We start from the raw sequence: 71,409 nt of genomic DNA, 5'->3' as shown, positions 1-71,409 counted from the left end.
GTTACATAAGTATAGACAGAATTGTACTGGAAGGCTATGATTCAACATAGAGGTGATTTGTTATAAGTCATAATGTCACGTGTGCTCCCTCTTTGGCCTCTAGGTCATCAGGCTGCTCGTTATGGCACACACCTGTCACCATCATTACACGCACCTGCGCGTGTTCAGACTCACCATAACTCCATCACTTCCCTGATTACTTTCCCTATATACAGTATGTCACTCCCTTTCGTTCCTTCCCCAGGCGTCATTGTTTCTGTTTCATGTCTGTGTGCTGTTAGTGTTTCTTGTTTTGTATTATGTTCCATTTATTTTATTAAAACACTCACTCCCTGAACTTGCTTCCCGACTCTCAGCGCATATCATTACAGAATGACGCCTCACCTAAGGAAGTATCAGAGAGTGTTTTTCTTTTCTTTTTTTCGGTGGGAATGACGTAGGGTCCGGTAGCCATTACATGCTCTCATGCTTCAGACAGATCGCCAGGCTCCCCTGCCTCCGCCGGTTCGTCAGGCTCTAATGACTCAGCCAGATCGCCAGGCTCCCCTGCTACAGCCGGCTCATCGGGCTTTCATGCCTTCACCAGATCTCCAGGCTCCCCTGCTTCCACCAGCTCATCAGGCTCTCATGCCTCAGCCGGATCGCCAGGCTCCCCTGCCTCAGCCGGTCTGTCAGGTTCCCGCGCCCCAGGCGGCGACAGGTTCCGCGCATCAGCAGGGGTGACCGGTCCGCTCCTGATCCCCGGGATCGTCCCTTCGGTTGGCGTCCTGCGGCTGGAGCCGAATGCGCCGGGGAGGGGCTACCATCATGTATGCTCTCTCCGGCGCTCTAGGTCGCCACGCTCCCGCGTCTCAGCCGGACTGACCGGTTCCCCGTGTCGCCGCACTTCGGGGAGGGGGTACTGTCACGTGTGCGCCCTTTCTGGCCTCTAGGTCACCAGGCTGCTCGTTATGGCACACACCTGTCACCATTGTTACGCGCACCTGCGAGTCGTCAGACTCACCTGGACTCCATCACCTCCCTGATTACCTTCCTTATATATGTCACTCCTTTTGGTTACTTCCCGAAGCGTAATTGTTTCTGTTTCATGTCTGTGTGCTGTTAGGCGTGTTTTGTATTACGTTCTGTTTATTTTATTTTATTAAAACACTCACTCCCTGAACTTGCTTCCCGACTCTCAGCGCATATCGTTACACATAAAGCAATGAAGTTAACTGTATTTCGAGGCGCATGCGTGTACCTATAGGACACATGGTGTGTGTAGCTACGTTTTGTACGAATAAAATTGTGGTTATATGTAGAAACTAGACAACATTTTAATCAAGTCTCTAAACTTGATAAATCAACATCCCCAAGCCATATAAATTGCAAAATAGTTGGGAAGAGATTTTTGATGTACCGATTCCGTGGCACATGGTTCATGAATTAACACGCAAAATGACGCCAGATTCAAAACATAGAATTTTTCTATTTAAATTATTATTCAAAATTCTTGGAACCAATAGAATGTTACATGGGGGATACAACCTTGCCAGCTCTGCAGATTTTGCTGCGAGGAGGCAGAATCATTAGATCATTTATTTTGGTACTGTCCACATGTAGCTCGTTTTTGGTCACAGGTCCAGGAATGGCGGAAGAATTGCAACATTTACCTAGCGATAATGCTGCAGATAGCAATACTGGAAGATTTGAAAAGTCATAGTCAATAATATAATTATTTTAGCAAAATGTTTTATTTTTAATTAACAATCTGTAGAAACTCTGAGAATAGAAAGGTTCAGAACTTTTGTGAAACATCACAGCACAGTTGAAAAATATATGGCAAAAAGAAATCCAATATGGACATACAGGGACTTATAACAAGATAACGAATGTAAAACATATGGGATCTGTAGAACTTTTGTGAAATAGCACAGTTACTGTCACGACTTCCACCGAAGGTGGCTCCTCTCCCTGTTCGGGAGGTGCTCGGCGGTCGTCTTCGCTGGCCTACTAGCTACCACCGATCCATTTTTATTTTTCGTTTGTGTCTGTCTGTTTCTTACACCTGTGTTCTATTGAGTTAATTGCTGTGGGTTTATTAACCTCGTTGCCTGCTGTTATTTTGTGCGGGATTATTTCTGTGTTTGTTTGGTGCGTGTGCTAGATTGCGCCACAGGCTATTCTAACGGTCGTCTGTGCCGTTGTGATTTATTTAGGAGTAGATTGTTTTTTTCCCTCCTGTTGTCACTTCAAATTCCTGTTTTGTTGGGCGCCTTCGTTGGGTTTGTTTCCTGACCAGTTTTGTTGTGTTTTGGACTTCCCCAAAAATATTTTACTATTTGGACCTCAGTGCTCTCCTGCTCCTGACTCTTGCACCTACCTCATCCTCGTGAGGCACCTTACAGAATCCCACACCATAACATGGAGTCAGCATTAGCTGACGCGCTCCCATCTTCCATGGAGGAGCGCGTTCAACACCACACCACAGTCCTACACCGTCTGGGTACCGCCATGGATCAGGTGATGGCGACGATGGAGAGATGGGAGAGGGGTGGCTTCCCTACCCCTTCATCAGCCACACTCCAACCAGCACCACAACCTTCTCCGGCGTCGCCTGAGCCCTGCGGTATTCGGGTGCAAGGGGTTCCTGCTCCAGCTGGTGCTTTACCTGGCAACCGTTCACCCAGCTCCTTCGGGAGGTGAGAGCGTGAACGCCCTTGTCTCCTGCCTCTCAGGCAAAGCTCTGGAGTGGGCCAACGCGGTCTGGGATGGACCGGACTCGGCGAGGGACCACTACCCAGAGTTCACCCGCCGCTTCCGGGCCGTGTTCGACCACCCACCTGAGGGCCGAGCGGCGGGTGAACACCTGTTCCATCTACGGCAGGAGACGAGGAGCGCACAGGACTTCGCCCTGGAGTTCCGGACCTTGGCCACCGGCGCGGGGTGGAACGACAGGGCCCTGATTGACCACTATCGGTGTAGTTTACGTGAGGATGTCCGCAGGGAGCTAGCATGCTAGCACCCTCACCTTGCACCAGCTGGTAGACATGTCCATACGGCTGGAAAACATGCTGGCTGCCCGCGGGCGTCCGGATCGGGTCCTGTTGGTTTCACCCCCCAGCCCCTCCTCTCCAACACCCATGGAGTTAGGAGGGGCTGCAGCGAGGGCGACCGGAGGAGGAGCCCTTTCCTGCACCATCTGTGGTCGGAGAGGGCACACTGCTGACCGGTGCTGGAGGAGCTCGTCTGGGAGTCAAGACGGCAGGCCGAGCACTGTTCGGACACACCAGGTGAGTCAGCACAAGGCTCACCCAGAGTCCCCTGTTGGTCACATGTATGTGTTGATTTCTTTTCCTGAGTTTTCCCCCCATTCCCGGCATAAGGCGCTAGTAGATTCAGGCGCAGCGGGGAATTTTATTGATTGCGGTTTTGTGCATAGGTTAGGGAGTCCCCTGGTTCCGATGGACAAACCCTTCCCCGTGCACGCTTTAGATAGTCAGCCATTAGGGTAAGGGGTAGTCAGGGGGTCCACGGTTCCACTGGGTATGGTTATGCAGGGGGGTCATGAGGAGAGAATTAGTCTCTTCCTCATTGATTCTCCTGCGTTTCCAGTGGTGCTGGGGGTTCCCTGGTTGGCCTTTCACAACTCCAAGATTTCGTGGCAACAGAGGGCTCTAAAGGGGTGGTCAGAGGAGTGCTCAGGTAGGTGTGTGGGAGTTTCCATCGGTGCAACGACGGTGGAGAGTCCAGTCCAAGTCTCCACCGTGCGCATTCCCCCCGAATATAACGATTTGGCTATCGCTTTCTGTAAAAAGAGAGCGACTCAATTACCACCTCATCGACAAGGGGATTGTGCGATAAACCTCCTGGTAGACGCCACACTTCCCAGGAGTCACGTGTATCCCCTGTCACAGGAGGAAACGGTGGCTATGGAGACATATGTCTCCGAATCTCTGGGGCAGGGGTACGTTAGGACCTCCACGTCACCTGCCTCCTCGAGTTTCTTTTTTGTGAAAATTAACGAGGGAGGTCTGCATCCGTGCATTGACTATAGAGGTCTAAATTCCATTCCGTGGGGTACAGTTACCCGCTACTTCTCATCGCCACGGCGATTGAGTCATTTCATGGAGCACGTTTTTTCACAAAACTGGATCTCAGGAGCGTGTATAACTTGGTGCGTATCCGGGAGGGAGATGAGTGGAAGACAGCGTTTAGTACCACATCCGGCCATTATGAGTACCTCGTCATGCCGTATGGGTTAAAGAATGCTCCAGCCGTCTTCCAATCCTTTGTCGACGAGATTCTCATGGACCTGCACGGGCAGGGTGTGGTGGTTTATATCGATGACATTCTGATATATTCCGCCACATGCGCCGCGCATGTGTCTCTGGTGCGCAAGGTACTTGGATGACTGTTGGAGCATGACCTGTACGTCAAGGCTGAGAAATGCTTGTTCTTCCAACAGGCCATCTCCTTCCTAGGGTATCGAATTTCCACATCTGGGTTGGTGATGGAGTGTGATCGCATTGCAGCCGTGCGTAATTGGCCGGCTCCCACCACGGTAAGGGAGGTGCAGCGGTTTTTAGGGTTTGCCAATTACTACCGGAGTTTTATCCAGGGTTTTGGGCAGGTGGCTGCTCCCATTACCTCACTGCTGAAGGGGGTACCGGTGCGTCTGCGGTGGTCGGCTGAGGCGGACAGAGCTTTTGGTTGCCTGAAGACTCTGTTTACCTCGGCTCCTGTGTTGGCTCATCCGTATCCCTCTTTGGCATTCATGGTGGAGGTGGACGCATCCGAGGCTGGGATTGGAGCCGTGCTCTCACAGCGCTCGGGTACGCCACCGAAGCTCCGCCCCTGCGCTTTCTTTTCGAGGAAGCTCAGCCCGGCGGAGCAAAACTATGACTTGGGGGACCGGGAGTTGCTGGCTGTCGTCAAAGCCCTGAAGGTGTGGAGACATTTGCTTGAGGGGGCTCAACACCCTTTTCTCTTCTGGACTGACCACCGTAATCTGGAGTACATCCAGGCGGCGAGGGGACTAAACCCTTGCCAGGCAAGGTGGGCTATGTTTTTTACCCGATTCAGATTCACGATGTTGTATAGACCAGGTTCCCAGAACACTAAGGCAGAAGCACTGTCCCGACTGTATGATACAGAGGAGCGGTCCATCGATCCCACTCCCATACTTCCGGCCTCATGTTTGGTGGCACCGGTGGTGTGGGAGGTGGACGCGGACATCGAGCGGGCATCTCGGTCAGAGCCTATTCCGCCTCAGTGTACGTCCCTCGGTGTACGTCCCGCTTAGTGTTCGCGATAGGTTGATCAGGTGGGCTCACACGTCACCTTCCTCTGGTCATCCGTGTATCGATAGGACGGTGCGAAGCCTTAGTGGGAAGTACTGGTGGTCCACTTTGGCCAAGTACGTGAGGGTTTATGTTTCCTCCTGTTTGGTGTGCACTCAGTGCAAGGCTCTTAGGCACCTACCCAGAGGGAGGTTACAACCCCTCCCCGTTCCACAGCGACCTTGGTCACACCTGTCGGTGGACTTCCTGACCGATCTTCCTCCGTCACAGGGCAATACCACGATCCTGGTTGTTGTGGATCGGTTTTCTAAGTCCTGTCGTCTCCTCCCTTTGCCCGGTCTCCCTACGGCCCTACAGACTGCGGAGGTCCTATTTACTCACGTCTTCCGGGCTCTACGGGGTGCCTGAAGACATAGTTTCTGATCGGGGTCCCCAGTTAACGTCCCGGGTTTGGTAGGCGTTCATGGAATGTCTGGGGGTCTCATCATTGATGTATACAGGGAAGAGAGTCAGCCTGAGAATTGAACCCTGTGGCACCCCCATAGAGACTGCCAGAGGTACGGACAACAGGCCCTCCGATTTGGCACACTGAACTCTATCAGAGAAGTAGTTGGTGAACCAGGAGAGGCAGTCATTTGAGAAACCAAGGCTGTTGAGTCTGCTGATAAGAATGTGGTGATTGACAGAGTCGAAAGCCTTGGCCAGGTCTATGATTACGGCTGCACAGTAATGTCTCTTATCGATGGCGGTTATGATATCGTTTAGGACCTTGAGCGTGGCTGAGGTGCACCCATGACCAGCTCTGAAACCAGATTGTATATGTGAATGAATGAGAATGGAGAGGAAGGGAGGGTAGGAAAATATGGGAGGTTGGGACAAGCTTGGCTTGGGTGGAAAACGGTGGGCAAGAACGGGAGGTTGGGACAAGCTTAGCTTGGGGGGGTAAAGGGGGGAGGGAAACTGGCAGCGGGAGATGGACACGCTTGGCTTGGGAGAGAGGGAAGGAAGGGTTTATCTATACTACAATGTAATTGTATTTATTTTTGTGACTTGCAAACCTGCTGTTAAATAAATAAGAGGGCTGCACAAATTAGTTGACGATATCGAGTCATTGTTTCTCCAACGTATTTACAATGACATAACCCATAGACTTCTTTGTACATTAGGAGAGGAGTTGGAGCTTAAAAGCTCTAAAAAGGCAAAGCACCTCAAAATACAAAGAAATGCTTGTTTTATGTTTATTGTGTTGTTGGTTCCATTTTTCTGGGCTCCGTTATTTACTTAACAAATAAGGAACACTCAAAATGTGCACATATAAATCATTACAATTTGAATCAAAATACAGCTGTAGACAGAAGTCATACTGTATTCTATACTATCTATTGCATCTTAGCTTATGCCGCCCTGTTTTTGCTCATCCATATATTTATATTTATGTATTCTTATTCCATTCCATTACTTCGATTTGTGTGTACTAGGTATTTGTTGTGGAATTGTTAGATATTACTTGTTAGATGTTGCTGCACTGTTGGAACTAGAAGCACAAGCATTTCGCTACACTTGCAATAATGTCTGCTAACCATGTGTATGTGACCAATACAATTTTATTTTATTTTATTTGGTAAGCAACTCCTGTGTAGATTTGGCTTTAAGTTGTAGGTTATTGTCCTGCTGTTGTAAAGCAGACGGAAGCAGGTTTTACACTAGGATTTTGCCTGTGCTTAGCTCCATCCGGTTTCTTTTCATCCTGAAAAACTCACGTCTTTGCCAATATTAAGCCTTCCCGTACCATTATGCAGCTACCACCATGCTTGAAAATAAGGAGGCAGGTACTTAGTGATGTGTTGGATTTTCCGCAGACATAGGGCTTTGCATTTAGTTCAAAAAGTGCATTCCTTTGCCGTGTTTTTTTGCTGTATTACATTATTCTGGATATTTGTATTCTTTTCACTCTGTCATTTAGGTCATTGTTGTGGAGTCACTACAATGTTGTTAATCCATCCTCAGTTTTCTCCCATCATAGCCATTAAACTCTGTAAAATCACCAATGGTGACATTCCCAAGCAGTTTCCTTCCTGTCCTGCGGCTCAGTTCAGAAGGATGACTGCATCTTTGATGCATCTGGGTGGTTTAATACGTCATCCACAGTATAATTATTAACTTGACCATGCTTAAAGATATATTTAATGTCTGATTTGTTATTGTTACCAATCACTGCTCTTCTTTATGAGGCTTTGTAGATGAATCTGTGCTTGAAATTCAATACTTGACTGATAATGGCGTCGGAGGGAATGACTGCCGTTTTACGGGCTCTGAACCAACTGTACTATTTTGTGTGTTTTTTCGCATTGTTTTTAACTCATTTTGTACATAATGTTGCTGCTACCGTCTCTTATGACCGAAAAGAGCTTCTGGGCATCAGAACAGCAATTACTCACCTCAAACTGGACGAAGAGTCCAATGCGAAGGATATTCTCCTTTGTTGAGGCCCAATCCCCGTCATCAGCGTGAAGAAAAGACGGAGAAAAAAGGGGAGGAGGGTGGGTTGCCCTGTAGAAATTTGCAGACGAGTAGGTAAACCACCACTCCCCTCGGTATTATTGGCCAATGTGCAATCATTGGAAAACAAACTGGATGATCTACGATTAAGACTGTCCTACCAACGGGACACTAAACACTGTAATATCTTATGTTTCACTGAGACTTGCCTGAACAACGACATGGATAATATAGAGCTGGCTGGATTCTCTGTGTTTCGGCAGGACAGAGCAGCTATGTCTGGTATGACGAGGGGCGGGGGTGTGTGTCTATTTGTCAATAACTGCCTGTGTGCGTGTAACGCTCGTCGTGGGTGGAAGAAGAGGAGGACCAATGCGCAGCGTGGTAAGTGTCCATATTGTTTTAATAAGAATACTGAACACTGAACAAAAAAAATAAAACGACAAACGAACAGTCCTGTACGGTGAAGCAAAACACAGAACAGAAAATAATCACCCACAAAACACAATGAAAAACAGGCTACCTAAATATGGCTCCCAATCAGAGACAACGACTGACACCTGCCTCTGATTGAGAACCATACTAGACCCAACACATAGAAATCTAACAACAGAACAAAACATAGAAAAAGAATGCCCACCCCAACTCACACCCTGACCAAACTAAAATAAAGACATAACAAAGGAACTAAGGTCAGAACGTGACAGTGCGATGTTTAATATTAAAGAAGTCTCGAGGTATTGCTCGTCTGAGGTAGAATACCTCATGATAAGCTGTAGACCACACTATCTACCAAGCGAGTTCTCATCTGTATTATTCGTAGCCGTCTATTTACCACCACGAACCGATGCTGGCACTAAGATCGCACTCAACAAGCTGTATAAGGCCATAAGCAAACAAGAAAATGCTCATCCAGAATTGGCACTCCTAGTGGCCGGGGACTTTAATGCAGGCAAACTTAAGTCAGTTTTACCTAATTTCTACCAGCATGTCACATGTGCAACCAGAGGAAAAAAACTCTAGACCACCTTTACTCCACACACAGAGACAAATACAAAGCTCTCCCTCACCCTCCATTTGGCAAATCTGACATTATTCTATTCTCTTACAAGCAAAAACTACAGCAGGAAGTACCAGTGACACGCTCAAAACGGAAGTGGTCAGATGACGCGGATGCTACAGGATTGTTTTGCTAGCACAGACTGGAATTTTTTTATTTTTTATTTTATTTAACCTTTATTTAACCAGGTAGGCAAATTGAGAACACGTTCTCATTTACAATTGCGACCTGGCCAAGATAAAGCAAAGCAGTTCGACACATACAACAACACATAGTTACACATGGAGTAAAACAAACATATAGTCAATAATACAGTGAAAAAAAAATAAGTCTATATACAATGTGAGCAAGTGAGGTGAGATAAGGGAGGTGAAGGCAAACAAATATATGTATAAATAAATAAAAATATAAAAGGCCATGGAGGCGAAGTGAGTACAACACAGCAAGTAAAATAAAAACTAAAAAAACACTGGAATGGTTGGTTTGCAGTGGAAGAAAGTGCAAAGTAGAGACAGAAATAATGGGGTGCAAAGGAGCAAAATAAATTAATAAATAAATACAGTAGGTAAAGAGGTAGTTGTTTGGGCTAAATTGTAGATGGGTTATGTACAGGTGCAGTAATCTATGAGCTGCTCTGACAGCTGGTGCTTAAAGCTAGTGAGGGAGATAGGTGTTTCCAGTTTCAGAGATTTTTGTAGTTCGTTCCAGTCATTGGCAGCAGAGAACTGGAAGGAGAGGCGTCCAAAGGAAGAATTGGTTTTGGGGGTGACTAGAGAGATATACCTGCTGGAGCGCGTGCTACAGGTAGGTGCTGCTATGGTGACCAGCGAGCTGAGATAAGGGGGGACTTTACCTAGCAGGGTCTTGTAGATGACCTGGAACCAGTGGGTTTGGCGACGAGTATGAAGCGAGGGCCAGCCAACGAGAGTGTACAGGTCGCAGTGGTGGGTAGTATATGGGGCTTTGGTGACAAAACGGATGGCACTGTGATAGACTGCATCCAATTTATTGAGTAGGGTTTTGGAGGCTATTTTGTAAATGACATCACCGAAGTCGAGGATTGGTAGGATGGTCAGTTTTACAAGGGTATGTTTGGCAGCATGAGTAAAGGATGCTTTGTTGCGGAATAGGAAGCCAATTCTAGATTTGACTTTGGATTGGAGATGTTTGATGTGAGTCTGGAAGGAGAGTTTACAGTCTAACCAGACACCTAGGTATTTGTAGTTGTCCACATATTCTAAGTCAGAGCCGTCCAAAGTAGTGATGTTGGACAGGCGGGCAGGAGCAGGCAGCGATCGGTTGAAGAGCATGCATTTGGTTTTACTTGTATTTAAGAGCAGTTGGAGGCCACGGAAGGAGAGTTGTATGGCATTGAAGCTCGCCTGGAGGGTTGTTAACACAGTGTCAAAAGAAGGGCCAGAAGTATACAGAATAGTGTCGTCTGCGTAGAGGTGGATCAGAGAATCACCAGCAGCAAGAGCGACATCATTGATGTAAACAGAGAAGAGAGTCGGTCCAAGAATTGAACCCTGTGGCACCCCCATAGAGACTGCCAGAGGCCCGGACAACAGACCCTCCGATTTGACACACTGAACTCGATCAGAGAAGTAGTTGGTGAACCAGGCGAGGCAATCATTAGAGAAACCAAGGCTGTCGAGTCTGCCAATGAGGATGTGGTGATTGACAGAGTCAAAGGCCTTGGCCAGGTCAATGAATACGGCTGCACAGTATTGTTTCCTATCGATGGCGGTTACGATATCGTTTATGACCTTGAGCGTGGCTGAGGTGCACCCATGACCAGCTCTGAAACCAGATTGCATTGCGGAGAAGGTATGGTGGGATTCGAAATGGTCGGTAATCTGTTTGTTGACTTGGCTTTCGAAGACCTTAGAAAGGCAGGGTAGGATAGATATAGGTCTGTAGCAGTTAGGGTCAAGGGTGTCCCCCCCTTTGAAGAGGGGGATAACCGCAGCTGCTTTCCAATCTTTGGGGATCTCAGACGACACGAAAGAGAGGTTGAAGAGGCTAGTAATAGGGGTGGCAACAATTTCAGCAGATAGTTTTAGAAAGAAAGGGTCCAGATTATCTAGCCCGGCTGATTTGTAAGGGTCCAGATTTTGCAGCTCATTTAGAACATCAGCTGACTGTATTTGGGAGAAAGAGAAATGGGGAAGGCTTGGGCGAGTAGCAGAGGGGAGGGCAGTGCTGTTGTCCGGGGTAGGGGTAGCCAGGTGGAAAGCATGGCCAGCCGTAGAAAAATGCTTATTGAAATTCTCAATTATAGTGGATTTGTCGGTGGTGACAGTGTTTCCTATCTTCAGAGCGGTTGGAAGCTGGGAGGAGGTGTTCTTATTCTCCATGGACTTTACGGTGTCCCAGAACTTTTTTGAATTTGTGTTGCAGGAAGCAAATTTCTGCTTGAAAAAGCTAGCCTTGGCTGTTCTAACTGCCTGTGTATATTGGTTTCTGGCTTCCCTGAAAAGTTGCATATCACGGGGGCTGTTCGATGCTAATGCAGAACGCCATAGGATGTTTTTCTGTTGGTTAAGGGCAGTCAGGTCAGGAGAGAACCAAGGGCTATATCTGTTCCTGGTTCTAAATTTCTTGAATGGGGCATGCTTATTCAAGATGGTGAGGAAGGCATTTTAAAAAAATGACCAGGCATCCTCTACTGATGGGATGAGATCAATATCCTTCCAGGATACCCCGGCCAGGTCGATTAGAAAGGCCTGCTCGCTGAAGTGTTTCAGGGAGCGTTTGACAGTGATGAGTGGAGGTCGTTTGACCGCTGACCCATTACGGATGCAGGCAATGAGGCAGTGATCGCTGAGATCTTGGTTGAAAACAGCAGAGGTGTATTTGGAGGGCAAGTTTGTTAGGATGATATCTATGAGGGTACCCGTGTTTACGGAATTGGGGTGGTACCTGGTAGGTTCATTGATAATTTGTGTGAGATTGAGGGCATCAAGCTTAGATTGTAGGGTGGCTGGGGTGTTGAGCATGTTCAAATTTAGGTCGCCTAGCAGCACGAGCTCTGAAGATAGATGAGGGGCAATCAGTTCACATATAGTGTCCAGAGCACAGCTGGGGGCAGAGGGTGGTCTATAGCAGGCGGCAACGGTGAGAGACTTGTTTTTAGAGAGGTGGATTTTTAAAAGTAGAAGTTCAAATTGTTTGGGAACAGACCTGGATAGTATAACAGAACTCTGCAGGCAGTCTTTGCAGTAGATTGCAACACCGCCCCCTTTGGCCGTTCTATCTTGTCTGAAAATCTTGTAATTGGGGATGAAAATGTCTGAATTTTTGGTGGTCTTTCTAAGCCAGGATTCAGACACGGCTAAAACATCCGGGTTGGCAGAGTGTGCTAAAGCAGTGAACAAAACAAACTTAGGGAGGAGGCTTCTAATGTTAACATGCATGAAGCCAAGGCTATTACGGTTACAGAAGTCATCAAAAGAGAGCGCCTGGGGAATAGGAGTGGAGCCAGGTACTGCAGGGCCTGGATTCACCTCTACATCACCAGAGGAACAGAGGAGGAGTAGGATAAGGGTACGGCTAAAAGCTATGAGAATTGGTCGCCTAGAGCTACTAGAGCAGAGAGTAAAAGGAGGTTTCTGGGGGCGAAAAAATAGTTTAAAGGAATAATGTACAGACAAAGGTATGGTAGGATGTGAATACAGTGGAGGTAAACCTAGGTATTGAGTGATGATGAGAGAGATATTGTCTCTAGAAACATCATTGAAACCAGGTGATGTCATCGCATATGTGGGTGGTGGAACTGAGAGGTTGGATATGGTATAGAGAGCAGGGCTAGAATCTCTACAGTGAAATAAGCCAATAAACACTAACCAGAACAGCAATGGACAAGGCATATTTACATTAAGGAGAGGCATGCTAATCGAGTGATCAATAAGGGTCCAGTGAGTAGAGGTTGGTTGGGGTCGTGGCGATCCAGACAGCTGGCCGGGTATATGGCTATCGGTAGCAGCATAGGATGGAGATCTGTTTGTAGATACCTCGTGCGTTTCCGTCGGTAGGTTAGTGGGGTTCCGTGTAGTGGGGTTCCGTGTGGTAGAGGGGATCAATCCAAATTGGCAAAATAGATATAGTGACCCAAGGAAAAAATAAAATAAATAAATAATAATAATAATAATAGTTGTCCGATATACTTGTTCAAATAGCAGCCGATAAGACAGCTAACGATTAGCGGGCCTCAGATGAGCGTTCAGGTAACGTCGGGACGGAGGTGCCAGTTGGATAAATCCCTCGGGCAGATAACGTCGGCAGTCAGTCGCGGCAGTCAGTCGTGAAGGCCCGGTGGGGTTCCGTATCTGCAGCAGCAACAAAAGAAACGGGTCCGGATGGTGATGGAACTCCTCAGCTGGCTAGCTCCAGAATGATTTGAGTTTGCTCCGGGGTCGACGTAAGCCAATAGACACACGGTTTGCAGCTAGCTAGCTGCGAAATCAAGGTGCAAGTGTCCAGAGCCTGCGGCTGGAATCCGGGGAAACTGAGAGAAAAAGAGTCCCGGAATGCTCCGGTCCGAGTCGCGTTGCACAAAAGTGCCGGTAGATTATCGAGCTAAAGGAATAGCTGATGACCACTAAACGTGGGCAGCTGAAACACCAACGCTAGCCAGCAAACCGGCTAATTTCGGGGCAGCTACAGATTAGCTTCTGGCTAGCTATCGGAGTAGCTTCTGGTTAGCTTTCAGGCTAGCTTCTGAATTAGCCCCTGGCTAGCTTCCACGATGGATTTTCAGATTGAGGTAAATAATACTTTTTGTAATTGGTGAAGCGGGTTGCAGGAAAGCTTTTGCAGGAAAGCTTTTGTAGTTGAGTTCTTGGATAATAAAATAGATAAAAGATATGCGAAGAAAGGTGTAAATATATATATATACAGGACACGAACAATACGGAACAGAAAAAGACGTCTGAACTGCTAAGCCACCTTGGAAAAAAAAAAATATATAAATAAATTAAAATTAAAATTAAAATTTAATAAAAAAATAATAATAATAAAAAAAAAAAATGAATATGTTCCAGGATTCATCCAATAGCATTGAGGAGCATACCACCTGAGTCATCGGCTTCATCAATAAGTGCATCGCCGACGTCGTCCCCACAGTGACCGTACGTACATATCCCAACCAGAAGCCACAGGCAACATCCGCATTGAGCTAAAGGCTAGAGCTTTTACTTTCAAGGAGCGGGACACTAATCCAGACGAACCATCAAATAGATAAAGTGTCAATACAGGATTAAGATTGAAACCTACTACACCGGCTCTGATGCGCGTTGGATGTGGCAGGGCTTGAAAACTATTACGGACTACAAAGGGAAACCCAGCCGTGAGCTGCCCAGTGACACAAGCCTACCAGATGAGCTTAATGCATTTTATGCTCGCTTCGAGGCAAGCAACATTGAAGCATGCATGAGAGGACCAGCTGTTCCGGATGACTGTGTGATAATGCTCTCGTTAGCCGATGTGAGCAATAACTTTAAACCTATTCACAAAGCCGCAGGGCCAGACGGATTACCAGAATGTGTACTCAAAGCATGCGTGGACCAACTGGCAAGTGTCTTCACTGACATTTTCAACCTCTCCCTAACCGGCTTTGTAATACATACATGTTTCAAGCAGACCACCATAGTCCTTGTGCCCAAGGAAGCGAAGGTAATCTGCCTAAATGATTGCCGCCCCGTACTCTAGCCATGAGGGACTTTGAAAGACTGGTCATGGCTCACATCAACAGCATCATCCTGGATACCCTAGACCCACTCTAATTTGCATACCACCCAAACAGATCCACAGATGACGCAATCTCAATCACACTCCACACTGCCCTTTCCCACCTGGACAAAAGGAACACCTATGTGAGAATGCTGTTCATTGACTACAGCTCAGCGTTCAACACCATAGTGCCCACAAAGCTCATCACTAATCTAAGGACCCTGGGACTAAACACTTCCCTCTGCAACTGGATCCTGGATTTCCTGACGGGCCGCTCCCAGGTGATAAGGGTAGGCAACAACACGTCTGCAACGCTGATCCTCAACACTGGAGCACCTCAGGAGTGTGTGCTTTGTACCCTCCTTTGCTCCCTGTTCACCCACGACTGCGTGACCAAACATGACTCCAACACCATCATTAAGTTTGCTGACGACACAACTGTGGTAGGCCTGATTACCGACAACAGTGAGACAGCCTATAGGGAGGAGGTCAGAGACCTGGCAGTGTGGTCCCAGGACAACAACCTCTCCCTCAATATCAGCAAGACAAAGGAGCTGATCGTGGACTACAGGAGAAGACGGGCCGAAAAAGCCCTCATTAACATCGACAGGGCTGTAGTGGAGCGGGTCGAGAGTTTCTAGTTCCTTTCATGGTCCAAACACATTGAGATTGTCGTGAAGAGGGCACGAGAACACCTTTTCCCCCTCGGGAGACTGAAAAGATTTGGCATTGGTCCCCAGATCCTCAAAAAGTTCTACAGCTGAACCATCGAGAGCATCTAGACTGGTTGCATCATCGCCTGGTATGGCAACTGCTCGGCATCTGGCCGTAAGGCACACGGCCCAGTACATCACTTGGGCCAAGCTTCCTGCCATCCAGGACCTATATACTAGGCAGTGTCAGAGGAAAGCACCAAAAATTGTCAAAGACTCCAGTCACCCAAGTCATAAACTGTTCTCTTTTCTTCCGCACGGCAAGTGGTACCGGAGCGCCAGGTCTAAGACCAAAAGGCTCCTTATAAGAGCTTCTACCCACAAGCCATAAGACTGCTGAACAATTAATAAAATGGCCACCCGGACTATTTACATTGACCCCCTTCCCCCATTTGTTTTTACACTGCTGCTACTCACTGTTTATTATCTATGCATTGTCACTTTACTCTTACCTACATGTACAAATTACCTTGACTAACCTGTACACCTTCACATTGACTCGGTACTGGTACCCCCTGCATATAGGCTTGTTATTGTTATTTATTAATATTAATATTCCAAGATGGCAAAGCAGTAAGATGTCATTTTGTCCTCGTATTGTCGTGTCCTGTATATATATATATATTTACACCTTTCTTCGCATATCTTTTATATATTTTATTATCCAAGAACTCAACTACAAAAAGCTTTCCTGCAACCCGCCTCACCAATTACAAAAAAAGTATTATTTACCTCAAATATGAAAATCCACAATAGAAGCTAGTCAGAAGCTAACCAGAAGCTAGCCAGAAACTAGCCAGAAGCTAGCCAGAAGCTAACCAGAAGCTAGCCAGAAGCTACCCAGAAGTTAACCAGAAGCTAGCCAGAAGCTAACCTGAAGCTACCCAGAAGTTAGCCGGTTTACTGGCTAACGTTAGTATTTCAGCTAACCACGTTTTGTGGTCATCAGCTTTTCCTTTAGCTCGATAATCTATCGGCACTTTTGTACAACGCGACTCAGACAAGAACATACCGGACCTATTTTTCTCAATATCCCCGGATTTCAACCGCAAGCTCTGGACATTTACACCTTGATTTCGCAGCTAGCTAGCTGCAAACCGTGTGTCTATTGGCTTTCATCGATCCCGGAGCAAACTTGAATTGTTCCGGAGCTAGCCAGCTGAAGAGTTCCACCAGCCATTCCTGGGCTACAATCACCTATCCGGACCCGTTTTACTGCAAATGCGGAGCCCCACCGGACCTTCACGACTGACTACCGACGTTATCTGCCCGAGGGAGTTATCCAACTGGCACCTCCGTCGCGACGTTACCTGAACGCTCATCTGGGGCCCGCTAATCGTTAGCTGTCTTATCGGCTGCTATCTGAATAAGTATATCGGACAATTTTTCTTGGGTCACTATAACTATATCTGTTTTGCCAATTGGATTGATCCCCTCTACCACACGGAACCCCACTAATCTACCGACGGAAACGCACGAGGTGACTAAAAATAGACCTCCATCCTATGCTATCTTGCTACCGATAGCCAGCTACCCGGCCAGCTGTCTGGATCGCCGTGACCCCAACCAACCTCTACTCACTGGACCCTTATGATCACTCGATTAAGCATGCCTCTCCTTAATGTCAATATGCCTTGTCCATTGCTGTTCTGGTTAGTGTTTATTGGCTTATTTCACTGTAGAGCCTCTAGCCCTGCTCACTATACCATATCCAACCTTTCAGTTCCCCCACCCACATATGCGATGACATAACCTGGTTTCAATGATGTTTCTAGAGACAATATCTCTCTCATCATCACTCAATACCTAGGTTTACCTCCACTGTATTCACATCCTACCATACCTTTGTCTGTACATTATTCCCTGAAGCTATTTTATCGCCCCCAGAAACTTCCTTTTACTCTCTGTTCTAGACGTTCTAGACGACCAATTCTCATAGCTTTTAGCCGTACCCTTATCCTACTCCTCCTCTGTTCCTCTGGTGATGTAGAGGTGAATCCAGGCCCTGCAGTACCTAGCTCCACTCCTATTCCCCAGGCGCTCTCTTTTGATGACTTCTGTAACCGTAATTGCCTTGGTTTCATGCATGTTAACATTAGAAGCCTCCTCCCTAAGTTTGTTTTGTTCACTGCTTTAGCACACTCTGCCAACCCGGATGTTTTAGCCGTGTCTGAATCCTGGCTTAGGAAGACCACCAAAAATTCTAAAATTTTCATCCCTAACTACAAGATTTTCAGACAAGATAGAACGGCCAAGGGGGCGGTGTTGCAATCTACTGCAAAGATTGCCTGCAGAGTTCTGTTTTACTATCCAGGTCTGTTCCCAAACAATTTGAACTTCTACTTTTAAAAATCCACCTCTCTAAAAACAAGTCTCTCACCGTTGCCGCCTGCTATAGACCACCCTCTGCCCCCAGCTGTGCTCTGGACACTATATGTGAACTGATTGCCCCCCATCTATCTTCAGAGCTCGTGCTGCTAGGCGACCTAAATTGGAACATGCTTAACACCCCAGCCATCCTACAATCTAAGCTTGATGCCCTCAATCTCACACAAATTATCAATGAACCTACCAGGTACCACCCCAAATCCGTAAACACGGGTATCCTCATAGATATCATCCTAACCAACTTGCCCCTCAAATACACCTCTGCTGTTTTCAACCAAGATCTCAGCGATCACTGCCTCATTGCCTGCATCCGTAATGGGTCAGCGGTCAAACGACCTCCACTCATCACTGTCAAACGCTCCCTGAAACACTTCAGCGAGCAGGCCTTTCTAATCGACCTGGCCGGGGTATCCTGGAAGGATATTGATCTCATCCCGTCAGTAGAGGATGCCTGGTTATTTTTTTTAAATGCCTTCCTCACCATCTTAAATAAGCATGCCCCATTCAAGAAATTTAGAACCAGGAACGGATATAGCCCTTGGTTCTCTCCAGACCTGACTGCCCTTAACCAACACAAAAACATCCTGTGGCGTTCTGCATTAGCATCGAACAGCCCCCGTGATATGCAACTTTTCAGGGAAGCTAGAAACCAATATACACAGGCAGTTAGAAAAGCCAAGGCTAGCTTTTTCAAGCAGAAATTTGCTTCCTGCAACACAAACTCAAAAAAGTTCTGGGACACTGTAAAGTCCATGGAGAATAAGAACACCTCCTCCCAGCTTCCAACTGCACTGAAGATAGGAAACACTGTCACCACCGACAAATCCACTATAATTGAGAATTTCAATAAGCATTTTTCTACGGCTGGCCATGCTTTCCACCTGGCTACCCCTACCCCGGTCAACAGCACTACCCTCCCCTCAGCTACTCGCCAAAGCCTTCCCCAATTCTCTTTCTCCCAAATACAGTCAGCTGATGTTCTGAAAGAGCTGCAAAATCTGGACCCTTACAAATCAGCCGGGCTAGATAATCTGGACCCTTTCTTTCTAAAACTATCTGCTGAAATTGTTGCCACCCCTATTACTAGCCTTTTCAACCTCTCTTTCGTGTCATCTGAGATTCCCAAAGATTGGAAAGCAGCTGCGGTCATCCCCCTCTTCAAAGGGGGGGACACTCTTGACCCAAACAGCTACAGACCTATATCTATCCTACTCTGCCTTTCTAAGGTCTTCGAAAGCCAAGTCAATAAACAGATTACCGACCATTTCGAATCCCACCATACCTTCTCCGCTATGCAATCTGGTTTCAGAGCTGGTCATGGGTGCACCTCAGCCACGCTCAAGGTCATAAACGATATCTTAACCGCCATCGATAAGAAACAATACTGTGCAGCCGTATTCATTGACCTGGCCAAGGCTTTTGACTCTGTCAATCACCACATCCTCATCGGCAGACTCGACAGCCTTGGTTTCTCTAATGATTGCCTCGCCTGGTTCACCAACTACTTCTCTGATCGAGTTCAGTGTGTCAAATCGGAGGGTCTGCTGTCCGGGCCTCTGGCAGTCTCTATGGGGGTGCCACAGGGTTCAATTCTTGGACCGACTCTCTTCTCTGTATACATCAATGATGTTGCTCTTGCTGCTGGTGAGTCTCTGATCCACCTCTACGCAGACGACACTATTCTGTATACTTCTGAACCCTTCTTTTGACACTGTGTTAACAACCCTCCAGACGAGCTTCAATGCCATACAACTTTCCTTCCGTGGCCTCCAATTGCTCTTAAATACAAGTAAAACTAAATGCATGCTCTTCAACCGATCGCGGCCTGCACCTGCCCGCCTGTCCAACATCACTACTCTGGACGGCTCTGACTTAGAATATGTGGACAACTACAAATACCTAGGTGTCTGGTTAGACTGTAAACTCTCCTTCCAGACTCACATCAAACATCTCCAATCCAAAGTTAAATCTAGAATTGGCTTCCTGTTCCGCAACAAAGCATCCTTCACTCATGCTGCCAAACATACCCTTGTAAAACTGACTATCCTACCAATCCTCGACTTCGGTGATGTCATTTACAAAATAGCCTCCAAAACCCTACTCAATAAATTGGATGCAGTCTATCACAGTGCCATCCGTTTTGTCACCAAAGCCCCATATACTACCCACCACTGCGACCTGTACACTCTCGTTGGCTGGCCCTCGCTTCATACTCGTCGCCAAACCCACTGGCTCCAGGTCATCTACAAGACCCTGCTAGGTAAAGTCCCCCCTTATCTCAGCTCGCTGGTCACCATAGCAGCACCTACCTGTAGCACGCGCTCCAGCAGGTATATCTCTCTGGTCACCCCCAAAACCAATTCTTCCTTTGGCCTTCTCTCCTTCCAGTTCTCTGCTGCCAATGACTGGAACGAACTACAAAAAACTCTGAAACTGGAAACACTTATCTCCCTCACTAGCTTTAAACACCAGCTGTCAGAGCAGCTCATAGATTACTGCACCTGTACATAGCCCATCTATAATTTAGCCCAAACAACTACCTCTTTACCTACTGTATTTATTTATTTATTTTGCTCCTTTGCACCCCATTATTTCTATCTCTACTTTGTACATTCTTCCACTGCAAACCAACCATTCCAGTGTTTTTACTTGCTATATTGTATTTACTTCGCCACCATGGTCTTTTTTATATTTTTATTTATTTATATATTTTGTTTGCCTTCACCTCCCTTATCTCACCTCACTTGCTCACATTGTATATAGACTTATTTATTATGTATTATGTATTATGTATTATTGACTGTATGTTTGTTTTACTCCATGTGTAACTATGTGTTGTTGTATGTGTCGAACTGCTTTGCTTTATCTTGGCCAGGTCGCAATTGTAAATGAGAACGTGTTCTCAACTTGCCTACCTGGTTAAATAAAGGTGAAATAAAATAAATAAAATAAATAAAATAAATAAAATAAAATTTTAATGTGTTACTTTTTATAATTTTTTACTTTAGTTTATTTGGTAAATATTTTCTTAAACTCTTTCTTGAACTGCATTGTTGGTTAAGGGCTTGTAAGTAAGCATTTCATGTTAAGGTCTCCACCTGTTGTATTCGGCGCATGTGACAAATAAAGTTTGATTTGATTTGATTTGCTCACATCGGCTAGAGAGAGCGTGATCACACAATCTTCCTGAACAGCTGGTGCTCTCATGCAGGCTTCAGTGTTGCCTGCCTCAAAGCGAGAATAAAAGGCATTTAGCTTGTCTGGTAGGCTCGAGTCACTGAGCAGCTCGCGGCTGGGTTTCCCTTTGTAGTCCGTAATAGTTTGCAATCCCTGCCACATCTGACGAGCATCAGAGCCGGTGTAGTAGGATTCAATTTTAGTCCTGTATGGACGCTTTGCCTGTTTTATGGTTTTATGGCCTTTAGTTCAGTACGGATGTAATCCATGGTTTCTGTTTGGGATATGTATGTATCGTCACTGTGGGGAGGATGTCGTTGATGCACTTATTGATGAAGCTGGTGACTGAAGTGGTATACTCCTCAATGCCATTGTTTGAATCTCAGAAAAACAGTCCTGTAGCGTAGCATCTACGTCATCTGATTATTTCCCTATTAGGCGAGTCACTGGTACTTTCTGCTTTAGTTTTTGCTTGTAAGCAGGAATCAGGAGGATAGAATTATTGTCAGATTTGCCAAATGGAGGGCGAGGGAGAGCTTTGTATGCGTCTCTGTGTGTGGAGTAAAGGTGGTCTCTAGTTTTTTTCCCTCTGGTTGCACATATGACATGTTGGTAGAAATGAGGTCAAACGGATTTGAGTTTGCCTGCATTAAAGTCCCTGGGCACTAGGAGAACCGCTACTGGATGAGCATTTTCTTGTTTGCTTATGGCATAATACAGCTTGTTGAGTGCGGTCTTAGTGCAGGCATCCGTTTGTGGTGGTAAATAGATGGCTACGAAAACTATTGATGAAAACTCTCTTGTTAGATAGTGTGCTCTACAGCTTATCATGAGGTACTCTACCTCAGGCGAGCAATACTGTATATTATCCGTGTCGTCGTTCAGCCACGACTCGGTGAAACATATGATATCACAGTTTTTAATGTCCCGTTGGTAGGATAGTCTCAAACGGAGATCACCAAGTTTATTCTACAGTGATTGCACGTTGGCCAATAGAACGGATGGTAGGGGCGGGTTAACCACTCGCCGACGAATTCTCTCAGGGCTCCCCGATCTCCGCCCGTGTATTTCCATCTTTTCTTCACGTGAATGACAGCGATTTGGGCCTGGTCTCAGAGAAGCAGTATATCCTATATCCTTAAAGAAAAAATATTTGTCCAGTTCGAGTAATTGCTGTTCTGATATCCAGAAGCTCTTTTTGGTCATAAGAGACGGTGCAGCAACATTATGTACAAAATAAGTAACAAACAATGCGAAAAAACACACAAAATAGCACAGTTTGTTAGGAGCCTGTAAAACGGCAGCCATTCCCTCCGGCGCCATTATTATCCTCCATTTTTGTCACTTCAATGAGGCCATTTGCATGGTTCAGACCAATGAGACACACTTTTTTTTATTTCAGCATAGAGAGTAAAGATATTTAATAAAAGGAAAAAGGAAGTTATGTCTTCAGTGTTTTTTTTGTAACATGTTTAATAGTATATCATTACATAGGCTATTCATTACCCATGTGACTGAGTTGACAGCCTATTAGTAATACCGCATATATGGGCTTAATAACGATTTTTAACAATGATCAAGTTGGTTTCTGTTCCAAGTACGACCCCTTTCATTGAGTTGGATTTATGATAGTAAGTACTATTCTGTTAAGTATGACCTAACTGTTTCTTGTTATTTCCTTTGTCACTGTTCCTCATACAACACACACACACACAGTTTCTGCTGTTACATCCTGTGAACTCTGGCCTCTCATCTCTTTCCTCTCCTCCCCAGACAAGACCGAGCCTATGAACAATAGTGAGACTGACTAACACAGGCAGCATGCAGGCGAAGGTAACACAACACAGTTTCAGCTGTTATATACTGCGTCCTCTGTCCCCATAATTTCTCCCCTTTCCTAACTAGTTAAAACAGAGCCGAGCAAACACACAAACACACACACACATACACATACTGCAGGGTAGCCTAGTGGTTAGAGCGTTGGACTAGTAACCGCTAGGTTGCAAGTTCAAATCCCCGAGCTGACAAGGTACAAATCTGTCGTTCTGCCCCTGAGCCCACTGTTCCTTGGCCGTCATTGAAAATAAGAATTTGTTCTTTAACTGACTTGCCTAGTAAAATAAAGGTTAAAAATAAATAAATACACACAGAGTTTTTGCTGTAACATCCAGTGGACTCTGCCCTCTCATCTCTCTCCTGTCCTACCCAGTTAGACAGGGCCTGTGACAACCACAGAAGACAGCCATGCAGGCGAAAGTAACACCACACACACAGTTTCAGCCTCTCATTTCTCACTTTAAAATGGACACACATGCATACTCACAGATGTTGTTGGTGTAGCAACCATATTACAGTTTTTCTCAATCGCTTCGGCTCAATTTTCGAAAGACACATTTTTTTTTTTTCAAAACAATAAGTTCAAATCTCTGAGCAATTCGTTTCTTGTTCATTCCAGATTTGAATTTCTTATTTATTTAAGCAAATTGCACGTGTTTTGGCACATGTGCAAAAGAGTAAATACAATTGTCTACAATTTACACAATAACTACACGCACATGGCCTGCTGATCAAAACTGCTGAGTTGATTCTCAGTGAAATTGCCATACTCTTCGCAACTTCTAAACATTCTTTCATCGTGTGAGCCGTCACATGCAAAATGATCCATTAAATTAACAAAATCAGTCAGACGTACACAGTATATTCCATAAATATCTATGACATGGAATGTTTGTGATGTCTGCTAAATTGGCAAATTACCTGCCAGGTGACATCGTCATGAAATAGGAATCACAATCTTACCAATCAAGCTTGGAAGCGTATATACGGAGCTCGCCCACAGCACAATCACTACCATTTGTGAACATGGAGGAACATCACAACCCTGAAGAGCAGCTACATGCTCGTAGAAGAGAAATAAGAAGATGTGTAAGAATGTGTGGAGTCAGGAGAAGACATAATAGAGGAAGAGGTAGGAGACAAAGAATAAGAGTCCCCTGATGAAATCAGAGCCACAATTGTGGACCATGTCATAAACCAGTGGCTGGTCGGAGAGTACAGCCTAATGTAAACAGGTCCACAGTGTCATCAATTGTGCAAACGTTCCGTAGGGAAAATAGGTAAATATGTACTCGTTCTTTACTTTTGTTACATCATTTCATTCACAACAATACAGCAACTATTGGAAAGGTAAATGCAAGTCTGAAAATCACAATGTACCGTCAGATATGTATGAGGAATATACAGCAATAAATCACAATTTGAATACAATGTACTATCTGTGACATGGTCTATTTGTGAATTCTACATGTCATATATAGGACTGCACAACGACCTCATGCTGGTGACAGAGCAGCAGTATTCAGCCATCAGCAAGAACATGAAATGTGCCACATGTTCATAGCCAACAATTCCACCAGGCTAAGAGAGATCCAAAGTGCAATCACAAATGACAACAATATCTTCGCAAATATCAATTCTGTCAGCATTTCCACTATAGACAGAGTTTTGGAAAAAAATCGGATGACTATGAAACAACTCTACAAGGTGTCACTTGAGAGGACTAGTGACAGAGTGAAGGAGCTGCGGTACCAGTATGTCCAGGTAAACCACATGGTATACTGTACAGGGAGTTTTACTGTACTTCAATGATGCTGTACTTCTTGAAGTTGTAGATACCCATAAGAACAGAAAACATTTCTACTTTCTAAACTGTCTGATTCTAGAATAGGCTATGTAAAACTACAGTATCGTTCAAAAGGTTGGGGTCACTTAGAAATGTCCTTGTTTTTGAAAGAAAAGCACATTTTCTGTCCCTTCCAACAACAACAAATTGATCAGAAATACAGTGTAGACATTGTTAATGTTGTAAATGACTATTGTAGCTGGACACGGCAGATTTTTATGGAATATTTACATAGGCGTACAGAGGTCCATTATCAGCAGCCATCACTCCTGTGTTCCAATGGCACGTTGTGTTAGCTAATCCAAGTTTATCATTTTAAAAGGCTAATTGATCATTAGAAAACCCTTTTGCAATTATGTTAGCACAGCTGAAAACTGTTGTTCTGATTAAAGAAGCAATAAAACTGGCCTCCTTTAGACTAGTTGAGTATCTGGAGCATCAGCATTTGTGGGTTCGATTACAGGCTCAAAATGGCCAGAAACAAAGACCTTTCTTCTGAAACTTGTCAATATATTCTTGTTCTGAGAAATGAAGGCTATTCCATGCAAAAAAAAATTGCCAAGAAACTAAAGATCTCGTACAACGCTGTGTACTACCCCCTTCACAGAACAGATCAAACTGGCTTTAACCAGAATAGAAAGAGGAGTGGGAGGCCGTGGTGCACACCTGAGCAAGAGGACAAGTACATTAGAGTGTCTAGTTGAGAAACAGACGCCTCACAAGTCCTCAACTGGCAGATTCATTAAATAGTACCTGCAAAACACCAGTCTCAATGTCACCATGAAGAGGCAACTCTGGGATGCTGGCCTTTGAGGCAGAGTTCCTCTGTCCAGTGTCTGTGTTCTTTTGCCCATCTTAATCTTTTATTTTTATTGGCCAGTCTAAGATATGGCTTTTTCTTTGCAACTCTGCCTAGAAGGCCAGAATCCCAGATTTGTTCTGTTTGGCTGACAAATAACACTGACTGGTGGTTATATATGCTCTTCTCTGTTCCCTTTTCCACATCAAACTCTAATATACTGTAATATAAAGGGACAAAAGTAGCCTAAAGTGTCTTTAAAACGTTTTATTAGCAAAATATGCATGTGTTCCATTTATGTAGGTTAACAGTGGTAATTAGTCATTCAAAACAATTCAACACTGGTAATTGAGATAAATCAGCGACAAACGAGCAAAACAAAACAAAAAATCAGTTTGTTCATATATTTCTGCGGACCAGTAATATTATGGAGACTAAGAAATAAAACCGTGGCAACTTTATATTTTGGAGGGAAAAAAAGAGACTTAAATTTTTGTATTTTTGTATACTGCATCAATAAAATTAAGAAAATATTTGAAAGGTTAATCATGTATGAACCTAGAGATATGTGGTAGCCTATGGAGATTGGGGAGAGGAAGGAGATGTTTGTGGGGTTGTGGTAAATACACTGCGTGCACAATTATTAGGCAAATTGTATTCCTTAGGATTGTTGAACAAACACAATGCTCTCCGTCAATCCAAAATGTTATTGACCCTCAAACCTGAATGTTTAACAAAGGAAAATTGAGTTTTGTCTTTCTCAGGGGAATATATAAGTGTGCACAATTATTAGGCAACTATTAGTGTGCAGAATTATTAGGCAACTAAATTACAAAAATAATTTCTCCAAACTCACTTGTTTATTCTACATTTTTAGAGTAAGTGTAACAAATAAGTAATGCAGAATGACAATTAAATAACATTTTTGGACTTTATTCAGTAAATATTCAGTTATCAATATAGCAACCCTTCTTTTTAATAACTGCCATGAGCCTTCCATCCATGGAGTCTGTCAGTGTCTTGATCTGTTCACGATCAACTTTCGCTGAAGCAGCAACCACAGCCTCCCAAATGCTGTTCAAAGAGGTGTATTGTCTTCCCTCACTGTAAATCTCACGTTTGAGAATGGCCCACAAGTTCTCAATAGGATTTAAGTCAGGTGAGGAAGAGGGCCAGGTCATTATTCGGGCAGCTTTGAGGCCCTTGCTGGCTAGCCAAGCAGTGGAGTACTTGGATACATGTGATGGAGCATTGTCCTGCATGAAGATCATGGCCTTCTTGAATGCTGAGGACTTCTTCCTGTACCACTGCTTGAAGAAAGTATCTTCCAGAAACTGGCAGTAGGTTCGGGAGTTGAGTTTCAGACCATCTTCAACCCGAAAAGGTCCAACTACCTCATCCTTAATGTCATCTATAAGTCCATGCTAGGTAAAGCTCTGCCTTATCTCAGTTCACTGGTCACGATAACAACACCCACCCGTAGCACGCACTCCAGCAGGTATATCTCACTGATCATCCCAAAAGCCAACACCTCATTTGGCCGCCTTTCCTTCCAGTTCTCTGCTGCCTGTGACTGGAACGAATTGCAAAAATCACTGGAGTTGGAGACTTTTATTTCCCTCACCAACTTTAAACATCTGCTATCTGAGCAGCTAACCGATCGCTGCAGCTGTACATAGTCCATCTGTAAACAGCCCACCCAATTTACCTACCTCATCCCCTTACTGTCTTTATTTATTTACTTTTCTGCTCTTTTGCACACCAGTATCTCTACTTGCACATGATCATCTGATGATTTATCACTCCAGTGTTAATCTGCTAAATTGTAATTATTCGCTCCTATGGCCTATTTATTGCCTACCTCCTCATGCCTTTTGCACACAATGTATATAGACTCATTTTTCCCCCCTACTGTGTTATTGACTTGTCTATTGTTTACTCCTTGTGTAACTCTGTGTTGTTGTCTGTTCACACTGCTATGCTTTATCTTGGCCAGGTCGCAGTTGTAAATGAGAACTTGTTCTCAACTAGCCTACCTGGTTAAATAAAGGTGAAATAAAATAAATAGCAGCCCATACCAGTACCCTCCTCCACCTTGCTGGCTCCTGACTCGAAGTGGTGCCCTGTGTCCACTATCGATCCAGCCACGGGCCCATCCATCTGGTCCATCAAGAGTCACTCTCATTTCATCTGTCCATAAAACCTTTGAAAAATCTGTCTTCAGGTATTTCTTTGCCCAATCTTGACGCTTCAACTTGTGAATCTTATTCAGTGGCGGTCGTGTTTTAGCCTTCTTGACCTTGTCCATGTCTCTGAGCACGTGACACCTTGTATTTCTGGACTCTCCAGGTAGATTGCAGTTCTGGAATATGGTGGCACTGGAGGATAATGGTTTCCTGGTAGCTTGACGTTGAATTATTCTCAAGTCTTTTGCAGTTAATTTGCGCCTTTTCTTCTCCATGGGTTTTTTGCGCCCCAGTTGAATATTCTCAACAAAACGTTTGATTGTCCGGTGGTCACGCCTCAATAGTTGAGCTATTTCAAGAGTGTTGCGTCCGTCTGAAAGGCATTTTACACATTTTTGACTTTTCGGTGTCAGTTAAATACATTTTGTGGCCCATTTTACCTGAGGTAATGATGCTGTCTAATAATTATGCACACCTTGATGTAAGGTGTTATTCACTTTCGCCACACCCTCCCTCATCACACAAATACATATCACCTGAAAATGATTACATCCAATAAGCATTCAAGTTTATATGGTTTGGAGTTGGAAAATGTCCATAGAAATAATGATAAGATCAGAATACTAATTTGCCTAATAATCGTGCACAACAGTGTAGTTTTAGCTTCAATCACCAGTAAAACAAATGAATAAAACATTCCGATTGAAATAAATGTTTGGCTGTAACAAAAAAAAAACATCTCGCTGGTGAATTCTGGACCTTAAAACACAATTGTATGGTCACATAACATCTGTTCTCACCAGAGAGACCTGTCTGGTTTCTAACTATCCTGAATTTCACCTCGAAGTCGGTTAACCTTGAAGTTCACCACAGCAATGATGGTGCACAGGAGGAAGAGCATTGCATTAACAATTTTCATCAGGTAGAAGAGTGTTCGCTCCAATCTGTAGAGTAATCTGTAGAAGAATAACATTGCTTTTTGAGGACTCTTCAGCAAACAGCACTTCAACAAAATGTTTGAAGCGGATAGGGGACTTTCAAATCATCCTAAATTATTTTAAAAATGGATTGAGTAATTCATTCAATGATGTTACTTGAAGAAGATTTAGATATGAAGCGTGAAAATGCTAATATAATATAATAATATATAACATATATAATATATATATATATAATAATATAGGTACCATATAGATAGCATTTGAAACTGTGGCCAGGTAAAAAAAAAAAAAAAAAAAGTATGGGTTGCTGTCATACCTTGTCCATAGACTGCTTACAGGGTAAGGAAACCAAATGTAAGTTTGTAATTTGGGTGAACTATCCCTTTAACATCGAGAGGGGGTGTTCTTAAAAAATATATTACAATAACAGCAGGGACAGCACCATCTACTGGTCAGAACCTGGTAATATCAGGATGTAGGATGGGACATAAACCAAACAACTTCAACTACTAATTTCTCTGAACAGGGTTAAACAAAGCATAACCAAATTCACTGAAAATACATTACATAGGATGAAGAAACCGCAATTCCATACTGCTCCAAACACAGGAGGCTGCTGAAGGGAGGACAGCTCATAATAATGTCCGGAACGACGCTAATGAAATGGCATCAAACACATAGAAACCATGTGTTTGATACCGTTCTACTTATTCCACTCCAGCCATTACCACGAGCCTGTCCTCCCCAATTAAGGTGCCACCAACCTCCTGTGGTGTCAAACATAGAGAGCTGATACTGTATGGTGTTGGGTTGGGATTTGCATGGCATGTGGGGGGTCTGTGGGTGGTTTTTGACCATTTCTTTCAATTCCTCATGCTCTACTCATTGTTTTGGTCCAAAACAGATGCTAGGTACTATATTTATTGAATATTATATAAATCCTGTAAATTTAAAATGGTCGATTTGGGTGCAATCAATGAGCTTCATTTCTCAGAGATCAGGTAATATTTCATCAAAATAACGTTGTAGCAATGCTAATCTTATCTGTTTCTGACTACAGAAACAATTGCAGAACCATCTGAGTTGGTGGGTGTCATGGCAATCTGAAATGAAACGACCCTATTAGTAATCCCATATTAAATCATGGACACAATGTCTGATTGTTTATGCACACTCACCTAATGACGTCTTCAGATCTGTACATGCTGTACGCTGATGTTAAGTATGAGTCTTCGGTGTCTTCGGTCAACGGCATTGACATTACTGTAGAGGAAACACATTATTGTTTTTCACAGACTGGTGTCTATGTGAGGAAGTAAAGCATGAAATATAGGTCTATTATTTTCAGGGTGATACTTTGAAAAATGACTTCAGTTAGATTTGGAGAAACTTCAGATATCAAACTGTTTTTCAGAAGTGGGAAGATGGAACAATATTCTTTCATATCTAGGATGGGCAGTGCTTACTATAGAAAATAAATTATAAAAGTAATGTCCTTTAAACCAGAATTCCTCAGAGTTTAAGAAATTGAGAATTTGGGACTATAGAGTTCTATCTGCAATTTTGTCAAAATTGAGTTATTGACATAGCCTTGTTCTGTTTAATGTCCAGTACTCAAAATAACCCAAACCATGGTGTTAAGTTCAAAAGAATAGAAGCAAAAAATTGCTGCCACCATTCAAACCAATGAGCGTTCAGAACTGTAAAGGCAATTATCTCAGAATCATCTTTTTGCAGATAGAACCTTTACATACAGTCCCAAGCTTTCGAAATGTTGATGATAGAGATATGGGATGGTGATGGAACCTCCTGTCTGCACAGACCCAGACCCCAAATGACCGGCATCTGTAGACAACAGCCTAAATATATGTCCCTCACAAAAAGGACACCATAACATGTAATATATATATATATACACAGAGATATATATATATGTATATATGCATAATATATGTATTCAATAAGAATGTTTTTCTTTGAGAGACGAAACAAAAGTTATTTCAATTTTATCTCAATAAAGAAATGTGTTTTTCTCAGTACATAAACTTTTTTTCGACAGTGACAATTAACCATGAACAACAACTGAACATGTTACAGACTATACATCATTCTAAAACATAGAGCTGCTCAGTGAAATACATGCTAAAGCCCTATGCAAATAATGTCTGAACTACAGGTCTCTGACTTCAAGTAAGCAAACTGAAAGGAAGCATGAGACTTCATCACTTCATAGAAACATGTTTCCATTACCTGATAGTCTGGAAAAAATGACGAGGAGGACGAAAACGGAGAGATGAGGAGCCATGTGAGGGTTTGAGTCTGGGTGTGTGACTGTGTATCTATGCACAAATATATGTGTGTGTGTCAAGGACCAAGAAACCAAACAAAATGACTACTTCCTAATATTCACACATCACTGTCTTAAACTCTCTTCCTGCTTCTGTTTGTGTGTACATGGCCCCTCATTGGCAGATAGCAACATTTACTACATATGGACTAGATTTAACCAAAGGTTGCTCTCTGTCACTACAATTTACTTTTTCTCAGATAGACTCATTAGCTAGCGTTCTACAGTATCAGGACAAATGTATATGCACCCTTTCACTTTTCTTAAATAATTCCCTATTTATTCAAAAATATATATAAAATCATTTGTCTTCACACATCCAGATTTTCAACATTATTGAATTTATTGGATTTTCATTGCAGAACCAATCTTTTTTTATTGAATTCTTTCCCTACCCAATTACCTGCACCCTAACCCCATTAATGGATGAAAGGAGCCTAACGTCACTCCTTATAGTCCAAGGACCTTACATGTTCCGTTTAAAGGCAAATTGTCTCTGAAAGCCAAAACAGCCAAATACTACATCTGAACGTGAATCCCTCTACTTTTATATCACGTAAAAATAAAAATAAATCACAAATGCAAAATACACACTTACTGAACATTGTTTTAACCAGTTTTATTAACACAGTTGCCGCCAAAGTATTTTTCAGTGAAAACACGTTTGTGTAGTTCGTCTCCATTTACACACAGGTGTTTGGCGATGCAGATAGCTAATTAGTCAGGTAGTCCACTCTGTCTTCCTTCTGTTTTCCGTACACAAGATCTGTACAATTGGAAATATGGCCGGGCGGGAACCCTAACCTTATAGAGGTGTGTAGTAATTTAACCTTTTGTTTTTTGAAAATGATTTCTCGCTGATATAAAATATATTTTCCTTATGTTTCCAAAATCGTACCGCGAGCTATGCGTTTTCATATTTAGATCACGCGTCGGTGCTCTTAACAAACCTCTTCCAGTCAGAAGATACTATCGTCAGTAAGCTCTAAAGCAGTTAGCATCTATGAATGGGGTACCTACACCTACCTACCCATTCCATGCCAGACTGTGCAGTCCTGTAGGGTCAGGAGGCATCCATGGTAGTTGTTTTCGGTGCAGTCTTTTCAGTGAAGTGTGTGTAAATGTGTGTCACCCTAAAGCAGGCAGATCAATGGTACATATTTGTTTACTGGCCTGTTTACAGGATTCTGGCCCCACCAATTGCAAATTGAAAAGAAACTGACTTAAATAAATGGCTTTTAATAAGATGGATCCTTGTTCAGTGTGTTGATGTCATGGTAGGCCCATAGGCTCTTAGCTGACATTGAAGTCTTATGAAAAAGTTCAAGTGTAGTTTACTAAAGTTCAAACAGGAAGGCTGGTCTGAATGCTCGATTAACTTAATCAAGTAAGCAGAACATAATTCACTTTCATTTTCTATTATATGTGTAAGGACCGATGCCAGAGATGAGAAGCAGGTATGTGGAGTCAACATTTATTCGTGAACAGACAGGTAACAAACCAGGACCAGCGTCAGCACATGGGTAAACAACGACAAACGACAAATAATGCTGAAGCAGGGAACAGAGCAGGGAACCAGACAGATATAGGGGAGGTAATGACAGAGGTGATTGAGTCCAGGTGAGTCCAATAATCGCTGATGCACGTGATGGAGGGAGGCAGGTGTGCGTAATGATGGTGGCAGGAGTGCATAATGCTGGGGAGCCTGGCACCTTCGAGTGCCAGGGAGGGGAAGCGGGAGCAGGAGTGACAATATAGGCATAGTGGGAATGAATACAGACGTATCATCAGCATAGTGTCTTGCTTCTTCTCTCCTTTCCTATGAGCCACGTACAGAATGTCATTCACCTATTTACCTCATAGCCTATAAGCACGGCACAATAACGCACATTCCTCATGCTTGCTGTTCAACCTATGGGCTCACTTTTGCAATTTTCACCTTGCTCTCTCTCAACCAATGGGTGTACATCTTGTGAGGTATTTATAAGTCAATTTACCCATGTTCTCTCACTTGCTTCTTTTCAGCAACAGTTGTCGAATGAGGTCCTTGATTTCGGTGTTGTTTAAGTCATGTCAGATGCCGAAATCCAGAAATCCCAGAGGGAGAGGATATGTCTTTTTCCCAGCGATCTATCTACATCCTATCCCAGGCGATTCAGGTGATTCCTCCAGGACTAGGTTTCCCCAAAAGAATTCAGAGAATCACATGAGGCAAGTGGGCCATTTCCCGATGCTCAACTTCGGAGAATCCCAGCTGAGGACATCAGTGGTTCCCGCATTTCCAGCACAAGCTCCTCCTAACCGGCCATGAATGTAGCCTACTATGTTCATCTCTGCATTTCCTAGACGATGGTATCCCTTTGCTGGGAGAATACGGACTCTCCCGAGTCCGTACGGCAGTTGCAGCATTGAGACAAGACTGTAACTACCAATTGGATACCACGACATTGGGGAGAAACCTGTTTGTTTTGTTTGTTAATATAAATTATTGTTTATGTAGATCCAGATTGTGAAGTGCAGATCCCATCACATTCTATTTCTAAAGCGCATCCACTTGTTCTAGACACTGTTTACGTAGCCAGCATGACATCATTGTCAAACAAACTTGAAGGGGACTCAGTAGCCAGTTACATTATGGGGTCCTAATAGAAGACTAGGCAAGTGTTATGAAGAGCCCAGAAGTGTTTTTGGGTGAACTTCCCCTTTAAGCATTCTAAATTGGGTTCCAGGGGTACTATCATAATACCTTGCACTTAAACTCAATACTTTCTCATTCTTTATGCAAATATACTGTATATTCATGCCCAACCCCACTCTGCTACTCATTGTAACGGCTTTCTTCCTGGGCTGAAGGAGAGGACCAACATGCAGCGCGGTTAGTGTTTAACATGTTTAATAGACGGTAAACTGTGAACACTTAACAACAATACAAAAACAACAAACGTGAAAGCCGAGACAGTCCTATCTGGTGCAGAACACAAACACAGAGACAGGAAACAATCACCCACAAAATCCCAACACCAAACAAGCCTCCTATATATGATTCTCAATCAGGGACAACGATTACCAGCTGCCTCTGATTGAGAACCATATTAGGCTGGACACAGAAACAGACAAACTAGACACACAACATAGAATTCCCACCCAGCTCACGTCCTGACCAACACTAAACAAGCAAAACACATAATAACTCTGGTCAGGACGTTACACTCATTCTCTTTTCATTTCTCATCTGTTACACTATAACATTCTGTCTCTGTTTTTCCATTCATGGGCCAGTGGCAGGTTTTCTCCAACTAATCCGGAGTTTCTCCTCTTTAGCTGAAGCCTGCAGACTGATGGAGGTGTCAGACATGGAGTGTCCTTTTCTGGAAGAGCCAGTTGATATTGAAGCACAAATACTCAGCAGAAATCTCCGTCGGGAGAGGGTGATCAGACCCCGCTTGGATGTTTTATCCTTCCCAAGTGATTATCTGTTTGAGCGTTTCTGTTTTTCTGCACAATCGATCATTCATCTGAACAATATTCTCAGCCCTCATATCGTTCATATGGCACATCGTGGACATTGCCAACGGGAGTTTTCTATATAACATCGGTGACAATGAGCATATTTCCAAGGCAAACGTCTGTCAGCCTGTCAGAAATGTGACTCTTGCACTGAAACGTTTACTGTACACTTTTGTGGTGTTCTCAAGTCACAGACCCACAAGACTCATCAAGGAAGAATTGCAGGTATCAGTCTAAGCAATAATTTATTTATTTAGTATGAAGCTTTGAGACTTGAAGCACTAATCAGTTAATTTGAAATATTGCGAAATATTGCGTTTCCTTGCGTTTCCAGGTGTGATTGGCTGCATAGATGGCACTCATATTCCTATCACAGCTCCTCAAGTAAATAAAGGGTATTATGTGAATAGGAGGTCTTTCCACAGCATTAATGTGCAGGTAGGCCTAAATAGTATCCTATATCATTCCAAATGAAAATACTTCAATACATCTACTCCAGCTAATTACTGTTCTGCACTGTGAAGATCCAATGTGATGCAGCCCACATCATCAGCAACATGGAAGCAAAGTGGCCTGGGTCTGTGCATGACTCGCACATTTTTCGTGAGTGTACACTGAGCACTAGATTTGCCCGTTGTGAGTTTATATCTATAGCTATGTCCTATTATAATCAATATTTTGTTTCCTCCTATTGCAACTGAAAATGTCAACTGAATCCTCATATTATCATAGGTGAGTTCGATGGTTACCTTTCTCGGTGACAGAGGGTACCCCTGCCAACCCTATTTGCTGACCCCTTACCCTGATCCTGAGCCTGGCCCGCAGCAACGTTATAACTTGGCTCACTGCAGGACACGAGCCAGGGTAGAGATGACCATTGGGATGCTCAAGGCCCGGTTCCAGTGCCTTCCAGTGCCTTCGAAGGCTCAGGATCATCCCAGAAAGGGCATGTGACATCATTGTGGCATGTGTGATTCTCTACAACATTGCCACAATTAGAGGAGAACAATGTCCTACTCAACCAGTGAACGACCCTGATAACGATCCTGACCACCCCGCTGACGCACGAGATGGAAGAACAGTCAGAGACACAATATGCTACCATCATTTCTGATTGACCTATCACCTTCCCAGTGTCAAATAAAGAAAATATGCCTTTCTTTTTATGAAGTCTTAATTTCCTGCAAGTACAAATGCAGTACAGCAGTTCATATTTTTTATGTTGTTCAAACAAGTAAAATCATCCACCTTTAATTGATGTTCCAAGCAGTTGTATTTCTATTTTTATCTTTTGTATCTGTAGCCTTATGTGGTCAATTTCTAAATTAGATTTTAAATTTGTTTCTCTAAGTACAGCTGTTTCACAGGGAGCAATAGGAACACAAAATTATATTGAATTTCAGTGCCAGGTCTACTTAGTTTCATTGTAAGTCATGGGCCAATGCTGAACAACATCTTACTGAGGTAAGTTGTGCTGTGGAGATGGCTGGACCCTCTTCCAGAATTGCTGTGTTAGAGCAAAGGTGAAAGTATCAACTGTTAGATGTTATTTTTAAGGTGTGAACCTCACCTCTCTGTGGCAGCTGAAAAGCTGTCTTCATCCTCCTGTAATAAAAATGAAAATTTTGGGTGTTCTACTCTAACCCGTTATGAAATATCTGTGGAGTATTAAGAGTACTTACACCTGTATGGAGGTCTTATGGCAGAAGGCTCCACCAGACAGATTACACCATCAGTAACTGGTAGAAGATGAAGAAGATTAGACAGTTAAATTATACCTTTACCCAGAAAAGTGCCCCACCTAATTTGATGTTTGTTTTTACAACAGTGTGCAGGCCACATAAAATGTTTCAAATGTATACCTAACTCTGAGTCACCTTAAAATAGATGATGTCTGAAGGACAACTAAGAATCTGAAAAAGTAACAGCAGTCAATTACAAAGAATTGTACCTCTACAAGAAAATCAGTGTGCAAAGTTGTGTCTGAGATGGATGGGTGGGTGTCACTGAGGTACCACTGGCAAATGGATGAATGTACATACTGTATATCATTAATTTGAATAACTAACCTCTTATGTAGGCCCTTGTGTCCTAGGGGGTGGTTGGGTCAGAATAACTAACCTCTTATGTAGGTCATTGTGTCCTGGGGGGTGGTTGGGTCAGAATAACTAACCTCTTATGTAGGACCTTGTGTCCTGGGGGGTGGTTGGGTCAGAATAACTAACCTCTTATGTAGGACCTTGTGTCCTGGGGGGTGGTTGGGTCAGAATAACTAACCTCTTATGTAGGCCCTTGTGTCCTAGGGGATGGTTGGGTCAGAATAACTAACCTCTTATGTAGGACCTTGTGTCCTGGGGGGTGGTTGGGTCAGAATAACTAACCTCTTATGTAGGCCCTTGTGTCCTAGGGGGTGGTTGGGTCAGAATAACTAACCTCTTATGTAGGCCCTTGTGTCCTAGGGGGTGGTTGGGTCAGAATAACTAACCTCTTATGTAGGCCCTTGTGTCCTAGGGGGTGGTTGGGTCAGAATAACTAACCTCTTATGTAGGCCCTTGTGTCCTAGGGGGTGGTTGGGTCAGAATAACTCACCTCTTATGTAGGCCCTTGTGTCCTAGGGGGTGGTTGGGTCAGAATAACTAACCACTTATGTAGGCCCTTGTGTCCTGGGGGGTGGTTGGGTCAGATGAGCTTCCTCCAGAGATGCCTTCAGCAATAGGTCACCCACTGTTTTGACTGAGGGCCATCCCCACTTGTTTTTTGGATCTCTGCCTTTTTTCTATTGGCTATAATGGAGGTCAAATTTGAACATGTCCAGCAAGCCCAAATTTGGAGACTTGTATGTATAAAGGCATTTAGGTGTTACTTTCAAATAGACAATATTAAATACTGGCAGTGTTGGGATGGCTGAAAAATAAAAAAAATGTTGCTTAGAAAATTTCACTAACTACTTAAACATGTGACATGTTGAATGTAGCCACTGAATGCTGTTTAATTAGGTAGGGTAGGCTAAACAACACAATTACTTGTAATGAAATTCTAGCTTACCTGTTTGAAGTATATTTCGTTATTTCGTCTTCAGTTGCTGCCAAGTTCGTTTTGTGCTTGTTGGGTTGCACCTGCATAAATATTAAACACACACACACACATATATATATATATTATATAAATGTTGAATAAGTGGAAAACACAATATATTTTTTTCAGATAATACTCACGCATCGACTAGGTCAGCAATTTTCTGCCACGCCAGCTCATGTTCTTTTGACGCTGCTACTGTATTGCTTTTTTTCTTAAATATATACTCATATTCTGCATACGCATTCATTAATATTTCTAACACCACTGGAGAGAAGTAGGAGGTTCGAGCCCTTTTTTCTCCTGTTGCCATGATGAATCATGTTATCTGCGTTCCATTGAGGAGGGCTTTTTATCTCCTCACGTGCTTTACTCAGGGTTAACTTAACTCAGAGTTGTTTGAATTAATTGTCATCACTTGTTCTGAAACCGAAAACTCTGAGTTTGACCGCTCAGAGTTAGTCAACCCAGAGTTCAGGTTTAAACTCAGAGTGTATATATATGAAATTACACATAAAGTTAAGCAGTTAAACCTGCTTTCTGAAACAGGGCCTGGCCTACACAATCACCCGACCTCAACCCAATTGAGATGGTTTGGGATGAGTTCACTGCAGAGTGAAGGAAAAGCAGCTAACAAGTACTCAGCATATGTGGAAACTCCTTCAAGACGGTTGGAAAAGCATTTCAGGTGAAGCTGGTTGAGAGAATGCCAAGTGTGTGCAAAGCGGTCATCAAGACCGTGACTACTTTGAAGAATCTCAAACACTTTTTTGGTTACCACATGATTCCATGTGTAATTTCATTCTACAATGTAGAAAATAGTAAAAATAAAGAAAAACCCTTGAATGAGTAGGTGTGTCCAAACTTTTGACTGATACTGTACATCACAGCGGCAGGTAGCCTAGAGGTTAGAGTTAGAGCGTTGGACTAGTAACTGAAAGGTTGCAAGATCGAATCCCCGAGCTGACAAGGTAAAAATCTGTCGTTCTGCCCCTTAAACAAGGCAGTTAACCCACTGTTCCTAGGCCGTCCTTGAAAATAAGAGTTTGTTTTTAACTGACTTGCCTGGTTAAATAAAGGTCAAATAAACACAAAAAAAACACAGAAGACTGAAATATAACAAAACTGTTTGACATAGAAACATCGGATTTTCGGCATGTTTTTTTAAATAATGTTAATTTTGAAAAAATATTAATAACGTTCCACCCATGAAACCACAAAGGTCATTTGACTACAGGAAAGGGCTACCTTCATCAAGGACGCAGAACATAATTCACTTTCTTTCCAGTTATACAGGCATAGTAGGAATGAAAACAGACGTATCATCAGCATAGCATCTTGCTTCTTCTCTCCTTTCCTATGAGCCACGTACGGAATGTCATTCATCTATTTACCTCATAGCCTCTAAGCACAATAAAGCACCTCCCTCATGGTTGTTGTTCAACCTATGGGCTCACTCTTGAAATTATCACCTTCCTCTCTCTCAACCAATGGGCGTAAATCTTGAGGTATTTATATGTCAATTTACCCATGTTCTCCCACTTTCTGTTTTTCAGCAACAGTTGCCGACAACCATCCACCTCCCCACCACCAGCATAATAACCTTTAATGTTAGAACAGTGTATGTAAGGGAAGTCGGCAAGTCAGATCTGTAACTTCGGGATAAGGATTGGCTCTAAGGGCTGGGTCGGTCGGGCTGGGGTGCGGAGCGGGGCTGGGCTCGAGCCGCGGCTGGGGGAGCAGTTGCTCCGCCGCCCTCCTCTCGCCACTGTTGGAAGTTTGTCGTGTGGCCCATCTCAGGGGCTCTCATTGGTGGTCTCGCAAGGGGCTGCTTGTGGGGGTTCATTGGGGTGGTGTCCGCCGGCGGCCGAAGGCGGACCGGTGAGGGGTTGGGTCTGGTGGTTGGCAGCGGCGACTCTGGACGCGTGCCCGGGCCCTTCTCGCGGATCTCCCCAGCCACGTTGCTTGTTGGCCCCGTTTACACGGGGTCTCCGGCGGGTTGCCTCGGCCGGCGCCTAGCAGCTGACTTAGAACTGATGCGGACCAGGGGAATACGACTGTTTAATTAAAACAAAGCATCGCGAAGGCCCAAGGTGGGTGTTGACGCGATGTGATTTCTGCCCAGTGCTCTGAATGTCAAAGTGAAGAAATTCAATGAAGCGCGGGTAAACGGCGGGAGTAACTATGACTCTCTTAGGGAATCGTTAGCCCCGGACTCTAGGGGTTACTACGTACTCTGTATGAGGTACAGTCGGAGATGGGGCCTATCATTGGAACTCCTTTCGCACAGCGGAGGGTTTTCGATGCCAGCTGCCCAGCATAGGGCTACCTGTCATTATCATCTGGCTCCGAGGAGCATCCCTTGGAGACAAGGTCATGCACCAAACTATTTAATACAATTGAACTTGTTATTCACACAGATCTAGGGAAGGCATGAGCGCCCAAACTCTATTTCTGTCGGCCCGACTCAAAGAATCCAGGTGGCTGTACCGACTCCGACAACATATCCCGAGAGAGCCAAGTATTTATGCTGCAGTAGTTTGTGTCGGGGGGCTAGGGTCAGTTGGTTATATCTGGAGTACTTCTCCTGTCTTATCCAGTGTCCTGTGTGAATTTAAGTATGCTCTCTCTAATTCTCTCCTTCTCTCTTTCTTTCTTTCTCTCTCTCTGAGGACCTGAGCCCTAGGACCATACGTCAGGACTACCGGGCATGATGACTCCTTGCTGTCCCCAGTCCACCTGGCCTTGCTGCTGTTCCAGTTTCAACTGTTCTGTCTGCGGTTATGGAACCCCTACCTGTCCCAGACCTGCTGTTTTCAACTCTTAATGATCGGCTATGAAAAGCCAACTGACATTTATTCCTGATTATTATTTGACCATGCTTGTCATTTATGAACATTTTGAACATCTTGGCTCTCTCTAATTCTCTCCTTCTCTCTTTCTTTCTCTCTCTCAGAGGACCTGATCCCTAGGACCATACGTCAGGACTACCGGGCATGATGACTCCTTGCTGTCCCCAGTCCACCTGGCCTTGCTGCTGTTCCAGTTTCAACTGTTCTGCCTGCGGTTATGGAACCCCTACCTGTCCCAGACCTGCTGTTTTCAACTCTTAATGATCGGCTATGAAAAGCCAACTGACATTTATTCCTGATTATTATTTGACCATGCTTGTCATTTATGAACATTTTGAACATCTTGGCCATGTTCTGTTATAATCTCCACCCGGCACAGCCAGAAGAGGACTGGCCACCCCTCATAGCCTGGTTCCTCTCTAGGTTTCTTCCTAGGTTTTGGCCTTTCTAGGGAGTTTTTCCTAGCCACCGTGCTTCTACACCTGCATTGCTTGCTGTTTGGGGTTTTAGGCTGGGTTTCTGTACAGCACTTCGAGATATTAGCTGATGTACGAAGGGCTATATAAAATAAACTTGATTTGATGATTTGATTTGAGAGCCATGTCTCCATGAAAGAGTATGTTATCCCTGATGATGAAAGAGTATGCAATCCCTGATGTCTCTCTGGAAATCAACCCTTGCCCTAATTTCGTCTACCTTGTTATCTAGAGACTGGACATTGCCTCGTAATATACTCGGAAGCGGTGGGTGGTGTGCATGCCTTCGAAGTCTGACCAAGAGGCCGCTCCGTCTACCTCTTCTGCGGCGACGTTGTTTTTGGTCGGCCTCTGGGATCAGATCAAATGCCCTGGGTGGTGGTGCAGACAAAGGATCCGCTTCCGGAAAGTCGTATTCCTGGATTAATGTTGGTAAGTTGACGTCGCTCTGATATCCAATAGTTCTTCCCGGCTGTATGTAATAACACTTACTATTTTCTGTGTTAACAATGTAAGAAATAACACATAAAAAAAAAATTACTGCATAGTTTCCTAAGGACTAGAAGTGAGGCGACCCTCTCTGTCGGCGCCATCTTGCTACCGATCTTGTCTCACCGCTGTAACTCCCCAACGGGTTCGGGAGAGGCGAAGGTCAAGTCATATATCCTCCGAAACATGACCGCACTCCTTAACACCCGCCCGCTTATCCCAGAAGCCAGCTGCACCAATGTGTTGGAGGAAACACTGTTCAACTGACGACCGAAGTCAGTCTGTCGGCGCCCGGCCCACCACAAGGAGTCGCTAGGATATGATTAGTCAAGTAAAGCTCCCCCGGCCAAACCCTCCCCTAGCCTGGACGACGCTTGGCTAATTATGCGCCACCCTATGGTACTGTGACACAGCCTGGGATCAAACCTGGGTCTGTAGTGACACCACAAACCATGCGATGCAGAGCCTTAGACCTCTGTGCCCCTCAGCAGGCCCTCGTCCAATGATTATTTTGTAATGTAATGGAACTGAGAGTCATGATCAAGGGCTAGGGGAGGCATGTTTTGATGGGACCATTTTAGTAGCTACTAGACTAGAACAAAATGTTTTCTGATATGCATACAGGAAACAATTAAATCAAATCAAATTGTATTGGTCACATACACATGGTTAGCAGATGTTGATGTGAGTGTAGCGAAATGCTTGTGCTTCTAGTTCCGACAGTGCAGTAATATCTAACAAGTAATCTAACAAATTCCCCAACAACTACCTAATACACACAAATCTAAAGGGGTGAATGAGAATATGTACATATAAGTATATGGACGAGCGATGGCCGAGCGGCATAGGCAAGGTGCAATAGATGGTATGAAATACAGTATATACATGTGATCTGAGTAATGTAAGATATGTAAACTAGAGGTCGACCGATTAAGATTTTTCAAGCCGATACCGATTATTGGAGGTCCAAAAAAAATCAATACCGATTAATCGGCCGATTTTTTAAATTTATTTGTAATAATGACAATTACAACAATACTGAATGAACACTTATTTTAACTTAAAATACACTGCTCAAAGGGAACACTAAAATAACACATCCTAGATCTGAATTAATGAAATATTCTTATTAAATACTTTTTTCTTTACATAGTTGAATGTGCTGACAACAAAATCACACAAAAATGATCAATGGAAATCAAATTTATCAACCCATGGAGGTCTGGATTTGGAGTCACACTCAAAATTAAAGTGGAAAACCACACTACAGGCTGATCCAACTTTGATGTAATGTCCTTAATAACCTTTCAGTGATACCCATCCCGGATCCGGGAGCATCCTCATCAAAAAAGCTGACTAGCATAGCCTAGCCTAACGGGACAGGGATATCATATAATATAATTTTCATGAAATCACAAGTCCAATACAGCAAATGAAAGATAAACATCTTGTGAATCCAGACATCATTTCCGATTTTTAAAATGTTTTACAGCGAAAACACAATATGTATTTATATTAGCTAACCACAATAGCCAAACACACAACGGCATATTTTCACCATGTTTCCACCGCATAGGTAGCTTTCACAAAACCCACAAATAGAGATCAAATTAATCACTAACCTTGAACAACTTCATCAGATGACAGTCTTATAACATCATGTTATACAATACATTTATGTTTTGTTCGAAAATGTGCATATTTATAGCTACAAATCCTGGTTTTACATTGCAGCCACCATCACAAATAGCACCAAAGCAGCCAGAATAATTACAGAGAGCAACGTGAAATACATAAATACTCATCATAAAACATTTATGAAAAATACATGGTGTACAGCAAATGAAAGATAAACATCTTGTGAATCCAGCCAATATTTCAGATTTTTTAAGTGTTTTACAGCGAAAACACAATATAGAATTATATTAGCTCATCACACTAGCCAAACACACAACGCCATTTATCCACCGCAAACATAGCTTTCGCAAAAATCAGCAATAGATATAAAATTAATCACTAACCTTTGGACAACTTCATCAGATGACAGTCTTATAACATCATGTTATACAATACATTTATGTTTTGTTCGAAAATGTGCATATTTAGAGCTGCAAATCGTGGTTATACATTGTGAATACGTAGCAACAATTCACCAAAATCTCCAGAGATATTTTGGACAGTCACCTAATCTAATCAAAGAACTCATCATAAACTTTACTAAAAAATACATGTTGTACAGCAAATGAAAGATACACTGGTTCAATGCAACCGCTGTGTTAGATTTTTTAAAATAACTTTAGTAGAACATACAGCATGCAGTATTGTGAGACAGCGCTCACATATTCTCCGCCTTGTTGGAGCCAACATTTACCACAAAAATACGAAATAACATCATAAATATTATCTTACCTTTCTTGAGCTTCCATCAGAATGTTGTGCAAGGAGTCCAATTTCCAGAATAAATCGTTGTTTGGTTTTAGAATGTCCATTCCTTCTGTCGAATTAGCAACTTTGGCTAGCCATGTGGAGCTCACGTGTCCAAGAAATGTTTGCGCCTGGAACGAAAAATTCCAAAAGTCCCAATAAACGTTGAATAAACTGATCAAACTCGGTTGGAAAATCCTACTTTATGATGTTTTTCTCATATGTATCAAATAAAATCAGAGCCGGAGCAATTCGCCGTGTATACCGAACGCTTTTCAGAAGACAATGTCGAGTTCCCCCGCGCGCCGTCGAAAACTGACAAAATACCGGACCTGCCACTCCAAAAGCTCTTATTCGGCCTCACATCAAGATAGACACCCCATTCAACCTTCTACTGCCTGTTGACATCTAGTGGAAGGCGTATGAAGTGCATACATATAAATAAATAAAAGCCAATTGAATAGGCAAGCCCTGACACAGAGCCTCGTTTTCAGATTTTTCACTTCCTGTATGGAAGTTTGCTGCCAAATGAGTTGTGTTTTACTCACAGATATAATTCAAACAGTTTTAGAAACTTCAGAGTGTTTTCTATCCAATAGTAATAATAATATGCATATTGTATGATCTAGAACAGAGTACGAGGCCGTTTAATTTGGGCACGATTTTTTCCAAAGTGAAAACAGCGCCCCCCTATTCACAAGAAGTTTTAAAACAAGTCAAAATGAGGCTCAGTAGTGTGTGTGGCCTCCACGTGCCTGTATGACCTTCCTACAACGCCTGAGCATGCTCCTGATGAGGTGGCGGATGGTCTCCTGAGGGATCTCCTCCCAGACCTGGACTAAAGCATCCGCCAACTCCTGGACAGTCTGTGGTGCAACGTGGCGTTGGTGGATGGAGCGAGACATGATGTCCCAGATGTGCTCAATTGGATTCAGGTCTGGGGAACGGGCGGGCCAGTCCATAGCATCAATGCCTTCCTCTTGAGGGAACTGCTTACACACTCCAGCCACATGAGGTCTAGCATTGTCTTGCATTAGGAGGAACCCAGGGCCAACCGCACCAGCATATGGTCTCACAAGGAGTCTGAGGATCTCATCTCGGTACCTAATGGCAGTCAAGCTACCTCTGGCGAGCACATGGAGGGCTGTGCGGCCCCCCAAAGAAATGCCACCCCACACCATGACTGACCCACCGCCAAACCGGTCATGCTGGAGGATGTTGCAGGCAGCAGAACGTTCTCCACGGCGTCTCCAGACTCTGTCACGTCTGTCACATGTGCTCAGTGTGAACCTGCTTTCATCTGTGAAGAGCACAGGGCGCCAGTGGCGAATTTGCCAATCTTGGTGTTCTCTGGCAAATGCCAAACGTCCTGCACGGTGTTGGGCTGTAAGCACAACTCTCACCTGTGGACGTCGGGCCCTCATACCACCCTCATGGAGTCTGTTTCTGACCGTTTGAGCAGACACATGCACATTTGTGGCCTGCTGGAGGTCATTTTGTAGGGCTTTGGCAGTGCTCCTCCTGCTCCTCCTTGCACAAAGGCGGAGGTAGCGGTCCTGCTGCTGGGTTGTTGCCCTCCTACGGCCTCCTCCACGTCTCCTGATGTACTGGCCTGTCTCCTGGTAGCGCCTCCATGCTCTGGACACTACGCTGACAGACACAGCAAACCTTCTTGCCACAGCTCGCATTGATGTGCCATCCTGGATGAGCTGCACTACCTGAGCCACTTGTGTGGGTTGTAGACTCCGTCTCATGCTACCACTAGAGTGAAAGCACCGCCAGCATTCAAAAGTGACCAAAACATCAGCCAGGAAGCATAGGAACTGAGAAGTGGTCTGTGGTCACCACCTGCAGAACCACTCCTTTATTGGGGGTGTCTTGCTAATTGCCTATAATTTCCACCTTTTGTCTATTCCATTTGCACAACAGCATGTGAAATGTATTGTCAATCAGTGTTGCTTCCTAAGTGGACAGTTTGATTTCACAGAAGTGTGATTGACTTGGAGTTACATTGTGTTGTTTAAGTGTTCCCTTTATTTTTTTGAGCAGTGTATAATACCTCAATAAAATCAATTTAGCCTCAAATAAATAATGAAACATGTTCAATTTGGTTTAAATAATGCAAAAACAAAGTGTTGGAGAAGAAAGTAAAAGTGCAATATGTGCCATGTAAGAAAGCTAACGTTTAAGTTCCTTGCTCAGAACATGAGAACATATGAAAGCTGGTGGTTCCTTTTAACATGAGTCTTCAATATTCCCAGGTAAGAAGTTTTAGGTTGTAGTTATTATAGGAATTATAGGACTATTTCTCTCTATACCATTCGTATTTCATATACCTTTGACTATTGGATGTTCTTATAGGCACTTTAGTATTGCCAGTGTAACAGTATAGCTTCCGTCCCTCTCCTCGCTCCTACCTGGGCTCGAGCAAGGGGAACAACTTGCAGAGCAAGGGGAACAACTACTCCAAGTCTCAGAGCGAGTGACGTTTGAAACGCTATTAGCGCGCCCCCGCTAACTAGCTAGCCATTTCACATCGGTTACACCAGCCTATCTCGGGAGTTGATAGGCTTGAAGTCATAAACAGCAGAGCTGCTGGCAAAACGCACAAAAGTGCTGTTTGAATGAATGCTTACAAGCCTGCTGGTGCCTACCATCGCTCAGTCAGACTGCTCTATCAAATCATAGACTTAATTATAACATAATAACACACAGAAATACGAGCCTTAGGTCATTAATATGGTCGAATCCGGAAACTATCATCTCGAAAACAAAACATTTATTCTTTCAGTGAAATACGGAACCGTTCCCTATTTTATCTAACGGGTGGCATCCATAAGTCTAAATATTCCTGTTACATTGCACAACCTTCAATGTGTTATGTCATAATTACGTAAAATTCTGGCAAATTAGTTCGCAACGAGCCAGGCGGCCCAAACTGTTGCATATACCCTGTCTCTGCGTGCAATGAACGCAAGAGAAGTGACACAATTTCACCTGGTTAATATTGCCTGCTAACCTGGATTATTTTAGCTAAATATGCACCGCATCGATTATATGCAACGCAGGACACGCTAGATAAACTAGTAATATCATCAACGATGTGTAGTTAACTAGTGATTATGATTGATTGATTGTTTTTTATAAGATAAGTTTAATGCTAGCTAGCAACTTACCTTGGCTTCTTACTGCATTCGCAGTAGTGCAATGAGAGGCAGGTGGTTAGAGCGTTGGGCTAGTTAACCGTAAGGTTGCAGATTGAATCCCCGAGCTGACAAGGTAAAAATCTGTCGTTCTGCCCCTGAACAAGGCAGTTAACCCACCGTTCCTAGGCCGTCATTGAAAATAAGGATGTGTTCTTAACTGACTTGCCTAGTTAAATAAAGGTGTAAAAAAAATACTGATTTCAGATTGTTATGAAAACATCAAATCGGCCATTCCAATTAATCGGTCGACCTCTAATGTAAACATTATTAAAGTGGCATTATTTAAAGTGGCATTGTTTAAAGTGACTAGTGATCCATTTATTAAAGTGTCCAGTGATTGGGTCTCAATGTAGGCAGCAGCCTCTCTGAGTTAGTGATAGCTGTTTAGCAGTCTGATGGCCTTGAGATAGAATCTGTTTCTCAATCTCTCGGTCCCAGCTTTGATGCACCTGTACTGACCTCCCCTTCTGGATGATAGCGGTGTGAACAGGCAGTGGTTGTTGTACTTGATTATCTTTTTGGCCTTCCTGTGACATTGGGTGCTGTAGGTGTCATGGAGGGCAAGTAGTTTGCCCCCGGTGATGCGTTGTGCAGACCACACCACCCTCTGGAGAGCCTTGCAGTTGAGGGCGGTGCAGTTGCCGTACAGCCCGACAGGATGCTCTCGATAAAAGTTTGTCAGCGTACCCCACCGTGCTTGGAGGGGGAAAGAGAATCAGGAAATACTGTTTGACTTGATAATCCAAAAACATTCATTACTTAGCCCAGGACAGTTCAACAGGTGACTATCCAGGAAGGGAAAATAACGAAATACGAACACTGGGTGTCTGCATGGATGTCGGTGTCTGAGTTTATTTACGGGACAAACAAACAGGCTTACGTTTCTGCGTGGGACACCTTCATCAGAATGGGCCTACTGAGGTGAGGAATGGTTTGGATTTTAGGCCTGCTGCACAGATAAAAGGGGAAACATACATCCTCTTCCTCAATGCCTACAAGAAACGTTTTATTAAAAAACTACAATCTCCAAAAATCACAGCATTGGGCGTAGTACAGCTTCTGACGTCAATTATTTAGTTACGTATGGAAAGTTCCAGCAGCGGAGTTCGCCATTTTGTAGGCAGGTTAGTTTGTGCAGTGTACAGAAGTAGCTACTGAAAAATACATTTTTTTACATATTAATTCGTATTTTGGGATACATCAATCGTTAGATAAGGTGAGGACAGGTTATTTAATGTGTCTTAGATGAACGGAAACCATATATAATCCGTTCAATGTTAAGCCGTTTGCTAGCCTCCACGTTTCGTCGACGAACCAGGAAGCTAGCTAGCTAAAGCGTTACTATAACTGGCTATCCCTACTTCTTTTTTTACCCGAATATAAATATTGACGATCGGTTTTTTGTGTTGAAGCTACAGTTTGTCTCTCAGATGTTGCTAACGTTATCTGAAGAAGTCTAGCCAGATAACGTTATGTTTAACTTATTTTTGTTATTAGTCAAACTTTAGTTACCGTTAGCTAGAAAGCTAACGACGGTAGCTTGTTAGCAATATAGAACAAAGACGTCGCCAGTCAGTGGCAACAAAGATAATAGATTGACCATGTTTATCTAGCTAACTTACCTAGACAATGCTTGCAAAATAATAATTTCAATAGACTCCTATTGTATGGTTGAATTCACTATATTACATGTATAAGAATATCTAGCTTGCTAGCTAATTTCACGTTAGCTATGTTTAGATTTGAATTATTTTCGACGTTAGTTGGCAGCTAGCCATGTTGCTAGCTTTAACGTTAGCTAGCTATGTATCTAATGTGAAAATGCATCACTTGTGTGGCAGATGCGGCAGTCAAGGCGAATGCGTTCCCCTGGTGTTTGGCTCAATGAGTTCAGCTGGGAGGAGAGAGTGGAGAGCCGAAAGCGACAGAGGCAAGATGATTCGCACAGCAGTGAAAGGGAGAACAAATCTCGAAGACTTAACCTCGAAACAAATGAAAGGTAAATATTGTGACCCCATCTGTCATCACTTCACTGTAGTCGCCAACAGAACTATCAGATGCTCCACCTATCCACAAGCAACCCCTAACTAGATCTCTCCTTTTTACTTACTAGAAATACCGACCATACCGACTTGCCTGGTTCAATTTTAAAAATCCCATCACGCTTGTTTAAACTGACCTGCACTGGGGTCAGAAGGCAATCCAGTTTACATTGAGACAAGTGATATTGCTCAGGAAATGTACCTCAATCCAGGAATGAAAAATGTTGTTTATGGAATTGGCCCATTATACCAACTGTTACACCTAGAAAATTGACGACTGCTTGTTTATCATCAGTCCTTCATTGTTCTTGGTGTAACCTTAATACATTTGACTATCTTGCTTATCGGTCTGTAGGTTAATTTGGTTCATCCAACACAACTATAACATGCACTGCATACAGAGCTGATTTTGAGCAGGATTTCTCCTGCAGCTCCTCAGCTGGTTGATGCTGGAGTAATAGATGCTTTTATAAGCCCATTCATTGCACAACAATTCTAAATGCCATTGTGTATTGTTTTGGTGTACGAAAATACCTATTTTCTCTCAAAAAATGGATTGAAGCGCACCTGTTTATTCAAGTGCAGGCAACAGGCTATCAGCGCGTCACCCACCAGTTTACAATGTGAGCTGGAGGGAGTATGCATTTTGAAAACATACTTAATTGTTTGAACCCTTTAATGTTTTATTTTATATTATGAGGCATGCCTTGCTTCAAAGTAACTGTCCTTCTTTAGACTATTTAGACAAGTTGAGTATCTGGAGCATCAGCATTTGTGGGTTCGATTACAGGCTCAAAATGTCCAGAAATAAAGACCTTCTGAAACTCGTCAGTCTATTCTTGTTCTGAGAAATGAAGGCTATTCCATGCCAGAAATTGCCAAGAAACTGAAGATCTCGTACAACGCTGTGTACTATTCCCTTCACAGAACAGTGCAAACTGGTTCTAACCAGAATAGAAAGAGGAGTGGGAGGCCCCGGTGCACAACTGAGCAAGAGAACAAATACATTAGTGTCTAGTGCAGCATCCGTTTCTCAAACAAGTCCTCAACTGGCCGCTTCATTAAATAGTACCCGTAAAACACCAGTCTCCACGTCAACAGTGAAGAGGTGACTCCGGGATGCTGGCTTTCTAGGCAGAGCTGCAAAGAAAAAGCGATATCTCAGACTGGCCAATAAAAAGAAAAGATTAAGATGGACAAAAGAACACAGACACCGGACAGAGGAACATTGGAAAAAAGTGTTATAAACCAACGAATCTATGTTTGAGGTGTTCGGATCACAAAGAAGAACATTCGTGAGATGCAAAAAAAAATGCTGGAGGAGTGCTTGACGCCATCTGTCAAGCATGGTGGAGGGAACGTGATGGTCTGGGGGTGCTTTGGTGGTAATGTGGGAGATTTGTACAGGGTAAAAGAGCCTTTAACCTCTCTAGGGTACGTGAGACGTTAGCGTCCCACCTCTTCAACAGCCAGTGAAACTGCAGGGTGACAAATTCAAAACAGAAATCCCATAGTTAAAATTCCTCAAACATACATGTTTTTACACCATTTTAAAGATACACTTGTTGTAAATCCAGCCACAGTGTCCGATTTCAAAAAGGCTTTAGGACGAAAGCAAAGCAAACGATTATGTTAGGTGAGTGCCTATTCACAGAATAACACAGCCATTTTTTTTGCCAAAGAGAGGATTCACAAAAAGCAGAAATAGAGATAAATGTAATCACTAACCTTTGATGATCTTCATCAGATGACACTCATAGGACTTCATGTTACACAATACATGTATGTTCGGTAAAGTTAATATTTTATCCAAAAATCGGAGTTTACATTGGCGCCTTATGTTCAGAAGTTCCAAAACATCCTTTGATTTTGCAGAGAGCCACATCAATTTACAGGAATACTCATAATAAACATTGCTAAAAGATACAAGTATTATGCATGGAATTTTAGATGCACTTCTCCTGTGCTAAAAGATACAAGTGTTATGCATGGAAGTTTAGATTTTAGATGCTTTCGGCTCTCCACTCTCTCCTCCCTGCTGAACTCGTTGAGCCAAACACCAGGAATTTTAGATGCACTCCTGTGTCAGATTTCAAAAAAGCTTTACGGAAAAAGCAAAAACCATGCAATAATCTGAGGTCGGCGCTCAGAGCCCAATCAAGACACAAATATAGCCGCCATATTATGCAGTCAACAAAAGTCATAAAAGCATTATAAATCTTCACTTACCTTTGCTGATCTTCGTCGGAATGCACTCCCAGGACTCCCACTTCCACAAGAAATGTTAGTTGTTTTCGGTAATGTCCATCATTTATGTCCAAATAGTTACTTTTGTTAGCGCGTTTGGTGAACAAAGTCACGAAGCGCGTTCACTAAAAGCAGACGAAATGTCAAAATGTTCCGTAACAGTCAGTAGAAACATGTCAAACGATGTATTGAATCAATCCTTAGGATGTTTTTAACATAATTCTTCAATAATATTCCAACCGTATTCCTTTGTCTTCAGAAAAGCAAATGGAATGGGAGCAAACTCTCATCATAAGGTGAATGCACCAATTTGTAAGTCGCTCTGGATAAGAGCGTCTGCTAAATGACTTAAATGTAAATGTGAACACGCATGGTCAGCTCGTGGCTGCTGGCAGACCTCTGACTCATTCCTCTCTGCTTCGGCCCGAATTCACAGTAGAGGCATCAGACAAGGTTCTAAAGACTGTTGACATCTAGTGGACGCCTTAGGAAGTGAAACATTACCAATATCCCACTGTATCTTCAATAGGAGCTGAGTTGAAAATCGACCAACCTCAGATTTTTTCTCGGGTTTTTGCCTGCAATATGAGTTCTGTTATACTCACAGACATCATTCAAACAGTTTTAGAAACTTCAGAGTGTTTTCTATCCAACTCTACTAATAATATGTATATTCTAGCTTTTATGGCTTTGTTGCAGGCCGTTTACTCTGGGCATGCTTTTCATCCGGACGTGAAAGTACTGCCACCTACCCCAAAGAAGTTAAGATCCATCACTCCATTTTGCAACACCATGCCATACCCTGTGGATGGCGCTTAATTGGAGCCAATTTCCTCCTACAATAGGACAATGACCAAAAGCACAGCACCAAACTGTGCTATAACTATTTAGGGAAGAAGCAGTCAGCTGGTATTGTCAAAAATGGAGTGGTCAGCACAGTCACCCAATCTCAACCCTATTGAGCTGTTGTGGGAGCAGCTTGATCGTATGGTACGTAAAGAAGTGCCCATCAAGCCAATCCAACTTGTGGGAGGTGCTTCAGGAAGCATGGGGTGAAATCTCTTCAGATTACCTCAACAAATTGACAACTAGAATGCCGAAGGTCTGCATGACTTTAATTGCTGCAAATGGAGGATTCTTTGACGAAAGCAAAGTTTGAAGGACACTATTATTTGAATTAAAAATCGGTATTTGTAACCATGTCAATGTCTTGACTATGTTTCCTATTCATTTTGCAACTCATTTCATGGAAAACAAGGACATTTCCAAGTGACCCCAAACTTTTGAGTGTGTGTATATGTATAGTTGAAGTCAAGTTTATATACACTTAGGTTGGTGTCATTAAGACTTGTTTTGAAACTATGGTTTTGGCAAGTCGGTTAGGACATCTACTTGGTGCATGACACAAGTCATTTTCCAACAATTGTTTACAGACAGATTATTTCACTTATATTTCACTGTATTACAATTCCAGTGGGTCAGAAGTTTACATACACTAAGTTGACTGTGCCTTTAAACAGCTTGGAAAATTCCAGAAAATGATGTCATGGCTTTAGAACTGTGCCTGTGGATGTATTTATAGGCCTAACTTCAAGCTCAGTGCCTCTTTGCTTGACATCATGGGAAAATGAAATCAGCCAAGACCTCAGGGGGGGAAAATTGTAGATTTCCACAAGTCTGGTTCATCCTTGGGAGGAATTTCCAAACACCTGAAGGTACCAAGTTAATATGTAAAAACAATAGTACGCAAGAATGAACACCGTGGGACCCCGCAGCCATCATACCACTCAGGAAGGAGACGTGTTCTGTCTCTTAGAGATTAACGTACTTTGGTGCGAAAAGTGAAAATCCCTATCAGAAGAATAGCAAAGGACCTTGTGATGCTGGAGGAAACGGGTACAAAAGTATCTATATCCACAGTAAAACAAGTCCTATATCGACATAACAAATACCCAATACTCCAAAACCGCCATAAAAAAGCCAGACTATAGTTTGCAACTGCACATGGGGACAAAGATCGTACTTTTTGGAGAAATGTCCTCTGGACTGATGAAACAAAAATAGAACTGTTTGGCCATGATGACCATCGTTATGTTTGTTGGTAAAAAGGGGAAGCTTGCAAGCTGAAGAACACCATCCCAACCGTGAAGCACAGGGGTGGTAGCATCATGTTTTGGGGGTACTTTGCTGCAGGAGGGACTGGTGCACGTCACAAAATAGATGGCTTCATGAGGAAGGAAAATTATGTGGATATATTGTAGCAACATCTCAAGGCATCAGTCAGGAAGTTAAAGCTTGGTCGCAAATGGGTCTTCCAAATGGACAATGACCCCAAGCATACTTCCAAAGTTGTGGCAAAATGGCTTAAGCACAACAAAGTCAAGGTATTAGAGTGGCCATCACAAAGCCCTGACCTCAATCCTATAGAACATTTGTGTGCGGAACTGAAAAGGCGTGTGCGACCAAGGAGGCCTACAAACCTGACTCAGCTACACCAGCTCTGTCAGCAGGAATGGGCCAAAACTCACCTAACTTATTGTGGGAAGCTTGTGGAAGGCTACCTGTAATGTTTGACCCAGGTTAAACAATTTAAAGGCAATGCTACCAAATACTAATTGAGTGTATGTTAACTTCTGACCCACTGGGAATGTGATGAAAGAAATATAAGCTGAAATAAATCATTCTCTCTCTTATTCTGACATTTCACATTCTTAAAATAAAGTGGTGATCCTAACTGGCCTAAGACAGGGAATTTTTACTAGGATTAAATGTCAGCAATAGTGAAACTGAGTTTAAATGTATTTGGATAAGGTGTATGTAAACTTCCGACTTCAGCTGTATATTTAAAAAAAAAAATCTGACTCTGGGGAGGTAGATAAAGGGCTTCATTGCCAATATCCTGAAATATTCCTTAGTCATGGAATTCCATTTGTTAAAATGTGTATGAACCCTGTTCTTTATATTTTCAAAGTTTTAACTCTTCTTATGGGAAGTCATTGGACACTTTCAATGTATTTTTTTTTATTGCTGGAAGGTAAAAACCTTTCCAGTTCCTGTGTCTGTCCCTGAGCTGTATGTTATGTGAGCGAAGTTCATGGTGGAAGTTTCCAGGGCAGGAGGAAAGGACAGGGCAGCTCTAATAATAAGTCTCCCAGCGACGCAGACCTTTTCCTGGAAGAGACCTGACACCCACCAGGGTGCCATCATGGCTCTGAAGGTCTGCTTCAGACCACATTCCTCAAAGCCTCTCCTGAAAGGGCTTCACGGATTCCTCACTAAGCCACATCAATAACTGTCGTAGTGGACACCTGTGCTTTCCAGTGTGCACATTGGAGTGGGGGAGGGGGTTGTGCTTGTGCATTAATATATACATTCAGCTGGCTTCTCATATTTATGATAGATACATAAAATGAAAGGGTAACATTTATTTTTGTCAATTGCACACGAGGTCCAACCAAAACTTGACTTCCGCTTTTAACCCAATCCTAAATCGAAGAGATGTTGTTGTGGAGTGTTAACTGCCTTGCTCAAGGGCAGAACCATACATTTTTCACCTTGTCGGCTTGGGGATTCGAACTAACTACCTTTCGGTAACTAACCGCTAGGCTACCTGCTGCCCTACATGTCATGATCTGTTCTGACCGCTCTTGTGAGACATTGTCTGTCCAGTTTATTGTGTCAGTTTACCCCTAGAACTATGAATCTACCATATGCTCGAATGCCAAACTTCTAGTCTTTCACACCAAGAACACTGGAATCATGATGTAGCACCCTGTAGTCGTAAATCAGCTTGTTCCTAATACTTGTAAAGCCCCTTGGGATAGGGTGTCGGTGAAGCCATTGGAACCAAGCAGTGACTAAGTAGGCAGGAGGAGGAGGAGTCAGTCGCTAAGCTGTGTTTCTCCCTTTCAGGCATTACCTGGAGACCCGCAGCCTGATCCAGCGCAGCCTGATCCAGCAGAGGCTAGAGTCTAAGGACAATGGGGCCAGAGTAGCCAGCCTGGAGATGGGCTACGACGTGGACAGCAGGGGCGCCTCCAGGGATAGATACGGAGACCGCGAGAGGGACAAGGAGTGGCACCACTACAGCAAGTCATCTGGTCAGAGCGGCCGCAGCAGACGCAGTAGCCGCCGAGGGCGGAGACGCAGCCCTTCTCACCTACGCTCCTCTTACTCGGTATGAGAACATCCCACTCTCTCTCATTTTCCTTCTTAATATGGTTATTAATGGTGTTAGCATTCTGTGTGTGTATCTCTCGCCGTATGTACCACACCCACAGTAAAAAAGACTGGATCCTATGTTAGTACCAAAATTCAGTGAAGATCATCTAGGCATAACTTTTAAGACTAGGAGCAAACACCTTTACGAGGTTTCAATAAGAATAGTCAAGGGAAGCTTTATATGTATCATTCACAGTCAGAAGATAACCAAGAACTGTAACTTGAAGGAGACAAATTCATATTAGCCTATTCAACACTGTGATAGCTTATCATTTTTTTTGTACCGTTTACTTTGAGAAAGTCTCTCACATGAACATTCTTGTTGCCGTGTTTCTCTTCTGTAACACCCACTATGTGGTGACGCCCCCTATGCCTTTCTCTGGTGGGGCTGAATTTGAATGTGCTGCTCCCGCTGTGGTCCGCTGGCGCTGCCTGGTTCGCTACTACCCACCCACTCTGAATGGGCCGATCCATCCGAATCTCTCCCCCACGTCCGATTCCCCCCTCTCCGCCCGCTGAATGAATGAATGGCACGTTCCGTCCGGTTGTGGTGGCCTGGCCTGATGTTCTCTGGGTCGATGATGATGGTGGTTGATGGTTGATGATGGTGGTGATGGTCGTGATGGGACAACAGAGGAGCCATCATCGCAGGAGCAGGAAAAGATCCAGGAGTGTTGTGGATGATGACGAGGGTCACCTGATCTATCACAGGGGAGACATGCTGAGAGCGAGATGTATAGAATATATTCCCCTTTTTTTCTCTGTCAACTATCTATATCTCTTTTGTTGTTACAGTTTGGTTTTGATATGGCGTACTGTTGCAAAATACCCATTCTATTGTAGGCATGTATTGTATTTGGGCGGGTAGGGTGTATCACTGTATTGTTAAATGTTGATTAGTATTACACCTTGCTACATAACATCATTATTAGTGTGATGTGTGTACTGTGTCTTATGTACTGTTGGCTTGGAGCCCTGTTCTGTTCTAGTTGCAGACAGTATAATGCTAAATCCATATCAAACAAAGCAGCTTAGGTCAAATCAGTGCTAGCGGCAGCCATTTTGTGGCAGATCAGGTGTCATGGTAGTGGATGCCAGTCATCACTCCTCTGGTTCTAACTAGTACTCTTTATTCCCTGTAGATGAGATTGTGTCCACTCTAGGAGAAGGAGCCTTTGGGAAAGTCGTGGAATGCATCGATCACTCTAAGTAAGTCGCTCACTGGAAACGTCTGGATGTCACGGTGACTGTGCTACTCTTGCTGCCCCACCCTTCTCTCTTTGTTAACTTTTGAGCACCTCCCTCGAGCCGAGATGAATGACCCGCTCGAATGTGTACAGTATGCTCTCACAAACTCAATCTCTGTTTTTCACTTTCTTGTTTGAAAGCCTCTCCCTTCTCTAGACTTAACTGTTGGCTGTTTGTTGTCTGTGATTCCAGAAGTGGTGCTCGCATGGCACTGAAGATAATTAAAAACATTGACCGCTACCGCGAGGCGGCCATGGCTGAGGTGGAGGTGCTGGAGCAGATGAACTCTCTGGACTGTGACCGGAGATAGTAAGTCTCACACACAGTTAGAACAAGCCACATACATTAGCAGAAATCAGGTTGGCCCTGCATTACGAGGATGAGAAGCAGTCACACATGCAGCAGTAGACTACACAGCAGTAGGAGGCTATCTGCCAGGCTTACACTTTAATTATGGACTATCGCTAAAATATCTCACTTTAATTATCAAATATCGGTGTTCGTCATCAGTATCAGACATTATCTTACCTAGCTAGCTGCCTTAAGTCATCCTGAATAATGTTGTCTGCTCAATGACAAAAATGTAAATGTAAGTCCCTCTTTTGTCTCTGTCCTTCCCCACTCTCTCCTCCCCCTTTCCGTCTCAGTGCGTGTGTGAGGATGCTGGACTGGTTCGACCACCATGGCCACGTGTGTATATCGTTTGAGCTGCTAGGGCTCAGTACCTATGACTTCCTTAAGCAGAACAACTTCCAGCCGTTCCCCGTAGAACACATCAGAATCATGGCCTACCAGATCATCAGAGCCGTACGATGTGAGTAGTTACCATAAAATTACATTTTAGAACGTATTGGAGTAGTCAGTGAATAGGATTTCTGTGGTAGTAACCACCATCCACTCTGGATAAGACCACTGCTAAATGTCACAGCTGAACTATTGTGTGTGTCCCGAATTGCACCCCATTTTTCTCTATGCAGTGCATTTTTAGGGGGAATATGGCTGTCATTTGAGAGGCAGACATTGTAAATAGTGGTGACTACAGAGATTGTTATTCGACTTAGGAATGTTACGATTCACAGATACGCAGCAGACCCCAAACTGATCCAAATGTAGCATGCATCAGTCAGAAAATCAATTCAAACGTTACGCATCACCCGTAACCAATCATATATAAAAAAATCTACCTTCTGAAAATACCTAATATTTTGTGACAACTGATATAAGTTCTCTCCTTCAGTGACGAACTGCATGTGACTACGTTGACAGTCATTGATCTACAAGTAATTTTTCATGCCAAACAACAAGTGTGACAACTGTTGAAAAATATTTACCGGAATAGAAGTAAACTACCGGAGATGACTCATCTGGCTATACCTGCTGAATGGGACTTAAAATATATTTTATTTTGATTGTTCAGGTTCACCATCAGCAATAGTTTTGTTAGTTTTGCTTTCAACAATACTTTTTTTATATTTGATTTTGAGATGGGGTTGAAATCCAAAGTTGTGCTGTATATTCATTGGCTTTCTCATAGCTCATTTGTAAATGATTAATATTGATACATTACTAGCTCAAACACTTAACCTCTCTAGGGTACGTACGTGAGACGGTAGCGTCCCACCTCTTCAACAGCCAGTGAAACTGCAGGGCGCCAAATTCAAAACAACAGAAATCCCATAATTAAAATTCCTCAAACATACATGTATTTTACACCATTTTAAAGATACACTTGTTGTAAATCCAGCCACAGTGTCCGATTTCAAAAAGGCTTTACGACGAAAGCAAAGCAAACGATTATGTTAGGTGAGTGCCTATTCACAGAATAACACAGCCATTTTTCCAGCCAAAGAGAGGAGTTACAAAAAGCAGAAATAGAGATAAAATTAATCACTAACCTTTGATGATCTTCATCAGATGACACTCATAGGACTTCATGTTACACAATACATGTATGTTTTGTTCGGTAAAGTTCATATTATATCCAAAAATCTGAGTTTACATTGGCGTGTTACGTTCAGAAGTTCCAAAACATCCTTTGATTTTGCAGAGAGCCACATCAATTTACAGGAATACTCATAATAAACATTGCTAAAAGATACAACTGTTATGCATGGAGTTTTAGATGCACTTCTCCTTAATGCAACCGCTGTGTCAGATTTCAAAAAAGCTTTACGGAAAAAGCACACCATGCAATAATCTGAGTCTGCGCTCAGAGCCCAATCAAGACACAAATATATCCGCCATATTGTGCAGTCAACATAAGTAAAAAAAAAAATAATAATAATAATAAATAAAAAAAAACATTCACTTACCTTTGATGACCTTCATCAGAATGCACTCCCAGGAATCCCAGTTCCACAATAAATGTTTGTTTTGTTCGATAATGTCCATCATTTATGTCCAAATTCCTCCTTGTTGTTCTAGCGTTCAGTACACTTTCCAAACTCACGACGCGCGGGCAAGTCCAGCGGAAAGTACGGACGAAAAGTTAAAGTTATATTGCAGTCCGTAAAAACATGACAAACGAAGTATTGAATCAATCTTTAGGATGTTTTTAACATAATTCTTCAATAATGTTCCAACCGAAGAATTAATTTGTCTTCAGAAGTACGATGGAACAGAGCTCAGTCTCACACAAACGCGCATGGTCAGCACATGTTCAGGTCATGATAGACCTTACTCAATCCTCTCATTCGCCCCCCACTTTACAGTAGAAGCATCAGACAAGGTTCTAAAGACTGTTGACATCTAGTGGAAGCCTTAGGAAGTGCAACATTACCAATATCCCACTATCTTCAATAGGAGCTGAGTTGAAAATCGGCCAACCTCAGATTTCCAACTTCCTGGTTGGATTCTTTCTCAGGTTTTTGCCTGACATATGAGTTCTGTTATACTCAAACATCATTCAAACAGTTTTAGAAACTTCAGAGTGTTTTCTATCCAAATCTACTAATAATATGCATATTCTAGCTTTTATGGCATTGTAGCAGGCAGTTTACTCTGGGCATGCTTTTCATCCAGACCTGAAAATACTGCCCCCTACTCCAAAGAAGTTATTCTGCAAAAATGACAAGTTCATTTGTGGGTGATAGTGGTTTCAGAACCAAAGTGGGAGAACAAAAAACAAAGGCTGCATTTATCTAGACGCTTATCGAGTTGTCTTGAAAGGAAAAGATGCACATCCCTAATACGAGTGTATTCAATTGTATGGTGTAATAGAAACGAGTGTTGTCTACTTTCCTGCCTGTGTTGATTGTGTTTTGTTTGTTTTAGTCCTGCATAAGAACAAGCTGACACACACTGACCTGAAGCCGGAGAACATTCTGTTTGTGGACTCGAAGTACGACATCGAGTACAATGCCAAAATGGTACGAGTCTTATCTACCTGCTCTCCGATTGACAAAACACTGACTCACCTTAAATTAACTGAAGTTCACTGATTTGGTTGTCACGCCTTACATGACTTTGTGTACTGTCTGACTAACTCAAATTAATATTTGTCATGACTCGTCTCTGCCCTACAGAGACGTGACAAGAGGACGTTGAAGAACCCGGATGTGAAGGTGGTTGATTTTGGCAATGCCACGTATGAACACGACCACCACACCTCCGTAGTGTCCACACGCCACTACCGCGCCCCAGAGGTCATTCTGGGTAAGATATCAACTTTGCCACTCTGCCACAACGCCAAGTCATGATTATATCAACTTTATTATCCCACCAGGGGGAAAGTAATTTGGTCATTTGCTTAGAAGGACAAAGTACATCGTTTAAAACACAGAATAATACACAATAAATTAATATGAAAAGTGCAATGGGCTACATATTTACAGTGAAAGTACAATAAATATTTACAGTTATCAACCAATTAATAGTCCAGGCACTTACTGATGGTATGTGAGGTGCTTACAGACGAGCTGTGTCCCAAATGACACCCTATTCCCTATATATTGCACTTCTGTTGACCAGGGCACATGGGGCTCTTGCATCCTTCGTTTCTCTGTTAGTGATGTAGTGCTTTTCTCTCTCGTGTGTAGGTTTGGGCTGGGACCATGCCTGTGACGTGTGGAGTCTGGGCTGTATCCTCATAGAGTACTACCTGGGGTCAACTCTCTTCCAGGTGGGTGACTATCTGCTGTCACATCAACAGCGTCATACTAGAATGCCTTCTAAATCATGCATTCATCTTATGTTGTTCAGGCTTCTTTCTATGCAAGGGTAGATCAGTGTGTCCGGGATGTAGCCTCATCTCCATGTCTCTCTTCTCTCCTCCAGACCCACGAAAGTAAAGAACACCTGGCTATGATGGAGAGGGTCCTTGGCCCCATACCTGTACACCTCCTGCAAAAAACCAGGAAGCGTCGGTACGTCCATCGTTACAAGCTGGACTGGGACGCACACAGCTCTTCTGGCAGATATGTGAGGAAACACTGCAAACCACTCAAGGTAAGGGGGGCCTCTTGCATTATGGGGGAACCTATTTTGTATTGCGAATTATATAAAGCCATCTGAATCAGTGTTAGTGTGTCCTGTGTTGGCTGATATCGATGAATCTAACCATCTCCTCTGTCTTCTCTCAGCAATACATGACGGCCCAGAGTGCAGACCACGAGCAGCTGTTTGACTTGGTCCAGAAGATGCTGGAGTATGACCCGACTAAACGCCTCTCCCTGGACCAGGCTCTCAGACACCCCTTCTTCACCTGCCTACTCAAGGCCACCAAAAACTGACCTTCCAACCTGACCCTACCTGTCACTGTGACAACAGTTGGGGCAATGGCCATCGCCATGACAACCATGATGATTGATGATCGCCGTGGCAATACTTTCTGACTCTCCGAGAGAGATTGTTTAGCAATGACTGTATCAGTCTGCCCACGTGGCTCCGTAGTCAATCAAATGTATTTATAAAGCCCTTTTTACATCAGCCGATGTCACAAAGTCCATCGCTGTCATGCTAGTTAGTGTTAATTTATTGTATTGTAGTAGCAACTGTTTGTACTTATTAATCTGATGCATTATTGAGTTGTACAATTTTTGTTCAAGTCCCTTTTTTCAATTTGGCTGGATTTGTAACTTTTGGAATATCGCTGTGTACATTTCTTAATAAAAACTTCTGAAATATGAACGTATCTAGTGGGGTCCAGAATTTTCATAGATGGGTGTCAAAATAATTGCATCCCATGTTTTCAATACTCCAGTACCCTCTCCTTGTGAGTGAACCAAACTCAGCTTTTTGCTAAAATCTTATTCATATGAGGTATTTTCTGCATATGTGTAATTTTGAAGGCCAAACCCAACATTGGTGTGCGTAGCCAAAGAGCTCTATGGTCAGATGACATGAAAATAGAGCTCTTTGGTCACGCACACCAATGGTGGGTTCTGCCTCCGAAAGAACAATGCATTGTCAGAAAATATCTCATCCCTGCTGTAAAATATGGTGGTGGATCTTTATGAAGAAACAATACATTTTTGCTAAAAATCTGGTTGCCTCTGCGAGGAGGCTGAACCTTGGCCACAAGTAAATCTTCCAGCAAGGCAACAATCCCAACAATGCATCCACAAAGAAATGGTTAATTGACCACAAAATCAACATTTTGCAATGGCCATCTCAGCCTCTGGACTGGAAAACCTGTGAGTTGAATTGAGGACAATCTGTAAAGCGCAGACGACGGATATCAAGGATCTGGAAGAATTCTGTATGGAGGATCCCTCCCAATGTGTTCTCCAATCTCATATTTTTTATCCTCGCAAGGGGAGTGTGCAGGAGTATTGAAAACATGATCCAATCATTTTGACCTCTTTTTTTAGATTTTTATTATTACATCTTAAACATGATCTCTCTGAGCAATTGTATTAGTATAAAATATTAGAATCCCCCCCCAAAAAAATTGCATACAATTTTTTATACAGTATTTTTTGCTAATCTTTATCAAGGGATCCAATAAAGACCCCACTGATAATGTGCAACAACAAAGATAACCCTGTGCACAGCAGTGTGTCTAGTTCAGGGGTTCTCAACCTTTCCCCCCCAAGGACCTCAAATCAATAAGGCCTCGAGACCCCCCAGGAAACTCAGGATCCTTAGGTTGGGAACCGCTGCTCCAGTTCCAGGTTCTGGTTTTAAAATGTCCCCTGCAATGAAGTGTAAGAAACGTTACATAAATGTCATCTTTAATATCAGAAACTATCTTGTTTTACACTGACACCAATCATTTTCTCATGGCCTTCACTGAATTTGTATTTCGGATATTACTAATAAAATGTGCACATAATCCCATAAATGTTGCCAAATAAATGTGGGATTATTGATTAAAATCACAATATTTAGTTGGATAACTCAGTCTACCCTCAACCCAGTTATGCCAACGCCCCCATAAAAATTGTGAATTTATCCTTTATCCTTATATGATATCAACCGGAAGTGACATCAGTGGGTATTTGAGCCAAAACCGGGTTGTGAGACTGACACGGTTGAGTTTGTCACTTTGTGAAGTTATCCAGTTATTCAAGTTCATTATTATTGTTTATCTTCATTCTCATAACCACATGCATATATTGACTGCAATGTTGTTCATGTTAAGAATATGTACAGTAGTCGTCATGAATAGGTTTATTAGCAGGATTAGGCAGCCGCCTGTGACGTTAGATTGACGAGGGCAGTACTTTCCGAGCTAAACTGTTTCTCCGATCTAATAGCCTAGCTTAAATGGCGCTCAATCAACAACAAAAAAGGTCAAGTCATGAAAAAATAAAAGTCAAGTCACAAACAACATATCCTAAAAACAGGACAGGTCAAAGGTAAATGGACAATATGGAATGGACAATCACACTGTCCAGGAGTTGAACCCTATTGTCATGATCAGTGGTTTCAAGTTTGTATCTGTACATTTTTGACAAGCTGATCAGAGCGAAAAAGAAAATATTGCAGGCCAACATAGTAAGCTACACCACATGAGCCAATGTCTTTTTTTTGGTGTGTTTTACAAACGGTAGGCTTATCATGTAGATGGGCATCCTTAAAATAAAATGTCAGGCAACACTGTAGGCTACACCTCAGCAAGCACGGACCGACGCCTTTTGGATGTCTTTTTTTGGTGCAGTCTATGTTTGTTTTAGATTTTGTCCAGTCTGGAACAGCCTGGATTTGGCCCAAGCATAGATGTCTATAAATTCCCTTCTTTTCAACTTTAATTCAGAACAAAAAATGAGCCTGATTTCAACATCCAAAAAATACATATTTTCAAAGTCCGAAAAAGAGGCCTTTTCAACATCCTGGAAATTATGTATTTTAAACATATGGAAAATACCTTTTCATCTTTCTTTCAGAACCTAAATTGAACCTAACTTCAACGTCTGGAATGTGATTTTGCTTACTGGGACTATTCTATTCTTGCGGTGGCGGCAGAAAGGCAAGGACCGGCCCTGATTATTAGAGTGACGTCACTGGAAAAAGCATTTTATTCTTGTCAATATACATTTCTGCTTAGATCATCACATCTCAGTCTAAGTAAATTGCCCTGAAAATCTGTATATAGAGTGCCTTTGGAAATTATTCAGACCCTTGACTTTTTCCACATTTTGTTAAATTAGAGCCTTTTTCTAAAATGGATTATACCCCCAACATATTGTCACGGCCCCTCTGCATTGCAGGGGCGGTTCCTCCTGCAGGCAGAGGAGGGTCGTTAGTGATTGGAGCCACCTGGGCTCAGGGTATTTAAACTTGCTTCACTAATCCCTTCTCTCTCTCGCTCTGCTCCTCCAGGTATGATCCTGATTTGTTTGTTCCTTTGTAGTTTTACATAGTTTTCACTCAGTCATATTCACACACACAGAATAACGCATCCATGCACTTTACATACACCTTACATTATGATACTTCCACACCTCATTCCTTTTTCTTTGTTTAAAGTTAATAGTTTTGGTTTAGAATAAAGAACCTTTTTAATTGGCCTATACCTGTTGTTCGTGTCCCCTCATTTTTGTCACAGGTTATGAGCCGGCCTGTGACAATATCCTCATCAATCTACACACAATACTCCATAATGCAAAGCAAAAATAGGTTTTTAGACATTTTTTCAAAAACAGAAATACCTTATTTCTATAAGTATTCACAACCTTTGCTATGAGACTTGAAATTGAGCTCAGGTGCAACCTGTTTCCATTAGTCATCCTTGAGACCTTTCTACAACTTCATTGGAGTCGACCTGTGGTAAATGAAATTGATTAGACATGATTTGGAAAGGCACACACCTGTCTATATCAGGTCCCACAGTTGACATTGCATGTCAGAGCAAAAACCAAGCCATGAGGTCAAAGGAATTGTCTGTAAAGCTCAGAGACAGGATTGTGTCTAGGGGTACTAAAACATTTCTGCAGCATTTAAGGTCCCCAAGAACACAGTGGCCTCCATCGTTCTTAAATGGAAGTTTGGAACCACCGTGACTCTTTCTAGAGCTGGCCACCCAGCCAAACTGAGCAGTCGGGGGAGAAGGGCCTTGGTCAGGGAGGTGACCAAGAACTCGATGGTCACTCTGACAGAGCTCCAGAGTTCCTCTGTGGAGATGGGAGAACCTTCCAGAAGGACAACCATCTCTGCAGCACTACACCAATCAGGCCTTTATGTTAGAGTGGCCAGACGGAAGCCACTCCTCAGTAAAAGGAACATGACAGCCCACTTGGAGGCACCTAAAGACTCTCAGACCATGAGAAACAAGATTTTCTGGTCTGATGAAACCAAGATGGAACTCTTTGGCCTGAATGCCAAGTATCACATCTGGAGGAAACCTAGCACCATCCTTACGGTGAAGCATGGTGGTGGAGGCGTCATGCTGTGGGGATGTTTTTCAGCGGCAGGGACTAGAAGACTAGTCAGGATCGAGGTAAAGATGAACAGAGCAAAGAACGGAGATCATTGATGAAAACCTGCTCCAGAGCGTTTAGGACCTCAGACTGGGGCAACGGTTCACCTTTCAACAGGACAATGACCCTAAGCACACAGCCGAGACAAGGCAGCAGTGACTTCATGACAAGTCTCTGAATGTTCTTGAGTGGCCCAGACTTGAACCTGATCGAACATCTCTTGAGAGACATGAAAACAGCTGTGCAGCAACGCTCCCCATCCAACCTGACAGAGCTTGAGAGGATCTGCAGAGAAGAATGGGAGAAACTCCCCAAATACAGGTGTATTTGCTTGTAGCGTGATACCCAAGAATACTCGAGGCTGAAATCTCTGCCAAAGGTGCTTCAACAAAGTACTGAGTAAAGGGTCTGAATACTAACGTAAATGTGATATTTCCGTTTTTCTTTTTTAATAAATTTGCAAAAATGTCTAAACCTGTTTTCGCTCTGTCGTTATGGGGTACTCTGTGTAGATTGACGAGGGGGAAAAATGATTTAATTCATTTTAGAATAAGGCTGTAACCTAACAGAATGTGGATAAAGTCATGGGTTCTGAATACATTCCGAAGACACTATGTGGATATGACATCCGATATATTGTGATCTCAGCTATATGTGCTCAACACAGAAGCAACCCGACTGCAAGTGCTTCAACACACAACCTTTGTTTCAGCAAGAATGTGCCAACTGCTGCGCCAGACAGTGAAGGAAGGCCACAAGCCATTGAAGGAAATCCAGTGGGAAAGTCCAGAGCAGCTTGGGTTGTGGTGTAGGCTCGGATACGACGAAGACCAATATATCATACTTAATATCATACTGAACACGATGAAACGCATGTCTAAGTACAGTGTATCGCGTTGGATCAAACAGATTCTTCTGGCCTGCTCGTGATGACACCCACTGGTACCTGTTTGATGATGTTCTTGAAATCATTCCACCCCCACAGACTGTGACATCCCGCCACGTAGAGATCTTGAAAGTGGTGTCGGCCAGACTTTTGGGATAAACACCATGAAGCAAGAGGCACACACACACACCAAAGTATCTACTTACCTGTAAGACCTGCTCCATGGTGCCACTCAATCAATAAAATGTATTTATAAGCCCTTTTTACATCAGCAGATGTCGAAACGTGCTTATATAGAACTCAGCCTGAAAACCTCAATGAGCAAGCAATGCAGATGTAGAAGCACGGTGGCTAGGAAATACTCCCTAGAAAGGCAGGAACCTAGGAAGAAACCTAGAGACGAACCAGGCTCATTCTTCAAGATTTTCAAATGTTCATAGATGACCAGCAGAGTCAAATAGCAATCACAGTGGTTGTAGAGGGTGCAACAGACACACACACACACACACACACACACACACACACACACACACACACACACACACACACACACACACACACACACACACACACACACACACACACACACACACACACACACACACACTATACCCCAAAGCCTCAGCCTGCCAATACGATGTGTACCCAGTGGGAACCCCGCTTGTGGTGTTTTAACAGGCAGGCCCAGGTCTCTTCAATGTTATTCATGTCGGCTATGTTTAATTCAAACTTTTTTAATTGTTGTTTGGTTAAAAAACTCAGTTTGATTCAAATTGATATCTATTGTCCTCACTACATGGTTATATCTATGAAATACAAATGAATTTTGAGAGTAAACAAAACCAATTTAAATGGAAGAAGTTACCACCACAATCAAATCAAATACATTTTTATTGGTCACATACACTTGATTAGCAGATGTTATTGCGAGTGTAGTGAAATGCTTGTGCTTCTAGCTGCGACAGTGCAGTAATATCTAACAAGTAATACCTAACATATTACACAACATATACTCAACACACACAAATCTAAGTAGGAATGAATTAAGACTATATACATGTGGAAGGGCGATGTCAGAGCGGAACAGACTAAGATACAGTAGAATAGTATAGAAAACAGTATATACATATGAGATGAGTAACGCAAGATATGTAAACATTATCAAAGTGACTAGTGTTCCATTCCTTAAAGTGGCCAGTGATTTCTAGTCTATGCCTATAGGCAGCAGCCTCTAATGTGCTCGTGATGGCTGTTTAACAGCCTGATTGCCTTGAGATAGAAGCTATTTTTCAGTCTCTCGGGCCCAGCTTTGATGCACCTGTACTAACCTCGCCTTCTGGATGATAGCGGGGTGAACAGGCAGTGGCTCGGGTGGTTGTTGTCCTTGATGATCTTTTTGGCCTTCTTGTGACATCGGGTGCTGTAGGTGTCCTGGAGGGTGGTAAGTTTGCCCCCGGTAATGCGTTGGCCAGACCGCATCTTCGACCCTGTTACCCTAGTCTCAACCCTGTTTCAAGACCCTGTTTCTACTTTGTTATAGAAAGGTTAGGAAATATGAATTTAATGTTTGTTCAGCTCATTCTGAAATGTTTAGACCAATCATGATCATTTTTGTTCAAATTCTGAAGTGAAACCATACTTTTGATGAAAAATGATAAGGCCGCTGACACGGTATCCATTTCAGGATTTAGTATAGCAGAAGTGTGAGATTTTATATACATGTTAAATTTGCAATTATTTAATTAGTTTTAGGGACTTATGATTCATAGGGAAATGTTGATTTTATTACAAGTGTTTTTATAATCTTTTTCAGACAACTTCCACAGTGTCCATAAGAGGGTTGAAGACAAGTGGTGTACATATCAAAAGAAAATGGCCGATGATAATAGCCTTTGATGCCTGAGATGGGAAAATATGTTTTCTTGGAGATTAAATATGTACTTCATGTCGTGAGGTGTTCAGAAAATATGATTTATTTGGGGTAAAAAGTTTTTAAAAAGTCCAAATCTTAATGGTTTGGTGGAGTGACACTTAAGCTATGATGAGCAGTAGGTGGCAGTAGAGAGCTGTTCCACAACCTGTGCTTGCGGCGCAATAATCGACATCTCGCGGCCCAGGCCTATCACACTTTAACTGAAGACTAGGTGAGTGTCATACATTTTCCATCGATATATATCTATTAGATTATATATTTCCGTTCATATATAGGCAACTGTTTTAATATGTTAGAATAACGCAATTGGATGAATCGGCGGTCAGGTAAGTTAGACAAGTTCAGGGACCAGGTTGAGGAACTGCAGTGAGCTAAATACTGTGCAAACACAAAAACAATTGTATTTTAAATTGTTTAAAATATAGGTCAATTTAGGTTCTCGATCGAGAGAGTCTACCCGGCATGACACTCAACACCCATGACACTCAACAACATCATCTTGATACTTCATGTTGACGAATTTGAAGAGTAATTAAATAGCCTCGACTACAGTAATATAATGTGGATAAAGTAGATGAGATCTTATTCAGAGAGTAAACAACCGAGGCGTAGGCTACTTGACTGGCAGATCTATTATTAAACTGATTTGATTTCAACACCAAGGACAGAAAACATGACTCTCTGGGGCCAAATTACGGCTGTGGGGCCAAATATCATTTAGAGGTTGTAATCCAAGTCTCAAACCGCTGTAGTAAAACGATCACCTCAAACTATAATTCAATGTTGACTGCCCGAGATTGAGCCCAATCAAAGTAACTCAAAACATATCTAGGCTATAGTCTACAGTGATCCCTCGCCACTTCGCGGTTCACTTATCGCGGATTCGCTATTTCGCGGATTTTCATAATGCATTTTTTATTTTTTTTTGGTGCATTGTGCTCTGCATTCTGATTCGCTAAAAACTCACTCCCGCTTCTTGTATCAAAACATGCTACGAATTGTGCTATAATTTTGTCGTCTCGTGCAGTTATGTGTACGTACATAAAACAGCTTGGCAAATTTACATTAAGTTGGCCAGGAAGGAAGGAAGGACTAACGCTTGGTCGCTTAGCAACCATGGTGCGAATGGCCACTGAACTTAAGCGAGTAGCTGAGGAATGGGACCCTTTGATGAGCCGTTCATTACAGTTCTCCAACGTAATCGATGGTGGCATGTCGGTGTACAAGGATCTTTTTGCAAAGAAGAAAAAAAGAGCGACAACAGCTGCCTATCACTATGTTCTTCTCCCGAACAAACACACCTGCACCGCGGGCTTCAGAAGAAGAGAACACTGCAGAGCGCAGTCAGGATGCAGCGGCCCAGTCTGAAGAGCAGTGAAACGGCCTACACGTGAGTCACTGTATTTGTATACATGTAATAGTTGCTAATTGTAAAAAAAAAAAAAAAAATTCTATTTCGCGGATTTCACTTATCGCGGGTCATTTTCGGAACGTAACCCCCGCGATAAACGAGGGATTACTGTATACACATTCACAGCCTTATAACGTCACGCTTTCACGGAAGTTGTCGATCTACAGCCAACATTTCTTTCCCTCTGTCGACTGTATCTCCCTCCCCCACATGGTCAACCGGGCGGGCGCATCTCAATTTGCCGAACATGCAACTTTTTTTGTTGTTGAAAGAAATTTGACTGTTGACTGAATCCCCATCCCATCCACATACTCTCTAGCGCAGGAACAAAAGGATCTGGGATCGAGGACTCAATTTATCTCGTGCGCATCCAGATTGCACCCTGCCATATGCAAACCGCGCGCAACGCGCTCAGCATTTCAGCCTCTTGTTCCAAGGCTAATTTAGGAAACCGTGTTGGGGTGAGTTGAATGTGTAGCAGCAGCACACAGCAAAGTCTGACGTAGTTTAGTTATTAAATGCGCATATTTCATCATTAAACATTTTTTTATTCATCAAGACCATTTGTTTCATACCGGGATTTAAAGTTATGGACTCAACGGAGGATAACGGGGAGAGCAAGGCAGCACTCCGTCCATGCGCGCCCAGGTCTCTTCTCCTGCGCTGTCTGGTCGGTTTCCCTACGGTGGTGTGTTTCATGTTGTCCCTGAGCTCCATAGCCATCTGCCTGCTCATGAGCTTCAAGACTTACCAACTGGAGAACCGACTGGATGCGCTGGAGTTGGATAAAAACACAGTGTTTAACCCTCCGGAGAGCGCCTTCACGCGCGAGGATGGGACTGTACTACCGGCACTAAGGAGTTCTATCGAGACGCTCCTGCAAGAGGTAGCTAGCTACACACCGTTTTTGGGGGGGGACATTTAAAATGTAACACTATGTATATATATCATAGAGTATTTCTCTTTATTTTTGATTCATGCAGCTTCCTGCTTGGGTATCCATAATATGTAGCTAGAGTAGACTAAATGCCGTGCGTAATGTTGCGCGTAATGACAGTATTTGACTCATGTCTGAAGATGTTGATTCCTCAAGCGACTGACTCTAATGGTCAAGGCACCGCTGTGCGATTCCTTCTGTCTCTAGATATTATCAGGTATCGCCTGATGAAAGATAACTGATGTAAAGCTTGGTGATACACAAGCTGTCTGTTTGTGCTGTGAGAGTATTTCGCCATATCTCTTTGGGAAAATATGTTGTAGGCTATCTCCCAAAAAGTCCCCTCTTGATAAAAATGACTATGGACAGGTCATTGAAAACCTGGTTACGTTTTTGTACATTATTTACCTGAACTGGTAAAATTATAATTACATCACTTTATCATTTTTACAGTATTATATTCATGTTACCAAGGTGCTACATAATGATTGATGTATTGCTTATAGTGGTTTATGTCCATTTATAACAATAAGTTAAGTTATTTAAGTTTATCTTACTGCTTATACTGCTTGTTATAAACCCACAAAATTCACTAGTGTGTCTCATTGCATAGTGGTTGCTTTATATGGCCCTCTTAAAACTATCGACGGGAGACTGACTTGAGTCAAACCAACTGGAATGTGCAGTAATCTTCTCCATAATGTTAGTCCCAAAACATTTCTCATGGGCTTCACTTTCCCCTCTAACTCTAAATGAATAAATGAATGTTTCCAGATCAAGTTTGGAT

The 71,409-nt window shown here is 43.1% G+C and overlaps 2 protein-coding genes and 1 long non-coding RNA gene across 5 annotated transcripts in view; 2 read left to right on the top strand and 1 right to left on the bottom strand.

The window, feature by feature from the left end:
* Window positions 1-27,241: 27,241 nt before the first annotated feature.
* LOC139574105 (uncharacterized) lies at window positions 27,242-30,863 on the bottom strand. Its single transcript, XR_011674721.1, has 3 exons — window positions 30,711-30,863; window positions 29,639-29,723; window positions 27,242-28,475 (listed from the first exon to the last, which is right to left on the bottom strand). It is a non-coding gene; the product is annotated as an uncharacterized lncRNA (long non-coding RNA).
* Window positions 30,864-47,916: 17,053 nt separating this feature from the next.
* On the top strand, window positions 47,917-61,721 carry LOC139574103 (dual specificity protein kinase CLK4-like). Of its 3 annotated transcripts, none has more exons than XM_071398285.1 (12): window positions 47,917-47,960; window positions 48,678-48,835; window positions 55,038-55,302; window positions 55,981-56,080; window positions 56,489-56,555; window positions 56,787-56,903; window positions 57,242-57,408; window positions 59,868-59,962; window positions 60,119-60,248; window positions 60,632-60,714; window positions 60,870-61,040; window positions 61,175-61,721. In XM_071398285.1, the coding sequence occupies exons 2-12, from the start codon at window positions 48,678-48,680 to the stop codon at window positions 61,322-61,324; spliced, it is 1,503 nt and encodes a 500-aa protein (XP_071254386.1). In that variant the 5' UTR covers window positions 47,917-47,960; the 3' UTR covers window positions 61,325-61,721. The 3 variants fall into 3 exon arrangements, with proteins under 3 accessions (XP_071254386.1, XP_071254385.1, XP_071254387.1); XM_071398284.1 differs by having other exon boundaries at window positions 47,924-48,052; XM_071398286.1 differs by lacking the exon at window positions 55,981-56,080 and having other exon boundaries at window positions 47,938-48,052.
* An 8,182-nt stretch (window positions 61,722-69,903) lies between these two features.
* The window catches only part of LOC139572626 (collagen alpha-1(XXIII) chain), a 165,457-nt gene continuing 163,951 nt past the window's right edge, over window positions 69,904-71,409 (top strand). The window contains exon 1 of the mRNA XM_071395310.1: window positions 69,904-70,571. Coding sequence (XP_071251411.1) covers window positions 70,275-70,571 — 297 coding nt within the window. The 5' untranslated portion in view covers window positions 69,904-70,274. The remainder of the gene's footprint in view (window positions 70,572-71,409) is intronic.

This window comes from Salvelinus alpinus, chromosome 4 (genome assembly GCF_045679555.1).
Source record: "Salvelinus alpinus chromosome 4, SLU_Salpinus.1, whole genome shotgun sequence".
In the NCBI taxonomy this organism is placed as follows: Eukaryota; Metazoa; Chordata; class Actinopteri; order Salmoniformes; family Salmonidae; genus Salvelinus; species Salvelinus alpinus.
This window is presented reverse-complemented; position numbering and strand designations above follow the sequence as displayed.

What these genes read in the sequence shown, in the direction of transcription:
- LOC139574103 (XM_071398285.1), top strand. Translation starts at nt 48,678, where the DNA reads ATGCGGCAGTCAAGGCGAATGCGTTCCCCTGGTGTTTGGCTCAATGAG. An exon ending in ACCTACGCTCCTCTTACTCG is followed by an intron (nt 55,303 to 55,980) that starts GTATGAGAACAT and finishes ATGGGACAACAG; the next exon opens with AGGAGCCATCATCGCAGGAG. An exon ending in GAATGCATCGATCACTCTAA is followed by an intron (nt 56,556 to 56,786) that starts GTAAGTCGCTCA and finishes CTGTGATTCCAG; the next exon opens with AAGTGGTGCTCGCATGGCAC.